Raw genomic sequence first — 72,089 nt, forward strand, 5'->3', positions numbered from 1 at the left:
AGGATTAGGGTTTCGAATCTACTTATTCTAGTATATAAAGAAAACTCTAAGCATGTTTTTGTAAGGATTTTCAGAGATAAAAGAGTGTGCCTCTTTTTATATCTAGGGTTTTGTACCCATAAGCTCTCTAGAATCTTTGTTGAGTTGTGTGTTGAATCTTTTGTAAGATTTAGAGGTGTTTACCTTCATACACACACTTTGAACTATCAAGATCAAGATTCACATCAAGAACTTAATAATCTCTTTAGTTGCTGCATAAAGAACTTTAAAGAAGATCTTAAACCTTTGAGTGGAGTCTCAAAGTCACAAGTAGGAGAACTTGTGGTTGTTGCAGATCAAGGAAAGAAGTAGTCTGTGGACTCGGAGCTATCACATGACCGTGATAGTAAGTTTTCTACACGAGGTAGCAATAGGATGTTAGTGGTCTAAATTCTATTTTAAAAACTCTAATTCTTTCATGATGGATCGGTTTTTTACCTTAAGGATAGCTAGGTTAAATCCTTCCCAGGTTTTTTACCAGTTAGATTTTCTTGGGTCATCAGATCTTTGTATTCTTTATTTTCCACTGCTTTACTGTTTGTGTTATTTATGTTTAACCTAATCTTGAATAACTATCTTGTTAATCAACTTAGTATAATATTATATTAAACATATTCTAGTAAGGGGTCTAAACTTAATAGAGATGACAAAGATTTTTCATCCTACTCGATGTGTCTTTTCTTGTGAAGATTTTTCCCACCCCAAGGAAGTGATGGAACCAAAAATAGGCTTTGTTTTCCCCACCCTCACCTCATCTTGAATTTCTATATATATATAATTGATTTCTTTATATAAATATCCTATTATAATTGATTTTTTTATACATTTTCCAGTACTATGAACCAAAACACTTTCTTTCTCCCTCTTTTAACACTTATGATTGTCGCTCCCCTTTCTCTTTTGTCTTCATCTTATTTAAGTTGAAGCCACCTTATTAAGGGTCCTCAACTTGTCCTGCCTCCAACGTATCCCACGACTAGCCCCATGATGTGTTTCCTTCCCCGAAGAGGAGATGAGGTAGGGATAGAGTATCCCTAATCTGATCCCACCCGCTCTATTGTCATCCTTACAAGATATGATTCTGACTTTAACTTTAAAGATAATTATGTAAAAATATACATGTATTCATCTTAATTCTACTAATGTCAATTCAATTTAAATACACTGATGGGGAATGCCTTGTCCACCTTCTTTCATCCTCAATTACCTCATCCAAGTAGTAATGGATGAGATAGGAAGGACCAGTGAAGCAAATACCATACCGTACCAGCCAGTAAATACTGTACCGGCTAGTGCACCGGTATAAGTACCCTTCTGTTTCATACTAAAAAATATACTGACTGTACCGGGCGCGTACCGGCAAAATCCGGCCATACTAGATGCGTATTGACCGTACCGAGCCGAAACACTCCAAGCCACTTTTTTTGTTGTTGTAATTTTGACAATTTTTCAAGGGCAATATGGTAATTATGCTAAACCTAATGCTAACCCTAAGTCCCAGCCGCACAACCCTTTTTCTTTCTTTCTCTCACGCTTTCTCTCAGTTGCTCTATGTCTCTCACTCTGCTCTGTCTCGGCTTCTCATTCTCTGTTTCAAGTCTCAGCTTCTCACTCTTAGGCAAAATTTTGCCTTAATCAAATTTGAAAATCATTGCCATTGTAGGACATAAGTTTTGCATAAGGTTTTAGAAATTGGCATTTTTATATGAGTATCTTGCAATTGTTCCATCATGTCATTCTTCAGAATTTCTTGATGCAAAACATAGAATTTATTTATTTTCTTTTTTAGTTTTGTTACTTTTTTTTTTATTAGTTTCTATACTCTAAAATTTATTTTTGTGTTTTTTTTTAATTAATTTTGGTTTACTTTCATTTGTTATAAGGGGGGTTGTTTCTTTCTTTGGAAAGACAATTTTACAGATTCATTACGAAATGTAATTTCAGCATTATGTTTATTTAATTACACTAAAGAAAAATGAGACCAATTTAGACTTGTCGTGCATCTATAACTTTTCTCTAATGATGAATTGTCTATGCAAAGTTGTTCCTTTGTGTTGTAATTCCTATGCTTCTTGGGGCAGAAGAATAGTGGATAATTTTGTAAACATGGTTTTAAAGATTTTGTGTGTGTGTGTGTGTGTGTGTATAATATATAAAATAACGGTAAACCTGAAACGGTACACCGTTATTGACGAGTACCCGAAATATATCGTACCGCTGGCCAAACCAGTATAGCCTCCAGTACAGTATTGACTTCCTTCGGAAGGAGTACGAACCTCTTGATAAATTATGAGCATAACATTTACACATCATTAATCCACCATTCCTAAACGTGGGCATAAGTCTTGATAATTTTTCTTGTAATTATACTCATGATGCCTTCCATGCCCCAATTAAAGGGAATGGTTGAAATCATGGGAGTGGCCAAAAACTCTATGAAAATGTGAATTACTTTGCCTAAACACAATACATTTTTTTTGTAAGTTTTTTAAAAAAAATATAAATTTGATAGTTATAAATAGACAATGAGGGATTTAAACCTTAGATGTCTCCGTTGGAAACACCAAACATCTTAAAGTGTCAATTGAGTTTTTTTTTTTAATCTCTTGCCTTTTTCTCCCTCCTATCACGTGATTAGTGGTTCTCATGTGCATTTAATCAGGTAGACGTAATTAAGTGAAACTAGCATGTAACTCATGCAAACGCATGAGTGCATTTAAAATTAAATACAATTTTTATTAAAAAAAACAATTAATCAAATTTTTTTTTAAAAAAGCATGTAACACATGCATAAGTATAGATACATTTAAAATTAAACACAATTTTTGTCATAAAAATATAAATAATTAGTCAAATTATTTTTGTTTAAAAATAAAAGTAATTAGTCACATATTAAAATTATTACCTAAATTTAATACTACTTATGATCATTTTTTAATAAGATACAACATGTGGTGATATTTGTTATGTGGTGATTTTTATTGAGTATATGTGATTGATTTTTTTTTCTTCTTAATTGTATAGTTCATTAATATTAAATTCTTAGTGTTTTGCAGTCAATAACTCACTTGAAACAAAGATTAAAAAACTTTAGTGGACACATGGCACAAACTTAAGTGGATAACTATGATGTGGTCACCATACAAGATTAGACACATGATGCAAAATTGGATTCCATAAAAATATAAATAATTAGTCAATTTTTTTTAAAGTAAATGTAATTAGTCACATATTAAAATTCTTACCTAAATTTAATACTACTTATGATCATTTTTTTTTTCTAATTTTTAATGAGATAGAACATGTGGTGATCTTTGTTATGTTATGATTTTTGTTGAGTATATGTGATTGGTTTATTTATTTATTATTTTATAGTTCATTAATATTAAATTCTTAGTATTTTGCACTCATTAACTCATTTGGCATAAAGATTAAAAAATTTAAGTGGATATATGGCAAACACTTAAGTGGATAAATATGGTATGGTCCCCACCTAAATTTAGACACATAGCCCAAAATGATTCTAATTTTAAATTCTAATTGAACTTTTTCTGAGTTTTTCGCACATGAAGATGAGGGAGTATCCTCGTGTCACTATACTCCCTATCACTATTTCATTTATTTAGGAGAAAATATCATTATTTACTTTGAAATCACACTCTAATCAATAAAAAATGTAAAGATATAATGATCTTAAATGCCATAAACTTTCTATAAGAATCTTGTTTTGATGTCTAAAAATAGATGAGTGCAATATAGAAAATTGAACTTCCACTTTTGGAAAGTTTCGTTAACTTTAGGACAGCTTAAAAAGAAACGAAATAAAATTACCTATTAAAAAACCATCTAAGAAAGAAAGTAGTACTATCACTTATGGTGGACAGGTTTTATTGTAAAGATATGAGTAAACGACCAAATCGGAATCCTCATACTCATATATATCTCCACCATAGGCTGTTATCCAGTCCCATGGATCCTTGCAAGAAAATTGAATCCTAACCTCAAGCAATTTATTTTTTTAACTATCTACTGTACTTGATTATGTTCTTCCCTTTTCTTGCAAAGGGGATAATGTTTTTTATCACAAAATTTGTTTTGGAAATCATAAATCTACTTTTTGTTGGCTCACAATTAGAGGATAGACAATTCCGGAACGCATGTGATATTTAGTCTTTAAAACTATTCCGATCCTAATTAGCTTGGTAAACTCAAAATTTGAATTTGGATTTGCTAACACAAGCTCAGCGGCTTTGACATAACCACAATCCAATGTCACAAGCGAGTTTTATAAGGGCAGTGTTAAACTGCTGATGCACATGGATTAAGCTAAAGACGAGTGAGGAAAGCATGTTCCTTTAGGAAATAAAAGCATTTTGACTAACAATTTAAGTTAGTTAATAGGAAATTATATCTTAGCCAATTTGTGTCATAAAAAAATAAAAAGTCTAATCCAATTAGAAGATTACAAGCAGTGCAGCTTTTAAAAATCCAATTGTTTTACTTGATCTATGTGGAAATCCTTCGTTGAATATAGGGTGTTGAATTTGGTTGAATATAGGATTCTTTGCAGTGCAGAATGCAAGGCAGCATAAGATAAAAATAAGAAGACTAAGACTTGGCCTTCAGATTTAGGAACAACATTTATTAGAGATCAGATCAACCATTATTTGATAAGATGATGAAAGACACATATTGCAGTTGCCAAAAGCTAAAGGGGAAATAAAGAAAGAGATATATTGCTAAACCGGAATCAGTTTCAACAATGACTCTATAGTGGACATGCTAGAGCTCTCACACTTTCTCTTATCCTTGACTATCCCCTTCAAACTAAGCTATGGTCTCAAACTCCTATTTTCTCCACTTACATTGTATTTTCTTTTTTCTTTTTTATATATGGCATAATTTCTCTACTCACTAAATATTTCCAAACAATGAGAACAAGAAGTAAGAAATTATGCTTTCCTACATATATAATTCATCATGAGATTCAGGACTACTATTTGCACTTTTTCGTCGTTTTTCTCTCCAGGTCTCTCCCCACATCCTGGCCTCTGCAACAGCTTGCTCACGGTCCACACCTATGTTCAACAACTTTGCTCCAATTGGAGAGCCTATGTTTGACGTGTTTGTTCCACTTGAAGAGTAATCTTCAGTGCCCTTAATTTCAGCATTGTTAGCCTTATTTGGGTTATACTTGCGCGAAGCTAGGTAATTCAAAGCAGCCACCACATCCTGCATGCAAGGCCGATTATTGGCCTTTTCTTGGAGACACAAGATTGCCACATCTACGGTCTTCTTAAAGACAGATTCTGGGAACTGACCTCTCAGCAGTGGATCGGCTAACTGTGTAACTTTCTGGCGGTCTTTCAACATAGGACGTGCCTAAAAACATGAGGAATATGAATTAACTCTGATAATTCATGAGTTGAAAAAAAAAAAAAAGATCTTGTGTATTTTGTAGAGAGCTGCACAAACTTATTTGACCATGTACGGAAACTTTTATGGTAAGCTTTAGCCATATGAAACATCCAAAATGTGTACTATCAAAATCAGTATATATGCAACTAACAATGATATGAAATCTTCCACCTATAGCCTCTAATTGTCAAAATACGTAACCCAGTGGCATAGACCAATTACACTCACTCATTAGATGAACTTAGACATCAAGCAAGCCCAAAAAGATGACTAAAACCCTCAAGATAAACGTGAGAATGAATGCAATGTTATCAACATCCAACATGCAGACCTCCAATGACTAACCATATTCACTTGACATAATCAACTGGAATTAGTTTTTGCTATGGGAAATCACTTGAGAAGACCCTACAGAGATGGTTACTTCCTCTGGCATGTACATATATGCTAACTTTACTGACAAATGCCGTAAACAAAAAGTGCAATTGATATTTCCCTTTGAGAATCTATGAAAATGTAATCCTTTCAGCAAAGTGATAGAAATTTAGATTGACATTAATTGAATTACCCACTCAACAAGCTGTCTATCACGACCGTAGTTGTCATCTAGTGCTTTCCGTCCAGTTAGCAGCTCCAACAAAACTACCCCAAAACTGTAGATGTCAGATTTTGATGTCAATTTTCCAGATGTAGCATATTCAGGGGCACAGTAACCTTGAGTGCCCATGACCCTGGTGGAGACGTGCGACTTATCACCACTTGGACCAAATTTTGCTAGCCCAAAATCAGAAAGTTTTGGATGGAACCCCTCACCCAATAATATGTTAGCTGACTTTAAGTCTCTGAATATAACAGGAGGTTCAGCTTGATGGTGCAGAAACTCCAATCCTTTGGCTGCACCAGCAGCTATCATCATTCTAGTGTTCCAGTCTAAAGGCTCCTTATCTGGTGGAAGATCTGCAGAGAAATCATGGGATCATCATTCAAACAATAGGCAATTAAGAAGATGATGGATAACATATGTTCAACAGAACAGCAAGTAATGTTAATTAACAACCTGTTCAACTTACATCATGTAAAAACTGTACTAGATAGCCTACTTTAGTTCAAATAAGTTGGAAATGTCTTTATAATTGCTTTAATGAGTAGATATTTATCCAAGAAATGGTTAAACAAGTTTTCTTTGTTCTTTTTCTTCCTACTCAGAAAAATGTAACCGGGCAATAGTGATACACAGGTTATATTGTGTTTCAGACTATTGCATTGTAAATGTAACCTGAGATGTATCTCAATCTCAACTCTTAACTTGAGTGATCACCCTTGTTCTTGAATCATAAGAATGTCCAAGGATTAAATTTCCAAATAAATTTAAATTTCGATTTGATCAAGCATCTATATGCTGAATGCAAAAGCATAGCGCTGCGTAATTACAGACAAAGAAAAAGTAGAAACATTAATACCACACAACATCATTGCTAATCCATTTTTCATTTATAGAGAGGAACTCCATCCTAACCCTGGACCTTCTCCCCCCCACTGAAAAAGGAAGCAAAAATGAAAAATGCCTATTTTGAATTTTGTGATTCAGATGAGAAATTCTAGTTGTGCCTTTCAAAAAAGTTAAACCAAGCATAAAACTTAAATTTTTCCTGAATTCCTTCAAATTTTTATTTAACTGTGTGAAGTTTAGTATAATCTTAGTAATCTGAGCTTTTTATGGGGGGTGAATATAAATGATCTGGTTTTGTACATGAGGTACTAATCTTCTGTAATAAAATCAGAACTAAAGCCATCTAATAAAGTACCATGGAGGTGATCTTCCAAGGATCCTAAGGACATATATTCATATACAAGAAGACGCTGATTCCCTTCAGCACAGTAACCAAACAATGTGACAAGGTTAGGGTGACGCAGAAGAGTAAGCATGAGAACTTCCACCAGGAATTCCGGGTCCCCTTGGAGACCTGAATGGTTAAGTTTCTTAACAGCCACAACCTGCTAACGATAATAGATTTTTCAATGTTAAATAAATAAATAAATAAACCATGAAAATTCTTGTGAAAATGCAAGCCAAAAGTAGAACAAAAATAAAAATGAAAGAAAAGTATATGGCCACTATTGTAGGAGAATGAAGTCCAGAGAAATATGCTTTTCATCCATCAAATGATTTACCTGACCAGTTCTTCCTAACTTTCCCTTGTACACAATCCCAAATCCACCCTCCCCAATAAAGCTTTCTTCCCTAAAGTTATTTGTTGCAGTTGCAAGCTCTCGATAGGTGTATGTTGGAGGCTTATCAGGATTTTTTGACTCATCCTTTGGGGGATTTGATCCCAGTCTTGATTCTACATTAAATTTTGAAGCAAGTTCTGTAAGTTCTATAATTTCCATAAGCATAAAGTAAATCTAAGGAACAGGGAAGAATTATATCATGTCAATCAGAGTCAACATATAGTTTAGAAGAAAATGAAAAAACGTGAACAGTGATTGGCTAGCCAAGCAGACAAGCGACCCTGCATCTTATCATCCAAAACAACTATTTTTATCAGCTGTAGCAAAGGAAAGAAACTTCCAAATTCAGTAAATTGCTGCAAAGCGCTCTAACAAATATATCATGATTCTAGAAAGCTTAAGATAAAATTACAATCATACGATAGTCCTTTTTTTCCCTGATGAACATGATGGTCCTGTTTTTTAAGATTACATCTATGATTAGTATTGTTGTTATGCTGTTAACTGGTTTTGTAAACAAGTTTGATAACGCGTTTGTATTTTTGGTTGAAACCTATATTACATGAATGGCCTTCATCAAAATTCATTTACCAATGGATTCAAAATAGCATTGGCCTCAGGTGACCTAATTGGAGTCACAACACGTTACCACTTCTTTTTGGATAAGTACAAAACATTACCACTAATTATGAACTTCAATGGGAAGGTACAATGATACGTTTAAATGTTTCATGTGTAAATGTGAGTAATAGAGAACTGACTCAAAGTCTGAGTTTCGACTTTTACCACCTAGTATTGAGATTGTAGCAGCATTGTTGTTGAATTTAGATAAAAATATATAGTACATGTGCTTGGACCAAAGTTTTGCTATAAGTCTAGAGTAAAAGCTTCATGCAGCAGTCACCTCCACTCAACAATAAAGAAACATCTGAGATGCCAGCAGCAATAACGAAACCAGTGCATATTGAAATCAATGGAGGTGTTCAATCAACTTACTACAATTGAGAGAATCATGTCAAATGATTTGTCAGGGTTTTTCTCACGTGAACATATGTGCAGTATAGAGTTAAGGAAAGGAAAATAAAGAGATAGAAGTGTGAATAAATCTATATATTGATCACTATTTGAAACACAACCTACTCCCTTCTGTCCCTATGTTGTAATAAGGTGGGGCAGTTCACTTGAATTGCTTTCTTGTTGACAAGAGATCCAAACATATTCTCAAAAAATATATGAGCAACATAAAAACCACATATTGTCCATTGAAAAAGTAAGAACTTCAAAAAGTAAAAACACAAGGTTTTGCAATGTTGTCATTGTGCAAATCGTGCATTCCAACCAAAAGATAATAGTTATAGCCTTAGGATTAGACAAGGTTCCACGTTTATCTACACAATTAGGCTAATATTGATCAATCTTGACAGAAATTAGTAAAGTATAGTGGCTATTCCAGCTGTTTGTTGAATTTTTATTGGAAATACAAGTATTCCCACCTCTCAAGTTTATAATTTTTTGTGCAAGTAATGACAAAGACTATGCCGCTTCAGCAAGTCAGTAATAAAATGAACTGCGTCTTCAAACATGATATTAAGAAGGATTGCATCTTCCTATTTGCAAAGTCAATTGCAATAGCTGATACGGCTGGCTCTATTCAAGATCAAGTAATATTTGTTTTGCAACTCAAGACTGCATTTTTCTGAGGTTATTTTAATGCATTCTCAAGAGCACTGCTCATCCATGCTTGAGCCAAACACGCTGATCTGAATAACCAGCACCGAACTATAGTATAAAGTTGCTATTTATCTCTCTTTTTCTTTTTTAATACTACTTAATCCCTTAACAACTAAAGTAAAAGTGTCATGATCCTCAAGGGATTATGATATGGACCATCAAAACACGACAAATATGATATTTTCTCAAAAACCAAAGAACAGCCAAGAGTCTTGTAATTCAATTGGTTGAAACTTCCTAGTGTTTCCCATAAAGAGATTCAGAGTTTAAATCTTTCATCCCCAACTATCGAATTATTAATATAAATAAATAAATAAAATTTTTTAAAAACTTTATATTATCAACAAGAATCCCATTTAGCTGTCATTGAATATGCTTAGTACCACCACTTGAATTTCACTACAAATCTAAGATCACAGATCCATTGGAGTTATATTCTCCACACTTGGCCTAATACATTAGAATCTAATTAATGTCACACCACTTGGATTTTACTACAAAATCTAATATCACAGACCCATTGGAGTTATATTCTCCACACTTGGCCTAATACATTAGAACCTAAGTAATGTCAACATAACATCATCCTCAGTTACATGCAGCCGAACAAGTCTAAATGCAGTAAGATTCAGACATGGTAATTAAATCTCCAAAAAACCCATATAAATCAAAAGCAAATTCAGACATGGTAATGGAGAAACGAAAAATTCGGTCATGGGAATCTTCAACAAAAAAAAAAAAAAAGTCTAAGAACCATATCATTACATATTAATGAAACCCATCAAAAAGTTGTATCAATATGCATATATATATTAATCATACAAACCAACCTGAAGATAATGCAGCTTGAACATTTTTTATTGCAGGCTTGCGATTATCCTTAATTTCTCTGACCTCATCCTCAAGCTTCAGCTTTAAATCCTTCCATTTCTTCCGAAACCCAAAACAACGGCTCATTCTTTCTTGCTTCCTATCAAAACCAAATTCTATTTCATAAAACCAAAAAATAAAAAATAAAAAACCCAAGAATATTTTTCAGGTGCCAAGGAAAGAAAAACAATCACCTTGGCTACGTTGAGATAAAAACAAAAAACAAAAACAGAACGATGAAATGAGTTTGTTGTACCTGTCGTGTTGGGACAACGTGTGTGCACATGCACTTGATCTTATTAGCCAAATGGCCGAGAAAGGTATACGTGTGTGCACACCAGTTACAATGTAGGAAGGGAAATCAATCAGGAAATGTTGGGTTCCAAGTCTCGAACGCACGTCTTCCTAGAAATGAACGTTGAGAACACGATGTTTAATAGAATCTCAACGTTGTACATGTCTTGTGTATATCTGAGTTTATGATGTGATCAGACAATTACGTAGCACTCATTTCCTTGGTCAACTTGTTTTTTTTTTATTAATATAAAAGAAATTCAAAATTGTTGTTCTTATCCTTTTAAATTTTTGGATATATACATTGTATATAATATACTCATGAATGTAAATATGCGCATAAATGGTAATGTAATCTTGTGCTTTCAAGATTGGTCCATATATGACTGTCAGCACTTATTTCAGTAATATTGGGATGATTTCTTTCCTCTAAGATTACAATGTATTAAGAACTAGCTATGTTCTTCTCCCCAAAAAAAAAAAAAAATAGCTATATATTTTCAGCCAAAAAGAAACTAGTAATATTTATGTACATATTTCATTTCTAAATTTCTCCCCAAATACAATTTTATTTCTATTTTTTCACCATGTGCATCACAACAATTGGGATATTGGAAATTTGGGAGGATCATTAATTCCTAATCCCTATTAATTAGGTAGTAAGGATGTTAGTTTTTCTTTTTTGAGGAATGGATATTTATAGTTTTTCCAAAGCGTAGTTTGATTGGGGATGGAAAAGTTTAGGAGATAAAAGATATTTAATTTTCTTTAGAATAATGCTAGAGGTACAAATTATTTTACAAATTGGTGATATGGTAAGTGATTATTGGTAAATGAAAAAGTGATATTAATGGTGACCCTAAATAAAAACCAATAAAAGGTTAGCCACATTAACATTTTGTAAAAATGTTGTAAATTAAAATAGTTTGTGGCTGTAGCATTACTCTTTTCTTTATGTGTGTTTGATTGGAGGAGTGGAAAAGTAGAGATGAAAACTGTTTTGTTTAAAAGTAAAAAAATGTAGTTTGTATAAATGCACTGATGTCCTTATTAGATTTTAAAAAAAAAATAGATTAAAAGAACAAAAATTTCTTGTCAATATAAAATAAATAAATAAAAATAAAGTACTTAAATGTTTGGGTCCGTTTAGTTGAAGTAGTGGAAAAGTGAGAAGATAGATTTCTCTCATATGTATTTGGTTGGGAGGATGGAAAAGTGAAGAGATACAAATTTTATTTGTTTGGTTGAGAAAAAAATGAGAGGATGGAAAATGAAATTAGTATAAATTTATTCTTATGCTCTTACTACATAATGTGATAAATAATTTATTTTGTAATCGTTAAATAAAAAAAAATTCCTGTTAATTTATTAATTAGAGGTGCAAGCCACCTGTTAATTCAAAAAAAAAAATACAAAATAAAACCCACTACACGTTGACAAAAAAAAAACCCCAAAAAAGCCAGTTTGATTCAACAAACAAACAAGAGAAAAACAGTAAAACACAATAGCAGCAAACAAACCGAAACAAATGACTAAGAAAAAGGCAAAACCCAAAGGAAAAAAAAAAAAAAAACGACAAAGACACGTAGGGAGCTTCCAAGGACTTTTTTGTCTAGAATTTTTTGTTCGGTTCCTCCTTCAGTTTTCTACCTAATACGATGAGAACATAATTTTGGGGGTATAGGAAGGAAACACCCAGGTTTTATAACTTTTTTTTTTCCTCTCTCCCAACCAAACACTTATTAAAAATTAGCTTCATTACACGCGCTTGGTGCGCATATGATGAGGCTTTTTTTTTAAGTCATAATTTTTCATTCATTCCAGTTTGAGGTTTATACATTTTCTCATTAATATTACGCATAATATAACCAGAAGTGTCATAAGTCTTATTGGTCCTATTTTGTAGCCAAAAAAAAAACCTATGTATTTATTTTATATATAATTTTTATTTTGAAATCTAATTTGTAAGTGAATAAAGTAATTTAAAAATTAACAGAATAGTGGCTTTATTTTTTAGGCAATATTTTAGTGGGAGTTAGAGATGTATTTTTACCGAATTGTCTTTTAATTTTGTCTCTACTTGAACATAGGAGTGTAGGGGTATTTAAAAAAAAAAAATGAGGAATCCAAAAAAGGGAAGCCCCTTAAATAATAGTATAGATACTTTCCCTCCACTCTTCTCTCCTCAATTTTCCATTCTTCCTAAAATCCCTCCAAACAAACATACCCTTAAAGTTGAAAAAAAGAAATATATAAGCTAATGGTGGGAGGAAATAGGGTATATATAGGTAATTTCCCATCAAGTTCAAGCCCCATCTATCCCTACATTATCTCTTCAAATTAAGAAGATTCCAAAATCAACCCAAATGGTAGGGTTAGAGAAAAAACTCCTAGGGCCTACCATTTTCTCCAAAAAAATTTCCCCCTACCAAGCACCCTCCACTCTCATTTGGTATTTAGAGTTAAATATTTTTAAAAAAATAATTCACTATCTTTTTAGATAAAGCAACCCAATATTAAACAGAATCTCATTGAATTAGACTTGATCTTCTTTTTTTTTAAAATAGAACTAAATTAAGTAAGTTCTTTTATATAATTTATAAATTCTCTAATTTAAATTTTTATTTATCAATACTTAATACTAATTAATTAAACACGTATCATAAAATAATGGTTTCAAAAATTGTCTCATTAAAAATCAATTAATGTCTTAGCTTGAGAATAAAAGGCAATCATTACGAGCACAATGAGTGGAAGCCAGAGATCTATTTTTTGTCAAATTTTCTCCAGTGACTAGTTTGATCTCTAAAACTAAAAGTGTCAAAGTCATAATCTTACATCCTTACTTTATTTTCAAAATTAGTATTATTGATAAAATATGCCCATGTATCGTTATTCTTTAAGGGGTTAATTGCACAAATCCACTCTAAACTATGGGGTCTTTATACTTTTCTCTCACAAGCCATTAAAACTTCTAATTGCCACCCAAATTTTAACAAAGCTTGCAAATTGCGGTCAATTCTTCGTTCTTTAAGACGCTTTTGCTTAGGGATGGCAATTTAGATCCGACCCGCGGATACCCGGTCTAGCCCGACCCTAATGGGCCGGATTTTACCCGATCCGATAAAGAATAGGGTCGGATATGGGTTTTAAAAAAAAAAATCCGAAGCAGGTCCGGGTCGGGTCCAGGTTTTATCAAAAAAATCCAGACCCGACCCGAAACCCGACCCGGATAAATACCCGGTTAAATACCCGGTATATTAAATTACTAAAATACCCCTTTTATTTTATATATATATATATATATATATATATATATATATATGTTTTCTGATTTTGTAACCCTAAGTCTCTACTCTCTACTCACTACACACAGACACAGCGACCTCTCTCACACTCAGCCCTCTCACCTCTTGCCTCAGCACAGCCCTGCCTTCTCGCCAGCCCTCTTGACACTTCTTGTTCCAAAATATACCTTGACATTGCCACTTCTTGTGTGCAAAATGAGGGAAAGGATCGTCCCACAATTGGTGAAGTGGAGGTAGGCCTTGAACACGCTCTGCAGCTGCAACAGAGCGCAAATGCTGAGAGAAAGAATGGTGTGGATCAATATAATTATACCATTGTTGAATATGTTTCCGGTACTGCGTCTCCTGAGGAATCTTTTTTAGATATATAGCACGAACACATGAGCTAAATTTTCCTTGGACACCGGCATGATAGGGATGCTCCAAGTAACCAAAATGAAAGCATAGTGGCTGAATCGTTTTTGCACTGCTTTAGGAACAAAACTGGGCTGTTTGCCACGGTATGGAGGTATTTTTGGGAGGGTGTACTCTGGTTTTGGGAAATAGATCTGAATTTAGTTTTGTTAAATACTTATATTTTTTTATGTTGAATTGTAGTTTGAAGTTTTCACGGTGATGGATGCTACACAGTTTTCATTGATTGATGTGCATGATGACTTCCTTTGCAATTTGTAAGCCTGAATTAACAACGACAACAATCTCAACACTGTAAAGTAATACTGTTTTTTGTAAAACTTAATGAGATAACTTGGAGAAGGTTGGTCAGTCTTATTCACTTGCTTTCAAATGATTGTTTTTCCTTTGTTACAGAGTAAAATCCTTGTTTCAAAGACTATGTATTCTCTATTTCCTGATGGAGAAGTTGAGCCAAATTTGGGCTTCAATTTTTTTTTTTGGTTGGGCCAAATTTGGGCCCAATAAGTTAAACGGGCCCGCGGGGCCCGGCGGGGCGGGTCTGGGCCCCGAGAAAAAACCCGATTATTATTCGGGCCGGGTCCGGGTTTCGGGTCTTGGCCCGCGGGTCGGGTCCGGGTATGCAAAAACCCGGCCCGAACCTGACCCGTTGCCATTCCTACTTTTGCTCCGCATCGACATCTAGTGGGTTTCCTCCAAAATAAGAGTTGTTATCGCGTCATAGAGGTAAACAAAAATTGAGCTTATAATGGCGGTTTTATGTTAGTGCGGTTGACTAGTTGCCGCTACCTGCTAGTGGAAGGCAAACAAAAAGAAAATGGTTAGGGTTCAATAATGTGTTGGCAATTCTAGAACTACAATCAATTCTTCAATAATTTTCACATATAATGTGGCTAATTACGAGTGATGGAAAAAAATAGTATATTTATGTAAAAGTAATAGACAACCAATTATAATTTGTCACATGAGATAGTTGTGAAATTGGTTGTAGTCCTAGATAACTAATAGAATATTTCCATTGTGGGCATTCACAAGTGTAGGCAATTTTTTTTTTTTTTTTTTTGGTGGGGGGGGGGGGAGATAGAGTGCATTGCATTGACAGTGGGTTTTTTAAAAATAAGAGCTACTATTGCATCGTAGAGGTCAGAAGGCTGGGTAACAATGTTAGTTTTCTATTAGTGTGGTTGGCTGGTTGCCACTAGTGGAAAGAGAAAAAAAAAATGTGAAGGTTTATAGATGTGTTGGCAATTAAAAAATCCCTAGTATCAAGACATGTCAAAATCGATTGTATTATCAAAATTGTAGGGTTGAGTCAAGGTTAGAAGTTGCTCAAAGACAAAAAGGTTTTGGTTTGCACAAATATTATGTTTTGATGAACTTTTACCCATATCTTTTTTACCATAATTAATTCCTAAGTGAAACTGTTTCATTGGAAATAAGACATTTGAGGCTTCGATATTGACAAAATTTGAGCCAACTTGGATTTGAAATGAGTGAGATATAGTCATTCGAAGTTAGCAAATTGTGTGATCTCTGAGAGTTTCATTTGAGTAGGAAAAAAAATGCTCAAGTGAAATTGTTAGGATTTGCAATCTGAATTTTGCTAAGAGAAAGGTTTATGTAAGGTTTTAATCCTACTTTGTACACCTATATAAACCATTTATTGCACGAAATTTAAAGGTAAGAAAGGATGTTGTACCAAAGCTAAAACCTTCGGATGTTGAAGCCTTTTTCTTAAGCCTAAGCAAAATCATTCAAGTTTCTATAGCTAAAACAAGAAAAACTATTATGTGTACCTATACAACTTAAGTTTTAAACTGTTCTTGAAACCGCAAAGTTTGATTCCGGTGAGTTCGCTACTAATGGAAATCTTTGGGAAGTTCTTGGGAGAGCCAAAGGTTTTGGCTCATGGAGAAGATATTCATTTGTAGATAATATCAGTATAAAAGGATTCTGGAGGTTTTAGGACTAATGCGGTCAAAAGTCAAGTGAGACATATGCAAAGATTACATAGAGAGACTAGGATTGCAAAGGTTTTTGAGTATAAACTATTGTAAACGTTCCTTTATAATGGTCTTCCTAACGATAATCATTGGGTCATGCTCGAAGCGGTCATGAGCTTATTGTTTTGTTGAAGGAATTGCTTGGGTAATATGGTTTGGATATTTGGAACTTAATTTCCAGGGTGTTTGATGTGAATTGTTTAGAAGGAACAGAATCATCGTTTGTTTAAGAAGCAGGAGACCCAGAAGTTGACCTCCTTGGAGAACCTTCAGGAAGGTTTGATTACTATGTCCTTTACCCCAGATCCAGAAAACAAAAACCTCCATCCCTTTCCCCATGCAAAGAAAGTCATGATCAAAACCAACAAAACCAGAAACCACCCTTAATCCCATATTACCAGAAAGTCCTTCCCCAGATACAAAAATGTCAACCCAAGCCTCCCAGTCAAACCCACACACAAAAACCCTTACCCTGTTACATGTTTGACCATGCATCACCCTCATACTCACAAAATTTCCCTCCCTTAGAAAGTTTTGATCACCCACAAGCCAATGTAAAACATGTTTGGAAGATAAAAAACCCTGTTGGAACCAATCCAGATGGAAGTAAAAAACAGGTCTCATCAGCTGAAGCAGCCCTTAATTGGCAGGCAGAAAATGCTGTAGCACAGAATCAAGTTCTTTCAAAAATTCTTGACAATCAACAAAAGTTGACTGAAGCGGTATCCAATACCTTTTCATCCTCAAATTCCCTCATTGAAGATTTGAAGAAGAAGATAATGTCAATTGAACAAGAATTGGAGACAATTGTTTCTACAGTAAAGGATTTGTCTATATCCTTTCCCCTCATTGGGCAAAAAGAAAAAGAAAAAAAACAGTTGTTGATGCAACTCCAGTCTTTGGAGAACTCACAGAAAGCAGCTACTCAAGCTCTTCCAATGCAAGTTTATATGCCATACCAACCTCGTCAATCACTGTATAAGGATCTATCCATACCAGTACTCTCACCGTTTTCCCCAGTTTCCCCATACCAAAACCTCCAACCATTAAACATGACACACCCAGCTCAAAACCCTTTTAAACCATGTGGACTCTTTCCCAATACACCACTACCTCAACTCAAACCCAGACTTGAACCTCTAACCAAACCACAAAATGAACCTCCTCTCCTCAAAAAAGACAAAGAACCATTATACCAACCACCAGACCCAACCATTGGTGCTTCCTCCAGACCCCCAGATATGAACCTGTTAGACATAAACACTGACCCTCCAAACCCGATATCATCATTTCTCAGAACTTTAACTCTTCAAGAACAAACAGAACCTTTTTGTCCTCCCAGTCATTGATGAAGCAGATCTAGACTTGTCTGATCTTGACTTAGATGAAGTCTTCATGACTGACCCAAAAGTAGAAGAAGAAGATGATGCCCTTCGTCCTAAAAAACCTCCACCTCCACCACCAATATTCCCTACACCACCTGTCATCCCTGATCATCATACAAGATTAACCTACTCATCAACCACAGATTCAAAACACCTGTTCACCCTTGATAACAGTCCTCCTTCAAAATGGCATGATGAAATTTTCAACATGTATTCATGGTGTACAATTTGAACTTCAAGCCCCAAATAACACAATTGCGAGATAATTGCCAAATTTGTAGCAAGACTCACGGAGTAGGCGAGACAATGGTGGAATAACCTTGGAGAATACGGCAAAGACAAGCAGCCCGTGAGTAACACACTCGAGGATTTTTCACGATCCTCCATAATGAATTTCTTGGTTCATTAGCCCATTACAAAGTAGCCAGAGATGAATTCTTATTGATGAAATGCTTGTTCTTTTGAAAGAAAAGATTTGGAGAAACACTTTGACGAATGTCAAGCAGATATTATGCCTTTAATGGCATGGATGATGTGAATTCCAAGCACACATTCTTGAATTCTTTTCCAGAACCACTTGGTGATGAAACTCTTCGCATGATGAATCTTCAAAAAATCACCTTGCAGCAAGCCTCTCTTGGAGAAATCTATCGACATGTCATCATTGCTTTGGAAAAACTTTGCAATCAAAAAAAGTTTCTTTCGGAGATTGACAAGATCCATAGCAAGCTCAAAGACAATTGCAAAAGAAAAGATTTGCAGATTAAGTGTTATGATAAGAATTGTTCTTGCCCCACAAAGAGAAGAGGTCATTATAAGAAGTACTCTTGGAAGAAGAAATATTCTCATCCAAAGAAGAAATTTTTCGAAAAAGAAATGGAAGTTTCTCGAAGAAATCCATTCAAATGTAAAAATTCAAAAGTCTGTATTGTATGTAGAAATCCCGGTCATTTTGCAAAATTTTGTCCAAAGAAAGCAAAAGCGACAAAGCTTTTGGAGCAAGCCCAGATTCATGCAGATGATACCCCATTTTCGGATGTGGAATCACTCTTTTCACTTGATGATGATTATTCTCCCCAAGCCTTGGCAGTCATAGCCTATTCATCCTCAGAAGACGAACCAGATTCAAGCATTACAGATGATTCAGACCCGGAAATCCAAACCATATACACATCTCAGCCTCTTATAGCCCCAATAATTGGCCCCACACCAATAGCCCAAGTTCACATCCTCCTTGATACCTATTCCAGACCCATCCCAGTGATAGCCTTGTTTGATACAGGAGCAGCAGCAACAATCCTTCATCCTAAGATTTTACCAGAAGATTTTTGGTTACCCCATCATCAGATGTTCAGAGCAGCCAATGGAGAAACATTTTTGATCACCCAGAAAAGTAAACCCATTCACATTAGAATATTCCCAACCCTTACCATTAAACACCAAGTCCTTGGATCCCCTCTCACAGGCAGAGACCTCCTTATAGGATTTGACCTCCTTCACCAGATACCTAGCCTCAGATGGTCTTCAAAAGGCCTCTTGCATAAACAACACCTTCTCACATGGACCCAGGTACCACATTTGTTTTCACTAAACCCCTTTGATTCCTTGAAAGCTCAGATCATCAATGAATGCTGTGCAGCCACCCACTCAGAATTCCTTCTCAAAAACCCAAAACCACTATGGAAAAACCCAGCCTTTTTCATAACCCTTCCCTTCAAAAAAATGAAGATGTTAACCCCACAAAAGCTAGCCATAGAGGTATGAATCCAGAATACTTGTCCTTAGCTAAGCAGGAGTTAGCTACCCTTCTCTCAGAAAACCTCATTGAACCCACAACTTCTCCATGGGCATGTGAAGCCTTCTATGTTAACAAGCATGCAGAACAAGTTCGAGGAAAGCTCAGATTGGTAATCAATTATCAAGATCTTAATCATTTCCTTGCTGATGACAAGTTTCCACTGCCAAACAAAAGTGCTCTTTTTCAGCATCTTTCCAATGCCAAAGTATTTTCAAAGTTTGATCTCAAAGCAGGATTTTGGCAACTTGGAATCCATTCAGAAGAAAGATACAAGACAGCTTTTTGCATTCCAGACCACCATTATCAATGGACGGTAATGCCTTTTGGCCTCAAAAATGCTCCATCCCAGTTCCAAAAAGCAATGGTAACTCTTTTCCAACCACTGTTGTCAAATGCATTGATCTATGTAGATGATGTCCTCCTATTCTCAAAAGATGCCGAATCCCATGAAAAATTGCTTACTAAATTCTACAATTTAGTAAAAGCTCAAGGGATAATGCTTTTAGAAAAGAAAATGGTCATAAGAGTATCCTCTATTGATTTTCTTGGAGTAAACATTTCAGATGGAAAGTATACTCTGCAGCCTCACATAGCAGTCTCTCTCAGTGAATTTCCAGATATACTCACCAGACGGATCCAACAGTTTCTTGGAATTCTTAATTACATGTCAGATTTCATTCAATAAATTTCCAGACACGAGATTGTTTGTCCAAGTTGTTGAAAAATCTCCTCCAAGATGGAATTCGGCTCATACGAAGCGAGTTCAACGAGTTGAAGAAATTAGCAAAAGCTTCCCCCTTTGCAGATTCCAGGCACAGGAAAAAGGATTTTACAGACAGATGCAAGTGATGAGTATTGGGCAGCAGCTCTCTTTGAAGAAATTAATGGAAAAAGAAACATTTGCGGATACAAAAGCGGTGCATTCAAGCCTTCAGAACTCCATTATCATTCCACTTTCAAAGAAATTTTGGCAGTTAAACATGGTATTGAAAAGTTCCAATTTCACCTCCTTGGTCACAATTTTCTTGTAGAAATGGATATGTCTTCCTTCCCAAAAATGCTCCAGTTTAAAAGAAAAATGCTCCCCCATCCCCAGTTACTCAGATGGTCAAATTGGTTTTCACAATGGTCCTTCCAAGTCAAGCACATCAAAGGTACAGATAACCTTATCACTGACTACCTTTCTAGAAAGCCTCCAGTCCTCCATACCACAATAATTCCTCCACCCTTATGTGTATACCCAATAACCGACCCATCCTCATCCTCAGGCCCTTCTTCATCCTCAGACCCTTCTACTTCACCCTCCAATGACATCATGGCCATAATAGAAACCCTTCCCTCAGACATAAAAGACCAAATAAAAACCCTAACTCTTCAAGCCAGATCCAAAAGAATCATCCAAGTCCTCCATAATTACCTCACACAAAACCAGAACCATTTCCTTGCCATTTACCCAAATATTGAGCAACCGTGGAAAACCCCATTTGCATTTTGGATAACACGATGGAATGTTGTTCATTACCTTTACATGTGGTACTTACTCAATGAGTACTACTTGTGCATTCACTTTGAACCACGTTTCTACTCATACATTTTTCTTCATGATAATAAATATTTTAACAAATTTTGGCATGAACTTTTAAAAAATGATGCTCATGATGGTCAATGGTCCAAGTATCACAAAGCAGATCACCCCAGGTTTGGTCAAAGAATCACTTCAGCATGTATAGTTGCAAAGCTAAATTCCAAAAATAATGTTCAAGCAGATGGAATTGTCCACCCTCTAGATGTCCATTGGGTAACAAATGCCAACGGTACTATTCACAGACACGCAGATGTATCATGGATATCCTGTCAATGGCAGAATCTCTCAACCAGGGAATCCTTCCAGATATTGTACCCGCCGACCCAGACATTTGCAGACAGCAATGGCCTCATCAACACCATTGGGAAATGCCCAGTCCGTTTGATTTTGATGATCCCTATTATCATAATCCTGATCCGGATGCAGACATTGATGAAGAATGGTTTCAAGGAAGAGATGATTAGAAGAAATTATGTACAAAAGGATATATGAAAAAAAAAATGAAAAATGAAAATTGTGGGACCCACCTTGGACCCACTTTTGTCTTGGCCTCCTTTTCCACCTTGCCGTCACACTCCTTTCAAGTATGCATGAATTATCACTAGTCCTTTACTTCAGTTCCAGGATTTCCGCTGTCAGAAGAAGATTTTGCAGAAGCCAACCAGTACTGCGCAAGGCTCTGATACCACATATAGGGAGAAGAAATTTGGAGGCCTAAGGTGATATAATTAAATGAGACATTTTTGTTATCACTTAAATTATATTTAAGTAGTATTTAATATCATAATTTTTTTATAACAAAAATCTATTCCTTTTGTTTTGTAATATGCTTTTTTTGGGGGAAAAATGCCAAAGTTATAACAAATTTTACTTAAAAAACTTTCAAATGATGTAGAAATGAATGCAATTAATGACATCTCAAAAAGATAATAAACAAGCATTTGAATGAATGATGTTAGGAATATTATAAATTTTATAACATGAGACTTACAAAGATGTATCACTAATCACAAAAAATAATTCAAAAATTGTCACATCAATTTGTAAAGTTTTCAAGTAAAATTAATAATATTTCTAACATTTTTCTATCTAAATTATTTCTTATGATTAGTGAAACATATATTTATAAAGGCAAATCTTAGTAGGGGGCCTAGGCGGTGGCCTAAGTGGCCTAGGCCCGCCCTGACTCCTTGGATCAATTAAAATGCGTGTTTCCACACACTCTTTTTGATTTGATTGGTCTAGGTGTTAGGATTTCACTGATTGTTCATCCCCTATTGAATTCCTAGCTTCTCTTAGACCTCCTATATGATTTCTTTGTATTTTTTATTCCTTTGTATTCATCATCGTGAACTTAATGATTCTTTTTACTATTACTAATAAAAAAAAATTTAAAAAGGATTTTCTAATGAGATTAGATCCTTGAAGTGGCTTTTTCATTGAAGATGTTCTGCATTAATTTTCCACACTGTTACCAAATCTTGATGTTTAGATTTGGAATCATTACTGTGGTTGATATATATTTTTTGTGATATCTACGAGGAATTTACAGTAGAGAATGTTAGGAATTTACAACAAAAATTTTGAGTGTTCCATATCGTTACCAAATCTTAGTCTCACACTCTCACTTAGTGCAGAGTTCTAATTATGAAAACACACGCAAAGCAACTCACACAAGTCTCGTGGGTCTACTTGTTTTGTGGTGCTTGTGATAAGTTGAGAGAAACAAATTAGCTCCCAAAGAATCTGCTATTGAGCTACATCAGTTTTCACAACAATAGAAATGGATTTGGAAAGAAGTTGAACAAAAATTCTCTCATCATTATGGTTACGTTGATAAGAAGAATAAAAAATGCAACTCCAACTATTACAAAATGAATGGTACAGTTTTCACAACAGTTTTTCTTGACTTACAGAATGACTGAAGATAATCTTCATCAACAGTTCCAAAGCCAGATAATTGGACACCATAGGCAGCCAACCTCCGGATATCCCGTGGAATCGGGGACTGCCAAAGTCCTTCCCACCATGCTGGAGGCAGAAGCGGTGTGAAAGCACATTGACTGGGCTGGTGACGACAACTCAATGGACCAGCAAATCTGTTCCAGACATGTCCCCATCCAACCTGAAGCCTTAAACCTTCTTCTAACAAATTACTTTGGAAGCTACTTAAGAATGAAAAACCTGGCCCCGTAGAGTTCTCCTCTGAAAGATTATGACAACCAATTTAACTACTAGACCCGAAAGTTTACATCCGATCATATATGAATAACACAAATGCAGATCAAGGAATGAAAGGCTTACCAAGACCGTATGCTGCAGCCAGCCCAGCTATTAACTGAGCATAGGTAGTCCCAACACGCCTGTGAGCCCCAGAGACAACAGCATACTTAGCACGTGACGCAAGAAAGAAGTCCACAAATGCGACCCATCTAGGTGCGGGGCCCCAATCCTTCACCCTAAAATCTGAATTATGCAATCCATTATCGCCACTAGATATATTCCCTTTGAAAAGTTTAAAATCAAAATGAAGTACCTGGGAAAAGAATTGATGAATTAAAATCAAATGTGCTTATCAGACATTTGCATGGTGTAACTGATATGGGGTTTAGAGGTCAACTCAAACTAGGTACAAAAATACATATATAATAAACTGCAACTTGGATCTAGGAGAGATGAACAAAGTGAGAAGTAATGTATTTTGGTGAAAATATGACTAGGTATTCAAGTTATGATGGCTACAAATATAAACAGAATAGCATCATTTGATGAAAAGAAGTTTTAACTTTGACAGGATTGACCTGTATGGATGGCATATACATATCAGGAATAATGTGTTGGCTTTATGATTCGGTACACGGACTAAATTACCTCTGCAAATTCACTTAAATCTGGTTTGATACTTTTTACAAGAGAGGGGCTATCCGACACTAAAACCACCTTTGGTCTTGACATGAGGTTTCGTATGCGTATGGCTTTTCTGACGCAATTCAATGCTGCTCGTGCAGCTCTTACAGATCTGAAATATAGAATACAAGAACCCGAATCAATATCAGTTAAAGTCATACCCTTGGAGCATATTGAACATTCCACAGCATTTTAAGTATGTTCATTCGTCATGTAAAAGCATCTGTAAGTGTGTGCTTTATTAAAGCATTGTACGTAATCAATATCAGTTAAAGTCATACCCTTGGAGCACACTGAACATTCCACAGCATTTTAAGAATGTTCATTCATCATGTAAAAATTGTGTGCTTTCTTAAAGCATTGTACATATCTTTGTTCCTAACATGTATGAAGGGACAAACTAAAAAAATTCTTAAATTAGTACCTTTTTTTTCCCAAATATTTAACACAATTTCTGGTTGATTTCCAGACTAAAAGGACGCATTTACAAAAAGACCCCTTGGAAGAATCCAGGAGCATTCCATGTGCAAAAATTATAAACTACAAGTTCTTGTTTACAATAATTACACTTGAACAAAAAACTAGTGCAATTATCAAGTGAACCTGGTCACCATTTTTCTGGAACTATTCCTTTTCATAATGGTTCTCATTCTTCTGCTAGGATCTATTTTGTATACAGTGATATCAAGTGCATTACAGTAAAATCATTAGTTCATAATGAGGAAGCCCTATTTCATGGACCTCAGTTATTAATCACACACCCACACACACACACACACACGCACACACATACATATACACATGTAAGATGTGAAACTAAGACTTATTCTAAGCCCAACCTGCCACCCTTTACTACCAGAGCCACAGATCACAGAAAAAAAATTATGAGTAGCTGTTCCCAGTCAAGGAATTGACTCTAAGTTGCAATACCTATTCATAAGCATCCGCATGTGCAATGAGATATCAGGATCCACCCCACCACCAATAACCCAATTTACTGCTTCCTCTACATCTTTTGTAGGAGATATGAGGACTTTCATCAGCTCCCCAAACACGTTAGCCCGAGATTGGAGAGACTCTGGCTGTCCAAATAAATTAGAAGCAGCATTCCTCATCTCAGGGTGTATGTTCTTCAAGAAAAATTGAGCTGCCGTTGCATCTGTGGTACCTTGCAACCTGCAGCACTGAGTTAAAGTCAAGTGATGATTGCTGATCATGAGGGACTGATTATTAGCAAAAGTGTTCTCACTTTACCAAATGATAGGGTGCTTCCATTTCTGCCAATCGCTACAGAGGACATTTGTTTCAGATGGCTTCTCGAAATCATCAGTCCTCATAATCAGATGCCTTTTATACTTTCTCTCACAGCCATTGTGTCTCCACAGATGCTTGACTTCTTTCAAGGTAAAAGTGTGGTTCGAGTAAGAAATGTAATCGCCAAAAGGATATTTCTTCCTAAAGACAGAAGCAAAGAAAAAAATCAGATCAATGAAATGCATTAACAGTACAGCAATTGCATATAATATATATCTCTGGATCAGTCCTGGACTCTAATATGCTGTTCTAATTGAGTGCTACACCCCTCCCCCCCCCCCCCCCCCACCCAACACACACACAAACCCACCAACTCCCAAAAAAAAAAAGAAAAAAAAGAGCAAACCCCAGAAATTGGACAACATATGGTAAAATGCATCCAAGGAAGATTGCATTCTAAGACATTTCACCTTATGTGGATTACACTATCCCAGTAAACTGATTAAAACATGCAAAGTTAACCGGACCAAGAAGCCAAATACTGTATAATGCAATGATAAAAGCATAAACCATAGCATCAGCCTTTCAGAAAATTCAGGTTGTTATGGGAAGAATAATAAAACAACATAATGATACAGAACAGAAAGGCTTGAGGAAAGACCAATATGCCTGGTTTGCCCGATGATCAAGGACCGGTTCAACATTATACTTAGTGCTGCACCAGTTAGGACCTTGTACATTTCATTTCCAAAACCTGCCTCAGATGATTTCCCCATCACAAAACCATGTCTGCAGAACTGCTCCGGAGGAAGACTTCGCACTCTTGAAGCACCTGAGATAAAGTTAACCATGTGACCTTCTAAGGGTCCGTTTGGATAGAGCTTATTGTTGAAAACTGAAAACTGAAAACTGAAAACACTGTACCAAAATAATTTTAAAATGTGTGAATAGTACCGTGGGACCCATTTTTAATGAAAAAGTGGCTGAAAAGTAAAATTTGTGGGTCCGTGAACAGTGCACGAATGCACTGTTCACGGAAGAAAAGTCAATAACTACGGCTGGGAAGGAAAAAAAAAAAAAAAAAAAACTGAAGCTGGACGCTGGACGCAGGCGCTGGACGCTGGACGCCCAATCCAAACACACGCTAAATCTCACAAGTTGTTAAGAAGTATAATTCATCAAGAGATTGATTGCTAAAGAAAATTGTAGGATTGAAGCAATCAATATGCAATTCAAATTCAAAATTATCATTGATTGCCCGTGCATGTAGACCACAAGGCTGAAATTCATAAACTCTCATGTCTTCTCTCTCTCTCTCTCTCTCTCTCCATCACAAATTTCTACGCAAGTAGTTTTCCAGGAAGCACCAGTTTCTTATAAAGAAATGACATGCTTCACATACCATTACAAAGGCACATAATGATGATGCCAATGACCAATAAAAAGAAATATATAGAAAATCATTGGATCAATATTTATAGATATTAAATGAATGCAAAGGAAGCTTCTATGCAACTTAAGAAAATTCAAAGGAACAACAGGTAGTTAAGAATGCCTGAAGCATAAATCTATTGAAACAGTTGGAGACAGTTTCTTCTGTGGCACAAGATATACAATGTGTTAAGGTGCAAATCCAATTTCTTCTGGCAGCAGCATTGAAACTAATGTCCATCCAGGCGTTATTTGATTTTCATTCAAAACTTTTCCTTCCATACTCCTAATAAGATCATTACATGGTACCAATAGTAAGAGACTCAAAATATAAATTTGATAGGAAAAATGGCATCTAGAAGGGATATTCTTATTGTAAACTGGATTACATTACATCCTATATAAAAATAAAATAAAAAAATCCATGGGCATGAGGATAGCTATAGGTATGCTCAGAAATTTTGAAACTAGAGGTAAAATGCCTATAAGCTCTGAATTGTTAATTAAATTCATGTTGTGATTGTAAGTTTGTAACTAACATTCCTCATGAAAAATTTGGAAGCAATCCAATTTACCCACTTCTATATAACCCTTTATGCCACACCTCCCACTTAGCATCATAACCTTTTGCTTATACCAAACTTTACTTAAGCTTAGGAGGAACTCACACTAGATGGGCAACTACTTAATTATTCCCAAATGCTTCCAAGTTCACCTACCTTATACAAAAGCCTACTCTAATCACAAAAGAAAACCAGAAATTTACCCTTTTATGGAACTGGAATAACAAAACTAAGGTATTGAAATGCATATAATAACATATCATAGGTAATACGATAAAAGTCGAGTCTTACATCTAGTGCTTATTCAGTGAAAACGTATGCCATTTTTTTTTTTAATAACATATGGAACCTTTCTAAAGAAGAGCCCTTTGAACTCGCCTCTATAGCCATTCACCCCTGACGGGCTAAGCAGTCAGTGAATGCGTATGACATGCCTCTCATTATAGTAAGTGTATTACAATAATAAAGGTAATTTGCTTTAAACAATGCATTTAATTCGATTATTAAAACCTTAAAAAGTAATCATCTACATGATTATTTATTTTAATAAAATTCAGTCTTATTCAACTTGAAAGCAATTTTTTTTTTTTTTTCTTTAGATTCTCAAACTAAAATTTTTTTTATAAAAAAAAGTACCATATAGAGCAAAGTGGTCCTGAATAATTCTTCTGACTCGGAGGCTTTCATTCCAGAACCCTCCATGAAATGCCTTTCCCATCTCTTCCACAGTGGCGCATGATCTCTCAGTCTCCGACTTTCCTCCTCTCTTCCCCACAACCACAGCCTCCTCCTCCTCCTCGTCCGCCTCGCCACCGCTCACGGGACCCGAGCTCTCTTCTTCAACTTCCAGCTTCACTGGAAAATCAACATCGGTTGGATTTGGAGGAGAATCTACGGTTCTCAGAGAAAGCATCAACAGCCCCATGCCAATGCAAAACGCGCACACAATCAAACATGACCGTATCCTCACTCTTCTCCTTCTCAATCCCATTTTTCCAATGTGTGTGTGACTGGCTCACTGCTATTGGATCTGATTTTTATAAGACATTATCTTTTGTTCGAAAGAAAAAAAGAAAAGCGTTTTCGATTTTTTGCCGACCACAGTTGGGCCGGGTACCCGGCCCATTAACCTCAAACCCGAGCCCATTATAGAGAATGTTGGGTGCGCATTGCGCTCTGCCACCTCGAGAAAAGACCAGTCAACGGTTCTAAACAAACACTAACTAACTTTTTCTCTCTCATATCTTTTATTTTTTATTTTTTATTTTTTTTATTTCTAGCGTTCATTTGTGTCCGTACATTCGCTCCTCAATCTCCGTTGTTGTTACGACCGTTTCAAATTCCTTCGAGGAAAAGAAATAATGGTATTCGGATAATTCTGCTTTGTTTTCGCACATTTTCTATTCTTTCACTTTGTTTTTCGTTCCTAAAACCAAAGAAAAACTCACAGTTTCAATACCATGGAGAACAACAACCACCTTCCTGACGACCGTACCGGCATTTCGCCGGTGCCGGAATCCAAAGACGACGCGGAGCCAAAACTTGATTCCGAGGCAGAGGAGATCAAGAATGAAGAGTCACGGAATGAAGAACCTGAACCTCAGTTTGACCTCGAGAAAGCTTCCGAGGATATCGACAAGTTTCTCTCGTCTCTGACGAGCGACGACGTTTCGGTGGAGGTTCCTGAGTTGGTAGAGAAATACTTGGATCTCGTGGAGCAGAAAGTCTCCGGCGAAGGAAGAGCCAAGTGGTGCCAGGTTCCCGATGAGGACTCGGCTTTTCTCGAGTCTCTGGATCGGGTATCCAAGCTGACGAAATCGCTTCGGGAGTTGAAACCGGAGGAGGAGAAATCGGAGTCTCGTGGCGCTCTGATCAATCGCATCGGAGGGATTCAACAGCGAGCGATGTCGTATTTGGAAGAGGAGTTTCGGTTTCTTCTAGAGGAATGCAAAACCGCCGAGTCCGAATCCGAATCCGCCGAACCGGAGGCTTTCCCTGGGTACTCCGACGACGTCGTTTCCGGCCTGAGCAAAATAGCGAAGCAAATGATCTCAGGCGGCTACGAGTCCGAGTGCTGCCAAACCTACATAATGTCGAGAAGGAACGCGTTCGAAGAGAGCATCCAGAGGCTAGGGTTCGAGAAATACAGCATCGACGAGGTTCAGAAGATGAACTGGGAGTCACTGGAACGAGAGATCGCCACGTGGATCAAAGCCTTCAAGCAATGCGCCACCGTGTACTTTCCCGGCGAGAAAAGCCTAGCCGATCGAGTCTTCTCCGCCGAGTTTCCTTCCCTCTCCGCCAGCCTCTTCGGCAACCTCACCCGCGGGATCCTCATCCAGCTTCTCAATTTCGTCGAGGGCATCGCCATGACCAAACGCTCCGCCGAGAAACTGTTCAAGTTCCTCGACATCTACGAGACCCTGCGCGACACGGTTCCGGCCATGGACGGTTTGTTTCAGGACGAGTGCGAGAATGAGCTCAAAACCGAGACCAACACCGCTCGGACCCGCCTGGGCGAGGCGGCGATATTCATATTCTGTGATCTCGAGAATTCAATCAAGGCCGATACCGCGAAAACTCCGGTTCCTGGTGGTGCAGTTCATCCATTGACTCGCTACACGATGAATTACCTAAAGTACGCGTGCGAGTACAAGGAAACGTTGGAGCAGGTATTCAATGAACATTCAAAGATCGAACAAATCGACTCGACAAATCGTCCTCCTTTCGAAGAAGGCAGCGATACACAACAACAACAACAACAACAACAACATGGTTTTATGAATAGTATGGACAATGAGAGTGAAAACCAAACACCCTTTGCTGTGCAATTGATGACAGTGATGGATTTGTTGGACACCAATCTAGAAGGGAAAGCCAAGCTGTACAAAGACGTCGCATTGAGCAATATCTTCCTGATGAACAATGGACGCTATATCTTGCAGAAGATCAAAGGGTCAGCAGAGATCTACTCGGTGATGGGGGACACGTGGTGCCGAAAGCGGTCGTCGGATCTGAGGCAATACCACAAGAATTACAAGAGAGAGACGTTGAATAAGCTACTGGGTTGTCTAAACCACGAGGGTTTGAACCCTGTCCATGGAAAAGTGGCGAAGCCGGTTCTCAAAGAGAGGTTCAAGAGTTTCAACCAGACGTTCGATGAGATACACAGGACGCAGAGCTCGTGGGTGGTGAGTGACGAGCAGCTTCAGTCGGAGCTTCGGGTTTCGATATCGGCGGTGGTGATACCGGCGTACAGGTCATTCTTAGGGAGGTTCTCGCAGTTCTTGGACGCAGGGAGACAAACAGAGAAGTACATAAAATTCCAGCCTGAAGATTTAGAGAACTACATTGATGAGCTATTTGATGGGAACCCCACGTCCACGGCTAGAAGGAAACCATAAATAATTGCATGCATGCATGCATGAATTAAACCCCATTTTGAACGTGAAAGGAAATTAAGAAACAAAGTGACAAAAAAACAAAAACAAAAAAAGGACTTGGAAATATTTTGGCTGATCATTTTGAGCCAGGTTTTATGCATTGGGGGTACTTTGTTTCAAGTGATCAGATGGCTAAAGCACCCTTCATGAGGGACAAATTACATGAGTAACTCGGTTTGGCCGCTTTTTGAGTTTTTTTAATTCATGTAATTTTGTTTCTCTTCTTGCTTTTTTTTTTTTTTTTTTTTTAGTGCTATGGTATACTCTGCAAATTTCATGGACAAATTGATAATGATTGTAATATTCTTATTATATTTTCTCACAACCACTGCTTAGTGTATGTGTATGACTTCAAGTTAACTCTGACATGGTCACAACTCTTTTAATATATATATATATATATATATATATTGGTAAAAAGGAAGTGTAAGTGCACTTACCAAGCAAGTTATGGGCTCTAATGAGCCTTAAACAATGAAAATTTGTAGAGAGTGGGCTTGAAACCCTGGGTTAGAAGTGAGTGAAGATTAAATGACAAACTAAAGATTGCCGGATAGGAAACGGCAAAGAGTAATGTAAATAGGTCTCCTCGGACGTAAGCGAGAAAGGCTGTTCTTATATTATCTCTCTCTCTTTGTCTTTTTTTCTTTTTAGGTTACAAACAGTTCCGTCCTTTTTTTCTCGTTCTAGGTCCTCCCTTAAATACTCTTCTTCTTAATACTTTATACACGTGTTGCCCCCAACACCTCCCTTAGTCTAGATATTTCTTTTCTTAGTGCCTTTGAACAGTAACTAGAAGTTTCCCTTCCACTGTTCAAGTGTCACCTCCCCATTAATGCGGCCAGGGTGGTAGGTGCAGGGTCTTTAATGTGGAGGTAGCAGCCTTTGTCTTTGTCATTTCTTCAACACTGGTGCTTCTGGGGCATTCAAGGGTTCACCCCTTTTAACCATTGGTCTTGACCGTGTCATTCCCTAACCTGTACCATGAAGTCCCGGGTTCTCTGGTGTCAGTCCGAGGATAAGTTCACCCTCGGCTGAGTCCTCGGACCCTCGGCGCATGGGCCGACCCATAGTATTAACAACTTCCAAACCCAGGGTCAGGTCGGCCTTCCTTAACACGGCCCAAAAGGCCCACGGTCCCATCAGGATCTTTTTACCCCCCACAGTAAGTATATTACTGCAACTAACTAGCCAAAATAGGCTCAAAACAGAGTCTGTTTAAGTACAGTCCATGGGCATCAGCCATAAGAAAATCCAAAATGTCCACAGGCGGACTGCTAAAAACATAAAAATCAACTGCTTGATTGGAACCCAGCCTAGCCAAGACATCTGCACATCTATTGGCCTCTCTGAAACAGTGCTTAACATGAACTCGAGGGAGCTGAGAAATACGGTACCTACAATCATCCACCAGAGGAGAAATAACATTATTGGCAGACCTGGGATTTTTCAGCAGATCAACTATGGATTTAGCGTCAATTTCGATCTCAATTGCAGGTAAGTGGAGGTTTAGACATAGCAGGAGCCCATCTCTAAGACCCCACAGTTCTGCTGCAAAGCTTGTTGAAGGTATCATTGTTACATGCGTGACTGGCATGTTAATTTTTCCTTCTCTAAAAAAAAAAAAGTCTTATATTTTTAGTGGATTCTAGTTAACTTAATTGGTAAAACTTTTCATGGTTTTAGTATCTTAATTTAATAATAAAAAATATAGTTATCAGAAACAAACACCTTAAGTTAAAACACTATTAAAAAAAACTGTTTTTACCTTTTTTTTCCTATAAGAGGTATAAAAAACACACACACAATAATAGAAGGTCCAACGCCACCAGGGCAAATATATCTGGTGATTGATTAATTTTTCCCGTTTGGGCTATCCTGTACTTGTGATATTTCGATAACATATGTTCTAATAATTATAAAGGCAATTAATATGTTAGTATTAAATCATGTCTTCATTCAAAAATTTGTCAGATACAAATGGTTTGATAGTGCTACGTAAACCGGCCTATAAACCAACTCCATTCACAGTGGCGTTTGGGGCCCGTTATTTTAGCCCAAGATAATTCCCAACTAAAGTTCAGGAGGCAGTTTAAACTTTGGGCCGTATATTAAACCCTGCCGTAAACAAAAATTGAATCTGTCTTTTTTTCTTTTTTTTCTTTTTTTTTTTAATACAGCATATAGAATTTCAGTTTATTGAGTTTGTTCCATAATAATTGTTTTTTTATCATAACACCAAGACAATAGTTTGTTTTTCGTATAAGCGAAGTTTAAACTCTAAATCTCTTATTTGATAATAAATATTTTTACTAGTTAAGATAATTGGAAGCAACAACCTTTTCTATATTTTAAGATCTTAATGATTAATTTTTATTATCTAATTATTTTTAGGTAAATTATAAATATTAGTGGTATACTCATGGTTTTTAAAACCAATACGATCAAAGAACTATTTTTGCTCCTAATTTTTCAATTTTTGATCAATTTTATTCAATTTTTTATTGGTTTTAGGAGTTTTTACCCGACCAGATTGGTGCCCTGTTCCCAATGCGTCCGGTCCACTTTTTAAAACTATAGGTATACTCTTAAAACATTTTTTTTGGTAATCAGGCATTAAACATTAAACAAAACTAACTAAAAGATACACTAGAGCAAAAATGCTCATACAATGTTCCAACGGCATCAAGACTAGCCAACAAAGCCACATCAGCTAGAGGGAATTGAAAAACAACAAAATCATGTGGACTAACAGCACCTCTTCTAGGAAGCGTGTCAGCGCATTTATTAGCTTCCCTAAAGCAGTGCTAAATTCTGAATTATGAACTCCTCTCATCTTTCATAAGCAGATCCACCATAAGCTTAGCATCAAGTTCAATTATAACATTCTCCAAGTTTAAATCAGTACATAGATAAATCCCATCACGCAGAGTCCATAACTCTGCTGCCACACTGGTGGTATACCCAATTGCTCTAGCATAACCACTCACCCATTCTCCCTTAGAGTCCCGGATAATTCCTCCTCCGCCTGCTTTGCCCGAATTTCCCATAGAGGAGTAGTCAGGGTTTAGTTTAAACCAATTGTCTAGGAGGGCATTCCACCGAACCTGGATTGTTGTTATGGAGCGTCTCGCCTTCATATGGGCACCAAGAAAAGCAAACTCAACAGATTTGGCAAGAGTTTCCATCTCAAGAGGTTTATGACTGGGATTATTTCCAAAAACTACATTGTTACGCCGAAGCCAAAGACTCCAAACACCAAATGGAAATATAATACCCCAGCTAATGCCCAATGTGGAAGCCAGATTCGAAGCACCATTGGTACGAAGCCAATCCTCAATATTCATATTGTAAAACCAGCTATTATGTTCAGGAGGGAGAAGTGAGTCCCAAAAGCTTCAAGCTTGGGGGCAATCTCCCAAAGTGTGAATAATGGATTCGATTGCATCATTACATAAAGGGCAGAGGGGAGGAATGTTTATCCCTCTTGCAAATAGGACTTCTCTTACAAGTATACTCCTATGTAAGCACTGCCATAAAAAAACACCTTACTTTAAGGAAGGTGTTTGCTTTCCAAACCCGGGAGCAAGCAAACGGAAGATCACAGGGGCAATCATTTGCTATACAAGCCAACTTATATGCTTCCTTAAGATCAAATTCGTCATTGGGAGAATAGGCCCAAGCTATTCGGTCAACACTTGCTGTGATTATTGGGATAGGAATAGCTTTAATCTTTTGGCCTAAATGATTAGGAAGAGAAAAGGAAACATCTCCTAAATTCCAGAAATTATGTTGAACAATATCTTTCAAAAGAAGATGCTCCTCCCCTCTTTGTAAATGGCCTGCAATCAGACTTCTTAGTGTGCCATCACCCAACCACTTGTCATACCAAAAAGAGACCTCATTATTCTTTCCAACTATCCATTTCATACCCTTTTTAAATACTGATTCACCCTTCTTAATTGCAGCCCATGTGGATGAATAGGACCGGGGCTTAAGAAGGTTTTGCCTCCTTATACTAGAATATTTATGAGCTAACACCCTGGCCCAAAGAAAGTCTTTCTCCTGGTGAAGCCGCCAATTCAGCTTGGCCAATAATGCTACATTCTTCTCCTTAGTTGACTGAAGGCCCAAACCTCTATATTTTTTCTCTATGGTAATTTTCTTCCAGGTAATTAAATGCAACTTCTTTTTGTTTTCTGTTGACCCCCAAATGAAATTGCGGCACAATCTATCAATGTTTTGAGTGACCTTACTAGGAAGATATGCACACTGCATGGCATAGTTCGAGAAGGTAGAAATTTTCGCTTGGGTCAACACAACCCTCCCAGCAAAGGATAAGAGGTGTGTTTTCCGGCCAGCTAGTCGGCTTTGGACTCCCTCAACAATGACCCCAAAATCTTGAGGTGTTGAAGTGTGTTTAATAAGGAAGCCGAGGTATTTCCCCAGGTTAGGAGTTGAGCAAAATTCTAAGATATTGCAAAGTTCTTCTCTAGTGTTTGGACCGACATTGGGGGAGAAAAACACTCGGGACTTATCTGCACTAACCTTCTGCCCAGACAGATCACAGAAAGTGTCAAGAACATCTCTGATAGCTCTACATTTTTTAACATTAGCCTTTGCAAAAATAACTAGATCATTGGCAAAGAATAGGTGGGAGAAAGTTGCACCACCTCTAGAAGCCGAGATAGGGTCCCATAACTTGGCTTCACATTTTTTCATGATGAAAGCCCCTAAGATTTCCATACATAAAATGAATAGATAGGGCAAGAGCAAGTCCCATTGTCTTATGCCCCTTGATGGAGAAAAGGGTCCAAAGCACCACCATTGAAGAGCACAAATATGGAAGAGGATGTAACACAACTCATGACAAGAGAACTCAGACGGCTCGGAAACCTGAAAAGGGATAGGGTGTCTCTTATGAAACTCCATTCCAAGCGGTCGTAGGCCTTTTCTAAGTCAATCTTAATTGGCATACACCCTTTTTTGCCTTTCTTTTTGGACATGGAGTGAACAAGTTCTTGCACAACGATGGCATTGTCCACACCCTTTTTCTTAGGCACAAAAACAGTTTGAAGAGGAGAGACTAGATAATCCAAATTAGGTCAAATGCGAGCCACAAGAAGTTTTGTGATCACCTTATAAATTGTATTACAGAGGCCAATTGGTCTGAAGTTGTTGAGAGATTCCAGGCTATTGCATTTTGGAATGAGAGTAATCAAGGTTCTATTGAGGTATTCGGGGATTATTCCAAAATAGAAAATTTAAAAAATCTCAGCTTTAACCGAGGGACCCATGACGGGCCAGAACCGTTGGAAAAATCCGGCATTAAGTCCATTTGGTCCCGGAGCTTTATACGGTTTTCGGGACCTAAAGGCAGCAAATATTTCTTCTTCAGTGATCGGGAGCTCAAGCTTGTTAATATCCACATCATTTAGCTTGCTTTTCCAAAAGGGGGGCTGCCATTCCTTCAGGGAGGAATTGCAATGTGAGGTAGTGAATAGGTCCAAGAAGCCTTGCCTAATGAAGTTAGCGATTTCAGTCTCCCCATTTAACCAATTTCCCATCCAGTCCTTCAGACTTGTGATGCGATTCCTTCTCTGCCGAATCAGAGTAGAATTATGAAAGAAGACAGTATTTCTATCGTCCTCCACCATCCAAGAGATTCTGGACTTCATACTCCAAAATTTAGCTTCCAAGGTGTCAATTGTTGATAATTCGCCAAGGAACGATTTTTCAAGATCAATTAGGAAGTTTGGATTCCCTTAAGCCTGGCATAAATACGTCTCTTTCTATGGAAGATATTTCTAAAGTGATCTCTATTCCAATTCCTAACTTTTGTTGTAAATGTAGTAATAGCATTAGAAAAGGTAGACAGGCCTGACTAAGCATTGCTAACTAGACCAGCAAAAGAAGGATGGTTGAGTTACATTGGTTGAAATCGAAAAGGGCAAGAATGGTGAGTCCCATGATCCTGCCTTAAGGAGAGTAGAATAGGGCTATGGTCCGAATGAGATTGTTCTAAATGCTTGACATAGGCTTCCGGATGAAGGATATTCCAATCAGCATTTATAAAGACTCTGTCAATTCTTTCTTGCACAAGATGAGGAAGTGGTTGCCGATTGGTCCAAGTGAACCGAGGACCAGAAAAACCCAAATCGATCATACCACAATTATTTAGACAATCCTGGAATTTAATCGCCCTAGAAATGCAAATAGGTCTGCCCCCAAACTTGTCTTCGCCGAGTAAAACTTCATTAAAGTAGCCCGCAATGATCTAAGGCAACACGTGCAACTCTGCTACCATAGAGAGATTATCCCACAAAAGATGTCTTTCTGCATATTTGGGGCTGGCATAAACAGCAGACAACAACCAGGAAGCATTTGAAGATAGGTCTTTCACTAATGCATGAATCTCTTGCTCCATGGATGAAAGTTTAGAAATTTCCACTTGGGTTGAATCCCAAAGCAACCAAAGCCCACCTGAATAGCCTATATTGTTGGCATGAAATGCCCCATCAAAACGAAGTCTATTTGTAATTTCTTTAGCTCTGGAGCCACTCACCTTAGTCTCAGTAAAAATCATAATAGCAGGGCAGTGAGTTTAAGACATATTATGCACAAAAGATTGAAAGGAGGGGTTAAAAGCACCCTGACAATTCCATATTAATATATTCATTATATACAAGGATAAAAAATTTTGAACAGATCTGTCAAAAGCAGAGGACTCACCTCCACCTTCAATTTGCATTCCATTCGAGTCCACTTCGAGATTTCCTTGAGCAGGATTTTTGGGAATTTCATCTCGGACCATATTATCCTCCTCCTAAACTGTGCATGAACTTGGTATGACCTCACTTCCCTTCTTGGGAGGTCTGAGCTTGGGGTCAATATGCTTTAACTCTGCCGTCGAGATGTTACGGGCAGCCGTTGCAACAAGCTCTGACATATCCCTACTAGGAGGAGGTGGTTGATTTGAGATATCCCTCAGAGGTGCTTTCACCGAAGACACCTTCATCTCCTCACTGCCAACACCAGTCATGGTCTCTCCTTAACCCACATCACCAAGTGTATAAATACCCATATCGGCCGGAGGTTCAAGCCTGGCTATCATGGTGCTACCTGTTGAGAATACCATCAGTTTAATCAATTGGTGATCAGAGTCACTACCAAGCAAGACGATGTTGCTCTTCGTGGTTTGTTTCTGCTAGTATTCCTTCACCCTCGACGCATTACGCCCTCTCTGATTGGACCGTGTATTTCAAGATAAAGCTTTAAAGGTTGACTGAGGTAGTGTGGTCCTTGGCTTATCTTTGGCGTTGATTTGGCTAGTGCGATTTGTTGCAGGCGCACTAACCTCTAACGAAAGCTTGGAGTGTTGTGGCTTGTCTCTTTCCTCAGAGACTGATGGGTCAAGCTTGGAAAAAATTTGACTTTCGGCCTGGTCTGGGAGTCAGGTTTTCAAAAGGTAAGCCATACCATAAGAAGGTTGATGGGCTGGGTCTTTTTCTCTTTTTTGAAGACCTTTTTTCGTGAAACAAGGACCCATGGCCCATACGCCTCTTCGCTGGGTTCGTTGCATTCTGAAGCCACTAAGATGTTCCCATCAGCTTTGTCTTCTTCCTTCCTAGCATCTTTGTTCACCAGCGCTTTGGTCGTATATGGACAACACTCCGCCTTGTGCCCAACACGGCCACATGAAAAATAAAGAGCATTGATTCCCTCGTATAGCACAGATTGCTCAATAGCTCCAGTCCAAATTAGCTTGATGAGAGGCTTCTCGAAATTTATTTGAACGCAAATTCTAGCAAACCGACCCCTGGACTCGATTGCTGTATGCGTATCAACTCTTAAAACTGGACCAATGGCTTGACCGAGTTCCCGCAGTACCAAGGGCTTGTAGTACTCAATAGGTAACTCCGGCAGACATATCCACACAGTGACGAAAGTGATGCTAGCCGTAGATGGTTTAAAGTTCAGCTCCCAGTTTCTAATGGATAGATAGTGACCTCCAACAAACCAAGGATCATCCTTTAGCACCCTTTCATAATCCTCTTTTAGTGAAAAACGTATAAGGAAAAGCCCTTCTCCAAGACAACGCAATCCACCCTACCGCTGGGTTTCCAGAGACTTATAACTCGCGACGAAAGGAATGGTAGTCCACTGTTTTGCCTACAACCTTAATGATAAAAGCGTCGACCCATTGTGCTCTCATATTAGCCTTCCTTGATTCAGATAGATTTACAACTACTATCCCTGCAACTAGGTCCGAGCACTCATCATCGGATTCAACCTCTGTTTCCATATTATTTTCAAAGCTAAAAGCTTCTTCATAGGCACCAGGGATCTCTCCAGTGAGTCTCTCCTTATACGAGCTCCTTTTTCCCTCTGAACTCTGAGAGCTACCAGCAACATTGCTAATGACTCGGTGATACTCCTTGACTTTCTTGGTGCTGCGTTGCAGCTCTTCATCCTCCTCTCGTGACCTCCCAATCGCTACCAGTGAGAGACTCATGACTGGTGTTTTTTAAACTTGGTTACTCTTAAAACATGGACCTTTGATCCTTGTACTTCATTTTTGACACTTACATCAATTGTAATTAGTCTGAGGCACTTCCATTAACTTTAATGGAATTTGCTGATAGCAGAAAGATTGCCAATGTCATCTATTAAGAAATAATTGAAGAAAATTTTCATTCGATCTCAAATCTAGAATGGAACAGTAACCATCTACACTGACGAATTTATCAAGTTTCACTATTACTTGTAAAACATAAGTTTTATGTTAGAGAATTTTTTTATTCAATTATCTCTCGGTAGGTGATATTTGGCATTTGTCATGTATCATCAAATTCTATTAAAGTTAATACCTTAGGAAGTTAATTATTGGGGATGTAAAATAAAGCATAAGATACTTTCATATTTTTTTGCTCAAAAGAAAAAAGATACTTTCATATTTTAAGGGTACATCATATACGTACTATCTATAATTTGTCATTTTTTTTTAATACCTGGAGAGGAATTACATTGTGGGTTATTACAAACCCAAGTAACATTCATATGGAATCTTAAAGAGTTGGTTTAGTGATTTCTAAGGTCTCATGAGAACCATGAGATCTTGAGTTTAAAACTTTTATCATCATCTTAAAGTCACCTCAAGCACAACAAAATAACAAAGCTATACGAAGGTTTTACAAACTGCTACCAAAAAAGAAAAATGACTACCAAGTAAAGTGTCACAATAACCACGGCTATCGGCTCGTTTCTATTGCAGTGGAGCCTATTGAGGCAATTTTTAAATCGCTACTATAAGCTTGTTTCAGTTTTGGGTTTAGTAATCATTACTGTAGGTTGATTATTGTGACGGGTTTATGGCCGGTGTTTTAAAACTACCACTATAGGGTCTAGAATTTTCGATTTTTTTTTTTTTTTTGTTGGTTGAGGCGGTCTACAAACTATCACTATAGATCCCAAATTTAAAAACAGAAAAATAAGTAAATAAAAATTGTGGCGATATAGATTTAATGGGTGCTTTTTTTTGTTTTGGGAGGGGGACTTTGGATTTTAAACCCGCCTTTAATAACGTGTCTATAATGCAAATAAAACAAATAGAATTCTAACAATTTTTTGATCTACTAAGACACCATATACCATGATCAGATTTCCAAATTTACACAACATATACCACAATCAAATTTCCAAATAGAATTGTAAGTGCACAATTGCACCTGGACCCAAGAACAGTTATGGGCTCAGGCCCAATGAGCCTTAAACAATAAGAATTTGTAGAGTGTGGGCTTGAAACCCAGGTTAGAAGTATATGAGGATTAAATGACAAACTAAAGATTGCAAGTAATTGAAAACAACAAGGAATATTGTAACTGGGCCTCCTCGGACGTAAGCCGAGAGCTGTTCTTATATTATATCTCACCCTTTGTCTTTTTTTCTTTTTAGGTTACAAAAAGTTCTGTCCCCTTTCTGTTCCAGGTCCCTCTTTTTAATACTTTATACACGTGTTGCCCCAATTCCTCCCTTAGCCTAGATATTTCTTTTCTTAGTGCCTTCGAACAGTAACTAGAAGTTTCCCTTCCACTGTTCAAGTGTCACCTCCTCATTAATGCGGCCAGGGTGGTAGGTGCAGGGTCTTTAATGTGGAAGTAGCAGCCTTTATTTTTGACATTTCTTCAACACCGGTGCTTCTGGGGCATTCTGGGGTTCACCCTCTTTAACCATTGGTCTTGACCGTGCCATTCCCTAACCTGTACCATGAAGTCCCGGGTTCTTTGGTGTCAGTCCGAGGGGAAAATCATCCTCGGCTCGGTCCTCGGATCCTCGGCGTATGGGCCGACCTAGAGTATCAACAAGCCCTAAACCCAAGAGTAGGTCGGCCTTCCTTAGCAAGGCCCAATGGCCCATATCCCTATTAAGATATTTTTACTCCCCACAAGAATTGTAATAATTGTTAAGCCCAAAGTAGAAGAATACCATTATCATATATATAGCCTAAATAAAAAAAACGACTCTAAGGAGTCTAAAACAATGCCAAAACTAACACAATACTCCCATAAGATAAAAATAAAAAACAAAAAACCTAACACACTACCATAATCAAAGTTCCAAAACTGTTTAATAAATATAGTACAACACTTGAACATAAATGTCCCAAGGAAAAAATGGTTTTCAAAATCATCATTTGCATTTCAGTGGCAGAGCTAAGATTTGACTTTATGAAAGTCAAAATGTATACAAATATACGTACGTGCACCTGAACACACACGCATATAAAGTACCTTTCACCAATATGAAAAGTCATTCATATGTATATTAAGTGATATTTTAATGTAAACAATTTCACACAACAATAGCATATTCATTATATTTGTTTATTTTTAAAGATTTTTTTTGGGCAAAAATATGTACTTTTCTAATTTCCTTTCAAGTTCAAAATTCCGCTTATAAAAAAAAAAAAAAAAAGTCTCATATTCATTACATTTGTTTCTCTTTAAAGTGAGACACCCTCAAGATTTTAAGGTCTATTTATGGATTTTAAGAGATGACTTGAGTGGAAGAAGGTTTGAGCCATGACAATGATAAAATTGTTCACAATCACGATAACTTTTAGCATGGTATTCTATTTAGTCCTTTTGCTTTAGTTGGGCCCAGTTGAAATTTTGGTTCTTCAATTTCTACATGGATCACTATTACTAACCGTGTCCAAATCTATTCTAGTATAGGTATCTTCCCATTGTGAGTATATTGGTATTGCATAAAGCTATAACTTCCATGATTTATTTCATCATTGGTTAAGGCGACAAGTTATAAACAATTGATAATTATTTTCACACGAGTACACAAAACTGTTCATCTTGCTTCCTATTTAAAAATTAAAATTGCTCACCTTGCACAAACTTGGAGGAGATTTCATGTCATCAAATAAGAGTTTTGGAGTTCAATCTCAAACTACTAGAGGCAGAGGCAAGAATTTTTGTTTGGGGAGCCAAGTTGCGACACTAATATATTTATCAAGACAACCCCCCATATACACACATATATACACGCACGCTTTTTTATTAAAATAAAATTTATTTTTACCATTTTCATAATGAAATTCTTAAAAAGTTTTATTTTCAATACAAATTATCAAATTTTATACTAAAGTAAATAAAAAAGTCTTTCAATTGAACTAATAAAATTTTCAAAAACAAGAAGGATTCAAAACTTGGAGGAATAAGTTAAGCTCTGAACATATTTGAAATTATCTTACTCTAACCCATTAGGTGGCAACTGAAGAGACAATTTGTGCCTGTTTAGGAACAACTTATTTAACTATTTGCTGAAAGTGTGTTATAGTATACTTGTACTATGAAAAAATTTGAAAAAGTGAGAAAAAGTAGGGTTTTCAAAAGTTGTACATAAAACCTAAAAATAGTTAAAAACTAAAAGCTAAGTTTATAAGCTAATGCTAAACACAACCTTCATGTGTAGCTTTAGTGACAATTTTTTTTTAATGAGTCAATAACTTGTTAAACGCCACACAACAGGTTGAAAAAGATAGGTTTAAACATGTATGGTACCAAACTTTATCAAATATTTAACAGATATAAGAGTACATTTTACAATAAAAAATAGAATTGCGAAAAATAAAATTATATTTCTATAACTATAAAACTAATTATTTTTTTAAAGAGCATCATTGGACTAATTCAAATATTTGGGGGGGGGGGGGGCAACTCTTATTTTTGTAGTCTAAATTTTGAAAACATTAAAATAATTATATATATCTTTAAAAAAATTTCAAAATTTTGAGGGGCCATGGCCCCCATCCCACCCTATTACTAGGAATGGTAATAAGTTGGGTTCGGGGCGGGTTTCTTTATGCCTAAACTTGCCTCGCGTTTAATATACGAGTCTTTTTTAAACCTCTAAATCCGCCCTGTCAAGGCCCCATCCCATCATAACCGGCCCAAAATCATAAACACAAACACAAACACAGAAACCAAAAACACATAAATTTCAAATTTATGATTTTCCCTTTCAAAATTACAAACACAAACACAAACACAGAAATCCTAAGTCCTAACACAAACACAAACATAGAAAATCACAAACACAAAATTTTCAGATTTATGATTTTTCCTTTCAAAATCATAAACACATAAATCACAAAAATTAAAGAAAAGAGAAGAACATATCATTGAGAAACAAGAATGGTAATGAAGCCAAAAAAATAATGGTGGAGAACAAATCCAAATCATGGAGAGTGAGTTACGGTGAGTCAGTGATAGATGGGGAGTTAGCGTCGATGCGAGGTGAAGATGCAGGGAGGAGGGAGAGTGAGGGTGATTGAAGGGGCCGACGGTGAGGTGGTGAGGCCGTGAGTGTGGCTGTGTGGATCAGTGAGAGTGGTGGCTTGAGGAGTTGAGGGGGGCGACAGTGAGATGGTGAAGGCGTGTGGTTGTGTGCGTCGATGAGAGTGACTGAGATTGAGAGAAGGTGATGGCTCAGATTGCTGAGATTGAGATAGGGTATTATAGTTAGGAAGTGTGAGATGTGTGTGTGTGTGTGTGTGTGTGTGTGTGTGTATTAAGGGTATTTAAGTAAACTTGCATATATGCTAGTTGGGTATGCATAATACCTGAACCCGACCTTGACCTATTTTCGATACAGGTTGAATTATTAAAACCCAAACCCATCCTTATTATCTCACGGCTCGAGTAAAACCCATCCCATTAGGGTCAAGCTGGGTACCCGCAAGTCAGGTACTTTTTGCCATCTTACCTATTACATAGCTCCACCCTTGCCGATTGTAGGGGCTTGGTCCCGGGTAATTGGGAATAGCCCATGTAATCGAGGCCCAAAGTTGGCCTAGGTAATAAAGGCTATCCTAGGACAAGTGTGCAAAGGTTCAAAGATTGATGTTCGGGGGAGTCCTATTATGTTTGGGACAAATCAGGCCCAATACCAACTAATAAGCTAGATGGAGGATGATGAGGGGAAGGTCAAATTCAGGTTGGTCCCTAAGTACTGTTAGTGCATTTGGGAAGTTTTTTGCCGAATGTTATTTGGCGTTTGGAACAAGTTTCAAGAGAATCCTCAGAAATAATGATTTTTCTTTGGGATTCTAGACAAAAGTGGGATTGTGTGGAAAATGATGAAAAAGTAATTATACGAAACCCCACTAAGGAGAGACTATAAAGGGGGAGGGAGGACGAATAGTTAAGGGTTTGGAAAAGAAGAAGAGAAAGAGATAAAAGGAAGGTGAGGGAAGTTGAAAGAAGGGGGAAGAAAAACTCGAAGGTAGGTAAGAACTGGGCCTATAATCATGTAAGTAAAAGATGTTGAGCTTAAGGCAGCGTTTGAGGCAACTATCCATAGGAGTGCAAGAAAACCTACCAACAAGTAAATTTGGAGCCTAAGTCATTTGTCCCTGAAAGCATTACTCTCAAATTTGGGCACCACACCGACCTACACCAAAAACTAATTAGTATCTTAATATGAGATAATTAAGGGCAATCATTAAAAGTTGACCTCTTTTATTAATATTATATTTAAAAAAAAAAAAAACATGGATGAGACTTGTGATATAAATTATGTTGTTAGATTTATTATTATTTATTGGATGAAAATTATTAGTGAGTGATTGGGTGATTGGCTAAATTTGGCACCGAAAGAATTTTGCTTTAGATATTTTGTGTCAGCCACGGCGGTTTCACTTGGCAAAGGAAGAAAGAAATCCCTAAAACCAAGGGGTACTTTGGGGAATTTAAATCACACGTTCGTGTCAGTAATCTAAGCTAAGCCGAAAACACAACAAGAGCCCGTTGAGCCCGTGAACTGTCTCTCTGTCTCTCTGTCTCGCTCTCAAAACATAACATCATAAAACACTTCACTATTCTTATTAAGATTCCCAGACCAACTCCAATTCGTACTGTTATCCCAATCTCCACCCAACAGCAAAACAACGACAACACCACCAACACTCACAAATTACAAAAACAAAAACCAAAAACCAAAAAAAAAAAAAACACAAAAACCTATTTTTTCTCAAAACCCTCCCAAAATCCCTGTAATTAATTATTGAAGTCATGGAAGAAGACCTCGACCACGCTATTCTCACTTGCCGTTGATTCTCTCTCCTTCCCTCACCCGCATTCTTCTCCACAGGTACTCTTTCTTCTCTCTTTAGGGCTTTACTCTTATGTGATTTCACTTCACTTTTTTTTTTTTCTTTCTTTCTTTCTGTGCTTTAATCTAATTGAAGTTTTATACTTGTTTTTGTTTTAGTTTTCTTAGTCATAGTTATGTGTTTTGCTTTATCCTTAATTGGTTTGAGTAGCGTTTGCAAGTAACTGTCTTTATAGTCTAATTAAGAGCAGTATGTTATGGAATAGAGAAAAAACAATGTTTAGGGTTTAGATTAATGTTGATTTGATTTAGAACCCACCTATTCTAGCTTTGGCTAGTTTAATTCAGCTGAGACAATTTCAAATTTTTGTACTTTTTTTTTAAATTTTTTTTATATAATCTTATTAATTTCAATTAGTGGTGTTGTTATTAATTGCTTACTATTTGCTTGAATTAAGAAGATAGAAACCTTGTGAAGATATTGATGCTTAGTTGTTTTTATGTGCCATGATTGTGTGACAAAACAAAATTAGTGAAGAATACGGAATTCTTTAAGTGAATTCTGTGGCAGCTTTTATTTTTTCCCCTGAATTGAAGTGTTTTTTCTCTCTACATAGTTGTTACCGAAGTTATACTTATCAAAGAAAAAAAAAGTAATTGCGGAAGATATTAACACTATGGAATGAAACGGAATATGATATGATGTGTTTGGGAATTGACAGGAAAGAAATATATAATTATATTATTATTGTTATTATACGCCTCACCTTTTACTTGGCTTTCTTTGAAGGAGTGTGTGTTCCTCTCTTTTTAAGGAGGAATTCTTAGGATGTAGTGGAATGAAATGAGCATTCCCTCCTAACCATTCCATTCCTCGTACTGAACTCCCAAATAAGAGAATGGATGGAATATTCCTTAAAAATCCACTTCAATCCATTTCATTCCTTTCTCCTCTCCAAAACAAGCTATAAATTCTGGCCACTTATGAATTGTTGTGGTTTTGATTAAGGCAGCATGAGCTTTGTTTCTTTGCTATAGAGGAGTTACAACCCAATTTATTAAAAGTGATTGTTCTGGAAAAAAGGTTCATATTCAAGTTTTTCTTTTTAATTGGTAAGTTACACATGCACTTGGTGGGTCTTGAATCCTGGACCTCACCATCCATCTTGCTAATTGCTCTACTTTTTTTTTTTTATGAACTCTAATTGCTCTACTAAACAATGCAATTTGTGGTGTTTTGAATTGCAAATATCAAATCTTGTTTTGTAGAACTTCACTCCCTTTACCATATGTATGAATGCAAAGACATACATGCATGCGAACTTTCCCCCTCTGGGCATATTTCATGCAAATCTTGTGACTTTATGTGAGGGATCAACTTGGTACCTCCTATTTATTATTTTTTCCCAACAATTAGAAATTTTTTTCACTCTTACCTTCTTATTCTTATCGCTTAATCTTGGGAATTTTTAATGAAACTGCATCTGCTTGAAAGTTTGTATGTGTCTCATGCATATCTGCAAACATAACGGCCCCCTGGCATCTACCCCAGCAATAATCAGTGATACCTCTGGTAGACTAAGTAGGGTACTGTTTGTAGGGTCCCTGCCTTACATTTAATATAGAAACTGTTTTAAGTTTTATTTGTTTGGAAAACTTTGACAGATTTTGGTTTGGTAGAAGGGTTATTTCTATATTAATCAAATACAATTTCTGTATCTCTGATGTGCTGTGTTTTAAGTTATCTTGCAAAGCAGTGAACCTATTTTGACTAAGGTTTTGTTCTTTTCTTCTCCTGTGAAGGCTACTTAATTTTGAGAGGTCTTCACTGTGCTTTATCAGTTGAGGAAACTGCTATCAGAATCAATGGGCAGTACATTCAATCCACAGATTTTAATGGAAAAGCTAGCCAAGCTCAACAATTCACAGGCTAGTATAGAGAGTATCCTTTTGACGATATTTTAGGGATTGTGGATGTTGTTTCTCTTTCCTGTTGGTTTTTGATTCTATATTTTTTTGACATTTTTCTTGGCCTTTTCACTTATATGTGGATCAAACACTGTTCTTGCTGTTTAGTTTCCAACCGTTTTTGTTTCATTATTCATAGATGTGAAATTAAGGTGTAGCTACATTGGTTAATGCTCCTTGGGTCAAATGAAATTGTATATGCATAGGTCTTTGTTTCAACAATTATTTCATTGGATTCCTCAAGTTTTCATTGTTAAATTTTTTACTGTGTCAACCTGCTCTGAGTGTTTTGCTTTATCTATTTTTTTAATATATATGTTCTTCTATATCATTTTCAAATTAAAAAAAAAAAAAAATCAGCAATCTTTTTAGTTCAACTTGTTCTCTGCATATAATGTATTCATTCTCTTCACTTCTTTGCCAGTATCTATTGTTACTTTAGCCTTATTACTGAGTTTTGCTATCCTTAATGCGATTAAGCTTTATCACATTGGTGTATATTCCATATGAATAAAGCAAAACAAGTTGTTGAAACATGGGCTCGGCAGTTTCACTGTTCTCCACGTGAGCAGAGATTGGCCTTTCTATATCTTGCAAATGACATATTGCAGAACAGTAGGCGAAAGGGTTCGGAGTTTGTTGGTGAATTTTGGAAGGTTCTTCCAGATGCTCTTCGTGATGTGATTGAAAATGGGGATGAGTTTGGAAGGAATGCTGCACTTCGTCTGGTATGTCTATTTTGGCCCTTGAATACTTATCAAAGAAATGTCTATTTTGGTCCTTGTGTTCAGTTGAGCTGGTATTCTGTTTTGAAACCCTAAGCCTTTTATTACATAGATAAGTGCACCTTAGGAAACATGCTCACCATATGGAAGACAGCCATAGGTTTTGGCTGTAAAATTTTCTGAAATGTTTTATAAATGACCATAATATTTATTATTCTCCTTAATACTCTGCTTGAAAAGTAATTGAACGGATTATGGCAAATATTAGCAGACTGTTTTTTCACTGTAAAATATGTCTTCAGCAAGTGTTTTGATTGGGTGTATGACTCCACTGCAAACTAGGTTTTGTCTGTTCTGATTTTTTTTTTTACAATTTCCTGTTTTACCTATCAAGTGAGTTATGATAATGTTATAGACATTTGTTCCCCTCTATGGTCAATAAAATGATGCTTCAACTGAATGATGTGCACTAATTCTTTACAAGGAGTCATTTTCTTTAATAGCATCCACTGGATCTAACCCTTTTATTGGTCATTCCTTTTCTTAAATCTGTGCTAGTATTTTGTCATTGATACTCTAGGAGGCTACTAGATGATGTTGCAAGCTAATAACTGCGTAAATTTAGTGGCCGTTGAAATTGCTAGAGTAATTTGGAAAATTGAACTGCAGATATGTCTTTGTGAAGTCTATCTTAATATTGGAGTCCTCTAAGCAATAAGCAATATATGGATTGAAGGACAAACCAGTAATGTTCGGACCTCCCCAACATATGTGGTTTAGAATTGGGGCAAAGAGTGGATTTTGTGTTTAAAACCGGATGAGGACTCTCATTTTTTGTTTTGTTTTAAATGCAAGAACTTGTCTTTGCTTGTTTTATTTGAGTTTTTGATACAGGACAAAACCATAATGATGCAACAATAAAATTTGGAGAGCAGAAAAATAATTGCTAGATAACCTAGGAGTTAGCATCTAGGATTGCTTGGAGTTTGCACCAAGCAACAAAGAACAAAACCTCTAGGACTCTCTACCTAGGGTTGGCTGAATGATCTTCTCTTATTCTTTACAAGAATTTCTTTAATAGCATCCACTGAATCAAAATTTGGAGAACAGAAAAATGATTGATAGATAAACTACGAGTTGGCATCTAGGATTGCTTGCAGTCAGCACCAAGCAACAAAGAACAAAACCTCCAGGATTCTCTAACAAGGGTTGACTGAGTGATCTGCTCTTATTCTTAAAAAAAAAGTTGTTTTCTTTATTAGCATCCACTGAAGTTACATATCTAACCCTTTTATTGGTCATTTCTCATCTTAAATCTGCTAGTGTTTGTCATTGATACTCTGGGAGTTTGCTAGATGATGTTGCAAGCAGATATGTTCTTGTTAAGTCTATCTTAATGTTGGAGTCCTCTAAGCAAAAAGCAAGATATGTATTGAAGGACAAACTGGTACTATTTGGACCCAAACAGACGTGGTTTAGAATTGGGGCAAAGAGTGGATTTTGTGTTTTAAACCTGATAAGAGGACTCAATTTTTACCCCTCCCTTCCACCCCCAAAAAAAATGAAAAAGAGGACACATTTTTTGTTTGGTTTAATACAAGTACTTTTCTTTGCTTGTTATTTGAGTTTCTGACATAGGACGAAACCAAAATGACACGCAACAATAAAAGTTGAAGAGCAGAAAAACACTAGGTGCATGTGTAACTTACCAATAGAAAAAACAAATAACCACTCCTAGGTTATCTATTAATTATCTATTTGATTGGTCTCAGGTTTGGGGACTTGCATCTTGTGATTCTCTCCCTCTGTTCATTAGTTCTCCTCTCTCCTGTAACTTTTTTTTTTTTTTCCTGCTTGTAAATTTCAACTTCTTTGCGCTCTTTTTGTGCAAAGTAGCTTTTTTAATATAGACGTATCTTACTTATCAATAAATAAATAAATAAATGATAGATAACCTAGGAGTCAACACCAAGCAACAAAGAACAAAACCTCAAGGATTTAGCACCTAGGGCCGGCTGGAGTTAGTATCAAACAATTAGAAAATCTCAAGAGAAATTTTATTAATCAATCAAACTGTAGACCATAGACTGTTTCTATGCCAATGAGCTCTAGCTCAACTAGCACCTTCTCCCTTTCTAAGTTCTAGGTGGAGGGTGAAGTCGTGGGTTCAATACCCATCACCATGTGTAACTTACCAATAGAAAAACACTGTAGGCTATCGCCATAGGAATAAATCCTAATTCTAATTGACTCTAGGATATTAAATAAAAATAAACTTAACTACTAAGATTAAATAAAAATACTAATTAACCTTACTACTAAGACTTAAAATAAAATACAATTGACTTCCAAAATTAAATAAAACTAAATTTTAAAAAATATTTCTTTGTGCTTCTTGCATCAATTTTGTAATATGTGTTGGAAGTTTTCCATATCTTCAACCAAGTCTGACATCAAAGTTGATATTTATGTGGAATATCTTTGGATGTTTGAATTAGAATGGATGGTAAAATTTGTATTTTATAGCGTTCTCTATGCTGTGCTCTTTGCCTTTAGGATGATTAGTGCATTGTTAATATCAGGACTGGTATTATTTTAAATTTCTTTATAATTCACGCTTATTGCACTTATTCTTTGTATTTATTGGATCTTTTCCTCCTCCATTACCTGACACTTGAATTTGTTATTTGGAAATTAGTGTGAAGTATTGCTTACTAATGCATTTCTAATTTTCCCACATGCAGGTTGGGATATGGGAAGAAAGAAAAGTTTTTGGTTCTCGTGCACAAGTTCTTAAGGAAGAGCTTGTGGGTAGGCAACTGGAAAATAGTAATAGAAATGGAAAGAGTTTGAACTTCAAACTGGTAATTCAAATTTTCTTTGCTGACTATATGTTTGCATGGATATTGAATTATTCTATATGATTGTGGACTAATCCCATCTCTCTTTTCCATTCTTATAAACAGAGACCGCCTGCTGGAAATAAATTGGAAAAAATAGTTTCAGAGTATCATATCGTTTATGGTGGCCAGTCAGATGAAGATGTTATATTGAGCAAATGTAGGAATGCTATTAGCAGCCTTGAGAAAGCAGAGAAGGAAATTAGCAGCGATATTAATTCAGGTATTCCTGCATGTTTATCTTCATAAATTGTTTCTTAAACTCCCAATCTATGCATTTGTGGTGATGTTTGTGTAAGCATCGTTGCATGTGTACGCATATTCTATTGCCTTTTTATTTTATTTGATGCAATATATTACATTTAATTTCCTTATTTTATTCTGTTTGTAGTAAGCTTTTGGTTGTTCATTTTGTGTATTCTCATGCTAGAACTTTTATGAACTGTTATTGCCAGTTATTGATGTGTACTTCATGAACATAGAATGAAGCTTGTGCTATATGCACTTCAAATTTTAAAGTCAAACATCATGATGGAACTCTGAACAACACAACTTGGCCAAGATAATTTGTGCCATGAGTGGCTATGGTTGTTCTAGAAATTTTGTAGACTTGCTAAAATGTCATTGCCTTGCAAAATTTTTTCCTGTGGAATTGCTGTACTAAGAAGTGGAGATGTTAGCTGGAGTTGTGGCTTAAGTTTCTTGGGGCTACTACTCTATTTTGCTCTCTTTCATTGTGTAATTTGAAAATCAAGTTTTGTTTTAACTGTATGAAGATTGAAGAGGTTTTTTGTGCTGCCATTGTGTTATTTCTTGAGGCCACTATTGTATGATGCCCTTTTTATCTTTCACAAATTGATTTTGTTTAAACTAGATGAGGAAGATGTTTTTCATACTGCAATCATTAGTTTTTTATTGGAATAAAATCTTAAGTTACTCCATTATTGTAACTATAACCATGCAGTCAAAATAGACAGATTTAGGACAACTTGTAATCAACCTGGTACATGAGTAGATTTCAGATAACTACTGACCCCCTTTTTTGGAATCTTGGAGCTTGCTTTTAACCATTGTCATTATCTGACATGTTACCAGGACAGGAAATATATACATAATAAGTACATAGAAACCTAACTGATTAAACCTCAATGTCTTTGAAGTATGAATTGGCTGGATTTTTAAATCTAGAAGCAAACTGAAGTTAAATCTGGACCAAAATGTGTTAAAGCAAGTATGCAGCATTTTTTATCTTCTATGGTTCTTGTTATTGGATTGGATCTTTCTTTTCTCTGAAGTCTGAACTGTTTGTTTTAGTTGGACAATTCCATGGATCTGCATTTGTGGAGGAGCTGCAGGGGCAGCATGCTGTACTGAGGGACTGTATTGAACAACTAACGGCAGTTGAATCATCTAGATCAAGTCTTGTGTCTCGTTTAAGAGAAGCTCTCCAGGAGCAGGTTGGTTGGCCAATGGCCAGACTACTCGATGGTTACATACTATTGCATGAGATATTGAGATTAGTTGAAAATGAAGCTGATATGGTTTTTTTAATCAGGAATTTAAGCTGGATCAAGTCCGTAACCAACTTCAGGTTTGTCAATTGTATAATCCCTACTTGATTGGAGTCTCAGTTAGTTCTTTGGATAATTTTTCTAATTCTTTTTGACAATTTGTGACATATAGAATGTTAAAACTCTTGGTAGAAGTTTCAGTACATCTCTGTGTGGATGCATTCATAGACCAAGAGTTGAAAAGATGGCTTTCAAAATATTGTAATAAAATAATTTTTTATTCTATTTCCCTTGTTGCCAATGAGCTCTAGCTCAAATGGCGCTTCCTTCTTGGATGGATAGTGGGTGAGGTTGTGGTGCATGTATACTTTCCAATGAAAAAAAAAAACTTAAATTATCCATATCGACTGTGGTTTGTTGGTTTTCATTAGTTTATTTATTGCACTACAAATCTTTCATGGACTAACAGCTGTGGAGATTTTTGGCTAGATAGATGTGAAATTCATATGACCTCCTGTGGAACATGTTATACATGTTGGTTTTATCATTAGAGGATTGAAAAATTATTTTGCACCAATAATATGAGATATCCTTTATTTTCTGGGTTTGTTTTTTTGGGGGGTGGGGGTGGGGTTTTGAAAGAAGAATCTTCTCCGAGACAAGGCACATGAATAATAAGCCTCAATTTCTTGTTGCCTTTCAAGTTTAAAGTCTGTAAATGGTGTCCAATTCCCTTCTAATTGTGCGCTAACATGGTTTCCTGCTATGTTTCTTGGAATATGGTTTAATATCATTCTAAGTATATGCATGTTTTTCCTATGTGTTGTTTTCCAGGCCGCACAGTCCCAGTCAGAGCAGGCAGGTAATATCTGCCAACAGTTTCTAAATAGAGACAAAGTTCAGTCACTAGCTGAGCAAAGCCCAAAGGAAGCTCAAACCTCCCTAGCACCTCACAGCTTTGTACCGGGAGATAGGGAACAATCAGCTCCAGTAATGTACACTCGGCAGGTTTCCTATCCTGAAAAATCTGGCCACATTGAGGAAGACCCACGCAAGTCTGCTGCCGCTGCAGTGGCAGCAAAGCTAACTGCATCAACATCCTCTGTCCAGATGCTCTCTTATGTCCTATCCTCCCTTGCATCAGAGGGTGTCATAGGCAATTCAATGAAAGAATCCTCTAACGATTACCCTCCTGAAAAGAGGCCAAAACTTGAAAATGACCAATCCTCTTACATACCACCACCTCAAAATGTTCAACAACCTCCAGTTCCTCCTTTCCCTCATCCTGAATCTATCCAACACAATGTGTCTACCACCAGCCAACAATTTGCACCAAATGAGCCACCACCTCCCCCCTCATCGTCTCCTCCACCACTGCCACCACTACCACCTATGCCACAGTATCCAGTGCCCCAGTACATGCAGACTGCTGGATCAATAAGTAGTGTACCATACAGCTATGGCATGCCCCAACAGCAGCTGCCTTCAATGCCTGGTTATCCTCCAGTGTCTGGGATTTCTCCCTTTACAACTACAAATTCTTACCAAAGTTTTCAGGGTTCTGATGGCAATATTTATAACCAGCCACCGTCCATGCCAATGGCTCCTATTTCTCGACAATAGAATTCTCAGTTAAAGTGCTGCATGGAATGGAGAAGGTTTGCTGTGGACATAAAGACATGTATTGACAAATTTGATGAAGCTTCTGTCTCCCTGCATCTGAATTCTTGCTTATGTGCTTTTGAATTATACACCTAATTAGATCTGCACATAGTGAATGCTTGTAAACTATATTTTCATTTGCTAATTATGGAGTTAAAACAGCTTCAGTGTATTACTTAATTTAGGGAAGAAATTTAATTTTGTTGATTAGGGACATAATGTATGCTAGTTGAGGAAGACATTTATTTTATTATTGAATGAAAATCTTAGCTGTTTGATGTTGTGGACCTTGTGGTGCCTGCCATTGCTGGTTCCTATCCAGTTGCAAGTTGCGACCAACTGATATGATCTGGTAGGCCTGACCACAGGAGATGTTAGCCATATAATCTGGATAATCATGGTTTGTTTTTTCATCAAATAAAAAAAAGGGATGATAGGTTTATTTTTTTTCCTGGTTCACTTTTGACCCATTTCGTTGCTGTTTGTAAAAACCTTTGGCAAAATAGGTTAGGACACCCTTTCAACAAGTAGTCTAGAATTGCTAGCTACTTCTGTGCCAGGGGTTACACATTGCAGTCTTGATTCTCAAAACTGTACAATGTGCCCTTTAGCCAAAGCAAAAGAGGCTTCCATTAATAAAGTTCTCATATTTCTGATTCAGTTTTTTGAGCTTATTCATTGTGACATTTGGGGTCCCTCCCCCATTCCTACTTTGCATGGACACAAGTACTTTCCTACTATAGCACTTGTGGCTAGCAATGATAAGTTCAAGTTGAAAACCTAGGTCCTTTAAAGTACTTCTTGGGACTTTAGGTTGCTAGATCATCAAAAGGCATATTTGTATGTCAGAGAAAATATACCTTGGAATTGCTATTTGAATCGGGTCACTTGGGTTCCAATCCAGCAAAATCTCCAATGGAAGAACACCTTAAGTTATCAGCTCATCAAGATGAAGTTTCGATAGATTTTTCCATATATAGGAGATTAGTTGGTAAGCTGTTGTACTTAACAGTGTTCATTGGTTAAGTCAGTATCTAGCTCAACCAAGACAGCCACGTCTGACTCACTAGTCACCAAAATCCCAGCAATGGCGGTTACTTTTTACTATATATATATATATATATATATATATATATATGTATGTATGTATGTATAAAAGTAAACTATGACAACCCCACAAAAATAAATAAATGAGGGTGAGAAACTGATGCAGGGAAACAGTGATGGGCTATTGATTAGTTTAGTGAGAAAGGGATTTGAGTTGATCAGAGTAAACTACACAGGTGGATAAGTATATCAACAAGAACACAGTTCCAAGAAAAGCTATCAAGCTTATTTCATTCACAAAAATCAACCAACTATTTTACAAATACAAGTTAAAAGGCTATTATACAATTGATTGATACTACTAGCTAAGATCAATTGAGATAAGGCTACAAATTTGATTCGTTAATGCTTAACTAATCATCTAATCCACTAACTGAGTACAGGTTGAACAACAACCTTAAGCTTGCTATTTGGACACAGGTCTTAACTGAATCTGAAATCTCTAAGTAATTGACATGGAAATACATTAGAAACTTAGCTATCCATCTAATCTCAATCCTAGCTGGCTGCTGTAAGTGTTGGACTATACTAGGATAGGCTACTGCACTGCTGACATGGCTGTCTCAGCTGTTGCTATAGCTTGTACCAAAGTTGCAATGAGAAATAAGTTGTTTGATGCTCCTTGCATCAGCTGTTGGGTATTGTGTATTTGTAGGGGTGAGGAGGGCGTGCTGCCGGGTTTTTAAGGGGTTTTGGGTTTTTGTTTGTATTTATCTGTGCTCAAAGGTTAGAGAGGAATGATATGATTAGTTGTGACTGAAAAGTTAGAATTTCTCCTAATCTCTAAATGTTGCACGGGTTTAGAATTTCTAATAATTTCTATTTTGTGATTGAATAATGGTGTCGTGATCTCTTCTTAGTGGCGCCGGCAAAGGTTCATGGTGGTGGCGGTAACCAATGAGAATGTATTGGGTTTCTTTTTTGGTAACTGGTCAGCTGTGGTGCGAACACCTAGTAGTGGTGGATGACCGTTGATGATGTCAGCGAAAGTCGATGGTGGCAGTGGGAGAATCAGAAATTTTGGCTTGGGGGGCCAAACTATGGTATTCATAAATCGGTCTAGACAAATTCAAAACATATATACACAATTAGATTAACAACAACTCGTTATCGTCCTAATTTTTTTTTTCTAATGAATATAATCTTTCTAAACTCTAATGAGTATACACAAATTGTCTACTTTACTCTAAACATGTACGGAAAATAATCCAAAAAGAAAAATAATTAAATTTTAAATATAATGGAGCCAAAAGTCTTATAACTGATTGGATATTTAAATGAAAAGATAAAAAAAGGAAAAAAAAAAAGGGTGATCCTTGTGTAACGTTTTTTTTGTTTTATTTATTTATTTTTTTTCATTTTGTTTTGGAAAGATTAAGCTATTTATTTTTGTTTTTTCTTGGGGGAAGCCTTTTTTTTTCCTAATGTTATTGGAGAGCAACTGAAATTTGGGGGGCCGAATCTCATTTTTCTTTGGCCCCACCTTAACTGATTTATAACATATATATAGGATATTAAAATATTTCAAAATTTTGGGCCCCCAACCTATAATGTGGCTCTGCCACTGAGTGGTGGAGATTTGTTGGGTTTATTATTATTATTATTATTATTATTATTAGAAATTAAAATAAGAAAAGGTAGAAAATTAGTATTTTTTATGGGAGAAAATTAGCATTTAATAAAATAAATAGAGACATAAATGATTTTTTTTTTTTTTTTTTGGGTGTGAAGTATGAAGTGGAGCAAAAAGAGTAGAACAGAAGATAAGGATTCTTTGGTTATCTCAACTTAATTAAAGATGGATCATAATCAATCATGTGTTCTAACCATTATAGGGTTTCAGTTTCACATATGTGTCTGTTTGACTCGAGTTTATAAACTTAGTTTTTAGCTTTTATAAACTTAGTTTTTAGCTTTTATATACATTTTTTTAGAACTTCATTTTTTTTTTATACTTTTTTAAAAGTACAAGTATACATTAGCACACTTTCAACAAAAAATTTTCAATAAAAAACTAAATAAACTGTTTCCATATAAGCTAATAGTTTCCTTTAATGGGATTGTTCTAGGATGTCTGGTTGTTACTTGAGCCCAGTAAATCATAAGAACATTAGCATTAGCAATAACAATTGCAACTCTCTCATTAGAGGCAACCATTTGTGGTGTCTAATAGTGTTGCACAACATAAATACGACAAAATTGATAACAAAAAATAACTTGAGTTGAGCTCCAATGTGAATCCGTGTTGATGCCCACTTTTGACAAATGGCCCAACAACAAAAGAAGTCCAACAATATGAAGAAAATGAGAAAAGGAAATGGTAAAGAAATAAGGAAGCAAACCTAGTAGGCCGAAATGTCAGGATTGATGGCCAGTAGGCCCACAAGAATAAAAAGAGATAAAGAGAAAGTAAGTGGGCTGAGGAAGCCTAAGGAATGAAATAGTAAGCCCATGGGAATAGTAAGAGGTAGAGAGAGTAAATGGGCCGAGAAAACCCAAGAAATGAATTAGTAAACTCAGTGGGTCGGCCTAAAAGCCAATAAGCCTAAGAAGTAATGAGAAGAAAAGATGTGGTAATTGGGTCAAGGAACCCCAAAGGATTTAACAAAAAAGTCCAAGGGAGCAAAAGATGTGGTAAATGGGCCGAGGAAGCTTAAGGGATAAAATGATGAATTGGGCTGTCACAATAGGAATATTTAGGGATGGCAATTTAGATTCGACCCGCGGATACCCGACCCTAATGGGCCGGATTTTACCCAGCCCGATAAAGAATAGGGTTGGGTATGGGTTTAAAAAAAAAAACCCGACTCGGGTTTGGGTTTTATAAAAAAAATTCGAAACCTGACCTGGATAATACCCGTTATTTGAAATTACTAAAACCCCCCTTATATATATATATATATCATTGTAATGTTCCAACCCTAAGTCACTACCCAGCCCAGCCGCCTTTTATTAGTCCTCAGCCCCTCAGCATCTCACACCCTCAGCAGTCAGCACGCAGCACGCCTCGGCCAAGCTCACAGGATCAGCCACGCCTTGGCCAAGCTCACAATGTAGTTTCTGATTTTAATTTTAAGTTTTTTTTTTTTTTGATTAGTGGGATTTTGTTATTTAATCAAGAAGTTGATCTAGTACTAAATAAGGTTAAGAGTTTTTGGCTGTACAATAAATTTCAAGAATAGGCTTGGTTTTTGTTTTTTCTTTCACTCCCTGTATGGTTTTCGGATAAATAAGTTATTAGGTCCTTTATTTTAGGTAAACATATGTAGTTTCTATATTCCTTTTCTGTGCTACTAATTCTTTTCCTGTTTTTATTTTTTGGGTAAGCTGTCTAAAGAGATACTAGATCCCTCTATTTAGGGCTTTGCTATGTTCATATTTCATATAATCGGGGCCCACGGGGCCCGGCGAGGTGGGTCTGGGCCCCGAAAAAAAAATCCGATTAATAATCGGGTTGGGTTCGGGTCGCGGGTCTTGGCCCGAGGGTCAGGTCCGGGTATGCAAAAACCCGATCCGAACCCAACTCGTTGCCATTCCTAGGAATATTGGTCGACAAAGCCCAAGAAAGGTAAAGTGGGCATGGGAAGCTTTGAGCTGAAAATTGACAAGGAAGTGGCCTAACCACAAGCTCGAGATGTAGCATGAAGCAAAAGAAGGGTAAAGCTATAGCAGACACGATGAAATGATACGGTAGGAGCAATAGCTAAAAGGCGCATAGACGCAAGAAAGAAAAACATGGGATTGACAGGAAGATTAAGACTTCTACCCAAGCAGCGCCCAGTCCAAAGAAGAGATGAAAGGCAAGGAACATGAGCCCAAAAGCCCATGCGTCCTTCACACCGCAAGAGATAAACACCAACCAAAATGTATGGTAGAATCAGACAAACATGGAGGTAATAGAAATGGTGTGAAGGCTAGAAAGAAACAAATTCAAACACAAGTGGAGCACGCACAAAGGACCAAGGCACCACCTACTTGTACCCAGCCAATACATAGGAGGTAGACCACTGATCAAGGGTATCAGAGGGTGTGGTTTGGTGATGGGGAGAAAGAGGGGGTTGGGTTCCTGCTCAAACTTCTTTGGGGAGAAATGTTCTGTTGGGATGACATTTCACCCAAAAGAAGTAAGTATGAGCTAGGACCACTTGATGCATGTCATAGAAGTAGGTGAAGGAAAGGCTCAATCTTTATCTAGATGAGAGTAGTGAAAACAGAGAGAAGTAAGAAAAAAGATAAGCCATTCTTGTATGGGAATGAGGAGTGGTACAACCAACATATTTAGAACAATGGTAGCGGTTAAGCAACTAGCAGGTCAGTGGGTAGTTTTGGAGGGACACCTATAAGGAGTCAAGAGCAATTAAGGGGTAAAAATGGCAAATCTCGTCATGATAGATAATATAAAAGTGGTAGTTGTGAACAGTAAAAGGGGATCGCAAAAAAGAAGAAAAAAACGAAAGAAGAAGAGATAGAGCAAGGGAGAAAAAGAGAGAAAAGAAAAGAAAACACAAGAATTAAAGAAAAGCATGAGTGATAGGAATAGAGGCATGTATCAATAGATTATCCATTTCTCTCCCTTTTGACAGACCAACTCTCTGAAAAACTGAGGGTTGAAGTTTAAGCCATTTATGTCATTTTTCCAAAGTGCGTAACTTCTGTGGCAAAAACCTTCTTTGAGATTACTTACATTGGAGATCGGTTCCCTTCTTGGATTTGCGTTTGCTGAGAAGCTAAACCCAATTCTTTGGCAGACAATTTTCTTTTATGATTGATGAATGATTAGCCTGTTATTTTGTTATTGAACTGTTTGCTGTTGTATTATTCTGCCATAACCTCACTAGGTCTCTCTCTCTCTCCTAGGGATGGCAATTTATATCCGACCTATGGGTACCTTGCCCGGCCCGGCTTGGCCCTAATGGGTCAGATTTTACCCAGCCTTATAAATTATAAGGTTGGGTATGGGTTTAAAAAAAAAACCCCCCGAAGCGGGTCTAAGTTTTTGCAAAAACCTGGTCCGACCCCGACCTGACCCAACCCGTTTATATATATATATATGTGTGTGTGTGTGTGTGTGTGTGTGTGTGTGTGTGTTAAAAATATTAAAATACGGCCCAGCCACCCCTACTCCTTGTCTCCTCTCCCACTCTTACTCAATCACTCCTTCTCACTCACCCCCAACCTCTGATTTGTCACCGCCGGCCATCACTTGCACCTCCAATCAAGTTCACTCTCTCTCTCTCTCTCTCATTTCAATCTCTTGATTATGTTTTTTTTGCTATGATCTAATGGTTATGTCTTTGAATTTTTAGGGGTTAATGTTAAAATGTTTGGAAACAGAGTAGAGCGGATTTGAATATCATAATGCATTTGCTAATGCAACCACAATGAGAAAATGTGGTTATGATTTAGTTACAATTTTTTTAAAAAAAATTTCTATGCTAATGTTTTTAAGAATCTAATGGCATTTAAATGATCAATATGTAGATAGGGTCAAAATGAAATCTTATAAAGTGTTATAAAATGATTATTATCAAGTAGTTTTGAATGGGTCGATATTGAGAACAAAGAAACAACTGTCATTATTACTGTTATAAGGAAAAGGAAAAGGCTGTGTTGGTGATGAGAGAAGAGAGAATCAAAGAGACATAACTGTTATTATTACTGTTATTGTTAATTAGGATTTTGAATTCCTTGGGATTTTAGATTTCTTGCAATTACAGAGAGAGAGAGAGAGTATTTTTTGTTCAGCTCCACTCTTTTCTTTCTTTCTCTCGCATTCTATAATTTGGTTTTGATAACATAGTTTTTAGTTTAGTTTGCTAAAGCAGCAACAAAGAAAATGTGGTTGGATTTAGTTTCATTTCTGGGGAGAGGAGGAATGGACTGAAAGGGTACATAAGACAGTGGAGGATTATGTGCATATTGACTCACACATCTTGTGCACTCCAGTGAGTCTAAAATTGAAAATTTGATTATTATTGTTTTAAATTTTACTGGTGAGCCTTGTTGGTAGGTTTAGGTAAACTTATCAAAAAAAAAAAATTCTTTTTATTCCTGTCAGGTCATAGTAGACATTGATAATAATGGGGTATCAGAGATGATAGTTGCTATTTCTTATTTCTTTGATCAAGAGTGAGTTCTTTTTCATCTTCTCTTTTTTATTGAAACTATTGTCTACCACCAATTTAGATGAAATTGAGCAATATAATCAACTGCCCCAGTTTGTAGTTTGCAGTTTGCCATTACCATTAACATTCTTGTTTCAATCATTAAAGGGCCTGTCTTCTTGTTGTGTAAAATTTATTATGTCTAAACTTGGTGTGGACATCAGATTAATGCTGATTGAATTCGTTCAGACTATGCAATTTTAATTCATTTGATTGTTATTTTATTTTGAGGTTCTAGAGGGATTTGATTGCTATTTTAATTGTTTTTATTTTCCTTCCTTTTTTTTGATGTAATTTGAAACCGTATTTATAGGTCCCAGAGATAACACCAGTGGTATGTTGATTTTGAAATGAATTGTTTTTTGGAAATTTTATATTTGCTAGTTATAATTTGATGAAGTTTATTCCATTTTTTAATTATTGTTGTAGGTTCTCCAACTATGTTTGGTGATTGTACACTTCAATCAATTCTTGAAGATGGGGAGCCTAAAGAAGAGGATGGGAGTTGTGTCACAACGATAGAGGATTAGACTTTTTGTATTGATTTAGTAGTCTTTTTAATTTCTTAGACTTGTTGGATTAATTTGTTGGTTTGTAATTATTCTAAACTTGTGGGATTTATTTTGTAACTTTTTTTAATTTCTTGGACTTGTGATACGTATTTCTTGGATTTGTTGGATTTATTTTATTATGTTTAGCAGGTGATTTTAGCTATGATTTATTGGATTATGATTAAATGGTTATTTTAGCTAGGTGATTTATTGATTTATAATCTTAGTTATGATTTATTGATTTATAACACGTTATTTATTGATTTATGATATTAGCTATGATTTATTGATTTATAAATTTATAATTAACATGTGATTTATTGATTTATGATTAATAGCCTATGATTTGAACTGATTTGGCATTTGGGCCACGTTATATGGGCTTGAATATACATATTATAGGGCTTGAATCTAGGCAAAAATGAATTTGGGATTCAATTTTTTTTCCCGATTGGGCCACGATTTGGGCCGCAGATTGGGCCTAAATCTAGTTGGCCTAAACGGGGCCCGCGAGGCTCGTGGGGCCCTGCGGGGCAGGTCTGGGCCTCAAAAAAAATTTGTTTAATAAATGGGCCGGGTTTGGGCTGCGGGTTGGGCCCGGGTATGAAAAAATCCGGCTGCAACCCGGCCCGTTGCCATTCCTACTCTCTCCCTTTATTTAGGTGTTAATGCTATTTGTCTAATGTTATAGTTGTTCTGCCACACTGTATCTCCTGCTATAACGTTTGTAACAGTTGTTCCTGCCATGGGCACGCCGTACACTCAATACTCTTGCCAAGACATGTCTATGTCGGGATGGCTCAACTTATGCACCAACTGGACTAAGATGTGTTTCACTTAGGCCAGCCCCAACTCTCCTATCTCAGAATCACAGGAAGTAGTACAGTAGAAGAGATCAAAGCCCAACAACACAACAGGTCCACCACAATTTGTTATCTTTTGCTCTAGACATAAGGAGAAAAGAGAACAAAATGGGTTTCCTTTATTTTTCAATTGAGAATAAACTGAAGTATAACAAAAATTGCTATGCAAGCCGAATGTGCAAGGGAAACCACATTATAATACGTATATGTACACAATACACACATGATGAAATGAACTATGCCATATATGCATGACAGTAATTATTCTTTAGCATTAGATTAAAATTTGGAATGGAACTAACAGGCGCTGGCCTGTCTTATTGGCCAATTTTAAGACTCATTGGGCTTATTGGCAAGGGATAGCTTAGGACTCCAAAATGGGGCTCCCATTTCTTTTTTTGGGTCAATATCCTTGTGATTGACATTTTTTTAGATCCTATGCTAGATTGCTCCTGTCGTACCACGGTCCAATGATTCTGGTATAAGAGAGTCGGGACTGACTTAATTGAAACTCACCTTAGGCTAGCTTGTGCATAAGCTATAACCCCTGGTAGGGATCTTGGCGAAGTCACATGCCCACGGCAGGAAATACTATCACAAAAACGTTATAGCAGGAGAAACATAATACAACAGGATAACTAAAATGTTTTAACTAAAGTACTTATTACTGACCAAAGATAATGCTTAAACAATTTTGTAAATGGAAAATATGATAATGTAAGCATGACAAAAGTAAATTAGTAACAAGAAAAATTGGTGTTAGCCCTTGAACAATCATAACAAAAGAAGGAAGAGGACTAGTTTGCTAAACTTGGCTCCTTGGCAAATTCAAGTCCAAGAAGGGAACCAATCTCCAATGTGGGTAACCTCACAGGGGAATCCTACCATAAAAATTACCTACTTTGAAAAATGGACCTAAGTGACTTAACCTTAGATTCTCAACTTTGTTAAAGAGTAGGCTATTGAGAGGGAAAGAAATGGGTAGCATATTGGTGCATATTTTTCACTCCTAACACTCCTATTTGCTTTCTCACTCTTGGCTATCTTATCTTCTTTGTCTTTTTTGTTTCCTACTTCTCTGTTTTTAGTGTTTTCTCCTATTCCTCGTTCTTGTTCACTGTGCATGGCTAAGGCATTTTTATACTGCCTGCCGAGATTAGATTTACCATTTTGCCAATTAACTACTTTTGGGCTGTTATGGGTGTCCTTTCTAGACTGCCCACTAGTCTGCTGGCTGCTTAGCTAGCACCACTACCCTATGTTGGCTGAGCCACGTTCCATTCCCAAACAAAAGAAGTTTTGTTTTATATTCTTGTTTCCCGTGGCACTCCCATCCGGATAAGGGCTGGGTTTCTCTCCTACTAACTCCTATAGCATGGACTTAGTGTTCCAGCTTATATTTGCCTTTTTTTGGTGGTATGTTATCCTAGCAGGATATTTCCCCCAAAAGAGCTTAAGCAGGAACCCCAGAAAAGGCTTTCCCCCTTCTCCTCACTGCCAGACCACACCATCTCTTACCTCTGACCCATGACCCACTGCCCCTATATTGGCTGGATACAAGTAGGTGGTGCTTGAGCCTTATGCATGTTCCACTCCCATATGAGTCCATTGCTTATATGGTGTTCATGCGTTTGTCATTGCCTACGGGTTTGTCTGGCCCTACTGCTTGTTTAACTCTTTGTGGCATGAATGAGTCATTGAGTTTTTATTCCTTGCATCTTGTTTCTTCTTTGCGTTGGGTATTGCTTGAGTGTAGGCTTTTTCTTCTTTGATTCGGTCCGTGTCTCCTTTCACTTTTGGTTTGTGGGCTAACTAGTACTCCTACCATTTTATAGCATGATATTGTTTAACTTTGTTTGCTAGAATTTTGTTGGGCCTGCCATGCCAGTCTCATGTGTCCTTCCTTTAATTTACATTGCCCAGTATTCCTGCCGGGTCAGTCCATACAACATCTTGGGCTTCCTTGGCCCATTTTATTCGTTTGGGCATCCTCAGCCCATCACATCCTTTGGGGCATCCTTAGCCTATTTTATCTTTCTTGCTTCTTTCATTCCCATGGGCTTTTGCTAAATCTTTTGAGTTTCCCTGTCCCAATTACCACATCCTTTACTTTTGGGTTGATTGGCCTTTTGAACCAATTCTATTTACTAATTCCTTTTTTTAGGCTTCTTCAGCCCATTCTGTGCTTTCTTTCGATTTCTCATGATTCCCATGAATTTGCTACTTCATTCTTTGGGGTTTCCTTGGTCCGTTTGCTTGCTTGGGAGCCAGCTTGTTACTTTGCGGGCTCGTGGATCATTATTCTTGCCATTCAGGTTTAATAGTTTTTACTTTGCTATTTTCTTTCTTCACCCTTTTTCATATTGTTGGGCTTCTTCTGCCATTGGGCCCTTTTGCCAAAAAATAGGCATCAACAATCCTTCATAGTTCTAATTTCTCATGAAACAAAAAAAGTATATAAAATCCTTCATACTAATGGGTAATGGCACATCAATTGTTGTTGAATAGGACAAGACCAGCACTTAGAATGAAGCATACATACTGGACTGAAAATCTTTTATGGGTGCTCAAATTTTGATTTTTTTGTTGTTGGGTTCCTTATTCAGGTAGATTTTGCACCCCATATGAATGTGTTAGACGTACATACAAACTTACCAAGATATCAGTGAAGCTTCTTTGGTAATAGGTCATTATGAAATGGGAACTAGTACAAAGATATACAAAAGCTTTCATCTTAAAAAGCACCTTGTTGGTAATTATTCCTTTTTTGAATAGTGTTGAAGGGCATACACATTCCATTGCATGAAGATTGATCTTTCAGACAACCAAACTACATATTTAATCGTTTCACTTTATTCCAGCAAACTAAAGGAAATCTTTAAATGCAAAGCATATTGGTCATCAATCAACGTTTACAACATCCTTCAGCATTTGCTGACAACAGAATGGCCAATTTAGAAAAGAAACTGGAAGCCATGTAACAACCCCTTATCTTCTTTTCCCTATCACAAGATAAAATCATATAATTGACACTACTTCACAAATCACAATCATTTAGAACACTTTTATTTTACCCATACTTTTATTTCTTCACTTGGTATAGAAGAAGAACAACAACAAGAAGTAGAGAATATGAAAGTAACTCAACAATGTTTAAAGTATTGCAGCAGACAACAGTCTACATCCCACTATAGTTTTGAAATAACGAAAATTAATTTCACACTTCAAATGACCATATAAATTTAATAAGAATGAACAAATTAGTCTTCTTATATGTAACAAGGATTTGTTTATTTATTTAAATTTGACCCATGTTTAGAAAATTATAAGGGAAAAGGCTAACATACTGGTACAATCTCTAGAAGAAAGTTTGAACCTCAACACCATGCAACAAGATGATATTCAATGGTTTTGGGATTGCAACTAATTAATCGTGGGATGGGTACTTTGAGACTAACCTAATTTTTGGAATGCAACCTAACCTTCTGAACAAAATTTAGGTTCTTAAGTTAAGGGTGCAATTTACAAGTGCCTAGAGGCAATGGTTAAGGCTAAATTTTTTATTGTAATCGATCAGCTTTTTTAATGCAATCAAGTACATATATAGGTCGATTAAAAGGGCATTTGTTTATTTGTTTTTGTTGCTTTCCAATGTAGTGAACCAATAATTTTCTCCTTAAAAGAAGCATGATGACACCCATTAACATAAGCCTGAAATTAAATTTAAACAAATGATAATCCTGATTAATGAATCATATAAGTACTCTTTTATCTAACATACGGTTCCAAGTACATTCTCCTATAGTCCTATATACCTAACAAGCAATTACATGAAGAAAAATTGAGAAACAAGTAATGGTTAAAAAAAATTATTTTTGTTAATATTAAAAATTATTTTTGTTAATATCAAATATATGCTTAGGGCACACAATAGTATATATACTATTTTTGAAAAAAAATTTATCGGGAATTGAAAAAGTTTTACAACTTTTTTAATTTTTCATAAAATATTTTCAAAAATAGATGACTTATTGTGTGCCTTTAGAGCTCAAATTAACCGGATCTAGTTATTATTACCTCAAAAACAAGGATACGCAATTCAGGCATCCAAACAAGAAGAAGGAAAAAGCAGACAGACATTCTCTCTAATCTCTAATCTCTATACGACAGTATCAGAACACAATGTGAGACAAAAGCACCGTCAGATCCCAATACCGATACACACCCCACTATCAAACTTCCCAACTGCAAAAATTAAAGTTCATAGTATATATATATTTTTTTCTTTCACACACACAGTTTCAAATTCCAAAAAACAATTGGAACATTGGCCTAGGTATTGAAGCTCATGATAATCCAAACAAAGCTTATTACTCTAATGAAACCATGCAAAATGAAAGCGACAAACACAGGAGGCTTAGGTTAGAAATAAACAAAAGAAAGCAGAAAAAAGAAAAGCAGTCAACGTTAGGCTAACGTCAGCTAGGTTTAGCAAAGGCTGAGAAAAAGCCGTCTTGTTGTTTTACTACTTTAACGGTCCAACAAGGACGGGGTATATATAAATAAGTGTATTGATGATGATAAAAGTGTATATTATATGGGTTTTGGGCTCACTTTCAAAAGCTGTGTTTGCGTCAGACTTTGTTGTAAAAATATCCATCATCCATGAATGATCCATGAGAGAGAGAGAGAATGAAGCTTAAGTTAAGGGCATGCCCAACAGCAAAAGGGTCAAAGTGGGAGACCAAAGGACAAACCCCACACCAACTCAGTACAGTTTGCTGACCTAATTTATATCAGAAAGTTTCGTAGGGCCCTTCGAAAGTTTTAGAAACCAAATCTATGAATGTTTAATGCTGTCCTAATGCAATCCTAGTAGGACTGTTGGAGTGTTTAGGGGATAATTTCATAGTTTATCTTCATTGGTCTATACAATTTTGAAAATTTAAATGAACTGTACTCAAGTCAAGTCTTATAATATAATAATAGTTAGAAAATAGAGTTTATAGCTTAAATTATAGTTTTGATTCTTAAAATTTGAGATTGTATATATAATATTGGTTCTTTTAAGATAAAATTTTTAGTCCATTAGGTTTGAGTTCATTTCAAAGTGATCATTTCGTTTATGATTATAACAAATTTGGCCGTTAAAAGGGAAAAATAAATAAATGATATTGTTTTATTGATACTTAATGGCTTGATCAAATAAGTTGAAAAAAAAAGCCTATATTTTTAAGGCTCTCATCTTAGCGCAGTTTTAGGTTTTAATTCTTAACTCTTCTTAGTGCAAGTAAAAAGCTACAAATTGTAAAAAGAAAATTATAACTTTAGCATTTTTTCAATATGTTCATTCTAAAAATTATAGTTTGGCTTTTTAAGTTTGAGCATGTTTCAGTTTAGACCCTATTTCTATTTTTGTCTCTTATGTTTGAGATCCTTTTTAAAATAGTTTCCCGTCCACCCCAATGAATGAATTGACATTAGGTGCTAAATAAGAGTTGATCCATAGGTGTCTGAGATGAGAGCACGTGGCCCACTATGCCACGTGTTACATGCTGCCCCATCAATCGTGAGAAATAAAGTAATTTTTTTTATTATAAATTATTGTTTGTGTATTTTCCTCTCCTTTTTCTCATCTTCTCTAATTGCATGGTGGTTCACTTCATCACCACACATGTGCGTGTGGTTTCTTTGTTTGGGTTTGAGTTTGCAAGAAATTAGGGATTGAGGAACAAAAGGAGAAATAATAATAATAATAATAATAATAATAATAATAATAATAATAATAAGACCATATTCTTTATGACATGGTAGCATCTCACACATGAGCATCTTACAATATGTGTATCAGCTATTGATTTAGGCTAGATCCTCGTAGAGAAGAAAAATGGACGGAAGGAGCATTTTGAAAATGCTCTCAATTTTTAAGACGAAAAATGACAATTTTCAAATAAAAGATACCAAAATAAAAATACTCTCAAACGTAAAAAGGTGAAAAAATATACTTTAGCGTAATTTAGTAATAATAATAATAATAATAATAATAATTATTATTCCTTGAAGTGTAAAAACTATACAATTTATAGAAACAATGAGAGAGAGAGAGAGAGAGAGAGAGAGAGAGAGAGAGAGAGAGAGAGAGAGAGAGAGAGAGAGATTATGTGTGCCCTTGGATTCGATTTTTATTGAAAATTAATAAAAGTGTAGTTGTAGCAAAAAATTATGAGGTTTTAAGAAGTTATAATTAACAAAATTAATTAAAAAGTTAAAAGAAAAAAATTAATCCAAAACAAATAATAGAAATATTGTATGAATATCGAGTCTAAAAAATGAGCAAAGTTTTCTAATGTACTTGAAAACAAAATTAATAATGAATAATGAAATTCTGTGTGATTTTCAACTTAATTATTGCTCCCTCCACCACTATAGCTATGGCAAGTTGGCAACTCTTCTTTTGTTTTGCAATATTGCATTCGTACTCTTCGCATGTTAGAGACTGGAATTTTTGTCTCTTTGAAATTACAAACTTTTAGAATGGCTCTTCGTGGTTTACATGGGACAATGAGATTGGGGGATTCACGAGAACAATTTTAACATTGATGAGTGTGATTCTGATCACTAAATTTTGTGTCTAAGACAGTACGTACGACTCGTGATTTTGCTTCTGTACTGTACCTACATTTATCTTTAGATATTCATGAAAATTTTTCATTAATATTGAACTCAAAAATTAATTATATTTAGATGGTTTTAATAAGTCAGATTTGAGTAATTTTTTTTTTCTAATTATTTCTCTTTTAAGTTAGCTATTTCCCACCTCGTGGCTTCTTTCTTAACTTTCTGGTCTGAATTTTTCATTAGTAGCTTTATTTTTAATTTTTTTTATACAATATAGAAATTCTACTCCAATTTAATTTAAATGTATTTAAGTGTATGTGTGTGTAAAACTATCTCGTAGAGATTTAAATCTTGACCCTTATTCCCCTCATCATCATGCTAAGAGTGCACATGAATTTTTTTACTCATAGCTAAATCTTGATGTTTCTGATTCTAATTATATAAAAAATATATATTGTAAATAACAAAAATGGAATTGGATATATGCGGATTCAATTGCATTGATCCAATTCATTAACCCAATTCATTAATCCACACACATGAAAATGCAATTGACTATTTGAAAATCCTTCAATGACTTTATTGTAAATCATTAAAATGTTGGATGAGTTTCCTCTATTTGTTATATATGAGGATATCACTTGCCAATTTATTTATTTTTTTAAAGAAAAAATATGACAGCATTTCAAACTATATTTTGTTTCATTATAATTGTTTTTTACTATTAAATTAAGGTATTAATAATTTCTTATTTTCTTTTTAATAAGCAAGAATCGCTCACAAATTCTTTATTTGACAACCAAAAAACTTTATCAATTAAAATAATTGAAATGATTTACTGCCTTCCAAATTCAAATATGTAAATGACACTCATCCTCAAATCTTCATAACAATTACTGACAAATTATAATGGTGGACAACCTTATAACAAACAATGAATATAATTAAGCATAACTTGGTCTCCAAAAGAAGCTATATATTGGTCTGTCTTTTTATGAACTACAGAATTAATGGCTGGTTGTAGTTTTTCTCTTAACATGTAAACTTTATATTAATCAAGTTAGAGAGCCAAAAATAAAAAATAAAAAATAGTAGTAAACAATAAATAGCCGACATGCAATGCATGGGCAAATCATTTTAATGGTTATCGTGAGCACACCACTACAGTGTCACCGGCTTTTTGCTTCGACATGTTTTTATGTGCCTTTACCTTCCCCAACACCATTATCACACTCTAAACGCATCCTTATTCTTAAACTTTTTACTTCATCTCTCAACTTAATAGTTAATACCTCACCACGTGCTTAAACTAGATGAGTTTTTCACTTTTTTGTTTAGCAACACTGATAATGTGAAAAGCTTTAAAATACTAAGAAAACATCTTTAGAGTTTGAAACCTGAATAGAATCACAGAGCTCGAGGTCTTGTTCTGCCTAGATACATATGAATAAATGATGGTAATTACCATCATTTCAGGGCCAAGAAATCCAAGCCAACATGCCTTGATCCAATACTAAGAGTGATGATTCACGATCATAATCTGTGATTATGTATGTATCAACAGGTGGATTGTATTAAGATCATTGCTTTGTGTTATTTCAGGGGACACACTCTGAAGTTTTTGAATCACAATAAAACTTTGTTCAAGAATTGGGTGACATTTGCCTAATTAAAGAACTGTCTTATTCTTTCTTTCAGCTTTGTTCTACTATTAATGGTGAAAGAATTTCAGGAAAACATAAAAGCTGAAGCCATGATCACGTCATGCAAGCTAGGACCATATGCTGTTGATTGCCTCACTAAAAATACACAAGTGAATAGGGTTTGAACTTTGAATATACTCTCTCTAGTCGCTAGTCTCTAGTCTCTAGTGAAAAGAATTAGATTCCCAATACTCAAGTGCCCACCGTTGGATTACCTCAACATGTATATCTTCTTGCTTGAAAATTGAACACCATCTTTGGGAAGGCATAGGTCGTTTTCACCATTTGATTACTTTTGACCTCATGATCTGTGAAGTTGATTAAAGTGCCACAGCAACATTCCAATTTGGCAATTCAATCCTTTTAGGTTTTTTTGTCACAAAAAGAGGGCTAGCTAGTAGCATAGTGTGGTAGTGTACCATTATCATAAGGGAATGTTTACAAGCTTGTACAATAAAAATGAGAAATTACATAAAAAGACCTAGAATTTATTTAGACCATATTTAGATCCCAAAATTGTAATTTTGTCAATTGAAGTTTCACACTTTTGAAACTGTTTCAATATATGTTAATCTCTATTGTTGGGAACTGTAAACAAATAAAGAAAAGTAACTAAATTATGCATGTCACATATGACTTATTCATAAATCAATTTAGTAGTCATTGAAGCGAGTTATTTAGGTGAAACACAAGTTTTATCAACCGTTTACATTCTCCATTTTCCCCTACTTCAAATTACATTAAATAATGGAAATGAATGGCAAAAGTGGATAGAGGCTTAAATTTGAAAAGATTTCATAAGTATAAAAGTATTTTTACACAATTTAATTTTTAATAAAACAAAGAGATGCAAGACAAATTTATCCAAACATACACTAAATGCATATGTACACAACTATAGAAGCACGTAAGGCAAAAAACAATAAATTGTTGGTCTATGAGCGATTTTGGTTTCTAAAGTTTGCAGTGGTCACCTTTAGTCTTTAGATGACATAACCGAACTAAGCATTGCATGTC

At 36.2% G+C, this 72,089-nt stretch overlaps 4 protein-coding genes across 5 annotated transcripts; 2 read left to right on the forward strand and 2 right to left on the reverse strand.

Annotated features, from left to right (window-relative positions):
* Positions 1–4,754: 4,754 nt before the first annotated feature.
* Positions 4,755–10,743, reverse strand: LOC142643127 (putative serine/threonine-protein kinase PBL7). Of its 2 annotated transcripts, none has more exons than XM_075817669.1 (6): positions 10,547–10,743; positions 10,251–10,390; positions 7,630–7,802; positions 7,263–7,452; positions 6,026–6,414; positions 4,755–5,421 (listed from the first exon to the last, which is right to left on the reverse strand). In XM_075817669.1, the coding sequence occupies exons 2-6, from the start codon at positions 10,375–10,377 to the stop codon at positions 5,002–5,004; spliced, it is 1,299 nt and encodes a 432-aa protein (XP_075673784.1). In that variant the 5' UTR covers positions 10,378–10,390; positions 10,547–10,743; the 3' UTR covers positions 4,755–5,001. The 2 variants fall into 2 exon arrangements, with proteins under 2 accessions (XP_075673784.1, XP_075673791.1); XM_075817676.1 differs by having other exon boundaries at positions 10,251–10,406.
* Positions 10,744–22,809: 12,066 nt separating this feature from the next.
* On the reverse strand, positions 22,810–28,260 carry LOC142628286 (uncharacterized). The gene is made up of 7 exons (XM_075802381.1): positions 27,869–28,260; positions 25,908–26,070; positions 25,239–25,439; positions 24,915–25,160; positions 23,949–24,096; positions 23,382–23,613; positions 22,810–23,282 (listed from the first exon to the last, which is right to left on the reverse strand). The coding sequence occupies exons 1-7, from the start codon at positions 28,221–28,223 to the stop codon at positions 22,945–22,947; spliced, it is 1,683 nt and encodes a 560-aa protein (XP_075658496.1). The 5' UTR covers positions 28,224–28,260; the 3' UTR covers positions 22,810–22,944.
* Positions 28,261–28,536: 276 nt separating this feature from the next.
* LOC142622490 (exocyst complex component EXO70C2) lies at positions 28,537–31,021 on the forward strand. Its single transcript, XM_075795966.1, has one exon. The coding sequence runs from the start codon at positions 28,693–28,695 to the stop codon at positions 30,634–30,636; it is 1,944 nt and encodes a 647-aa protein (XP_075652081.1). The 5' UTR covers positions 28,537–28,692; the 3' UTR covers positions 30,637–31,021.
* A 13,951-nt stretch (positions 31,022–44,972) lies between these two features.
* Positions 44,973–54,347, forward strand: LOC142622082 (uncharacterized). Its single transcript, XM_075795512.1, has 8 exons — positions 44,973–45,339; positions 47,104–47,242; positions 47,749–47,996; positions 50,738–50,857; positions 50,960–51,116; positions 52,208–52,350; positions 52,449–52,484; positions 53,239–54,347. The coding sequence occupies exons 2-8, from the start codon at positions 47,167–47,169 to the stop codon at positions 54,025–54,027; spliced, it is 1,569 nt and encodes a 522-aa protein (XP_075651627.1). The 5' UTR covers positions 44,973–45,339; positions 47,104–47,166; the 3' UTR covers positions 54,028–54,347.
* Positions 54,348–72,089: the final 17,742 nt, after the last annotated feature.

This window comes from Castanea sativa, chromosome 1, assembly GCF_040712315.1.
Source record: "Castanea sativa cultivar Marrone di Chiusa Pesio chromosome 1, ASM4071231v1".
NCBI classification, from domain to species: domain Eukaryota; kingdom Viridiplantae; phylum Streptophyta; class Magnoliopsida; order Fagales; family Fagaceae; genus Castanea; species Castanea sativa.

What these genes read in the sequence shown, in the direction of transcription:
- LOC142628286 (XM_075802381.1), bottom strand. Translation starts at nt 28,223, where the DNA reads ATGGGATTGAGAAGGAGAAGAGTGAGGATACGGTCATGTTTGATTGTG. An exon ending in ATTTAAGTGAATTTGCAGAG is followed by an intron (nt 23,614 to 23,948) that starts GTAATTTAGTCC and finishes TTCTTTTCCCAG; the next exon opens with GTACTTCATTTTGATTTTAA. An exon ending in GGCTGCAGCATACGGTCTTG is followed by an intron (nt 23,283 to 23,381) that starts GTAAGCCTTTCA and finishes ATAATCTTTCAG; the next exon opens with AGGAGAACTCTACGGGGCCA.
- LOC142622082 (XM_075795512.1), top strand. Translation starts at nt 47,167, where the DNA reads ATGGGCAGTACATTCAATCCACAGATTTTAATGGAAAAGCTAGCCAAG. An exon ending in TTCACAGGCTAGTATAGAGA is followed by an intron (nt 47,243 to 47,748) that starts GTATCCTTTTGA and finishes AATGCGATTAAG; the next exon opens with CTTTATCACATTGGTGTATA. An exon ending in AGAGTTTGAACTTCAAACTG is followed by an intron (nt 50,858 to 50,959) that starts GTAATTCAAATT and finishes TCTTATAAACAG; the next exon opens with AGACCGCCTGCTGGAAATAA.
- LOC142622490 (XM_075795966.1), top strand. Translation starts at nt 28,693, where the DNA reads ATGGAGAACAACAACCACCTTCCTGACGACCGTACCGGCATTTCGCCG.
- LOC142643127 (XM_075817669.1), bottom strand. Translation starts at nt 10,377, where the DNA reads ATGAGCCGTTGTTTTGGGTTTCGGAAGAAATGGAAGGATTTAAAGCTG. An exon ending in AGTTAGGAAGAACTGGTCAG is followed by an intron (nt 7,453 to 7,629) that starts GTAAATCATTTG and finishes TATCGTTAGCAG; the next exon opens with GTTGTGGCTGTTAAGAAACT. An exon ending in ATAGACAGCTTGTTGAGTGG is followed by an intron (nt 5,422 to 6,025) that starts GTAATTCAATTA and finishes TCATGTTTTTAG; the next exon opens with GCACGTCCTATGTTGAAAGA.